This window comes from Solanum stenotomum, chromosome 6, assembly GCF_019186545.1.
Source record: "Solanum stenotomum isolate F172 chromosome 6, ASM1918654v1, whole genome shotgun sequence".
NCBI lineage: Eukaryota > Viridiplantae > Streptophyta > Magnoliopsida > Solanales > Solanaceae > Solanum > Solanum stenotomum.
The window spans coordinates 41454636-41526724 of record NC_064287.1 but is presented as its reverse complement, the minus strand read 5'-3'; the positions used below and the strand labels follow the sequence as shown (position 1 = coordinate 41526724).

General features: G+C 31.9%; 4 protein-coding genes and 2 non-coding genes across 7 annotated transcripts; 2 read left to right on the top strand and 4 right to left on the bottom strand.

The window, feature by feature from the left end:
* Positions 1-13333: 13333 nt before the first annotated feature.
* Positions 13334-17024, bottom strand: LOC125866724 (protein SIEVE ELEMENT OCCLUSION B-like). Of its 2 annotated transcripts, none has more exons than XM_049547062.1 (8): positions 16717-17024; positions 16385-16633; positions 16119-16229; positions 15401-15858; positions 15207-15316; positions 14981-15123; positions 14305-14799; positions 13334-14187 (listed from the first exon to the last, which is right to left on the bottom strand). In XM_049547062.1, exons 1-8 carry the CDS (start codon positions 16963-16965, stop codon positions 13567-13569), a joined length of 2436 nt encoding a protein of 811 aa, XP_049403019.1. In that variant the 5' UTR covers positions 16966-17024; the 3' UTR covers positions 13334-13566. The 2 variants fall into 2 exon arrangements, with proteins under 2 accessions (XP_049403019.1, XP_049403020.1); XM_049547063.1 differs by having other exon boundaries at positions 16732-17024.
* A 3500-nt stretch (positions 17025-20524) lies between these two features.
* Positions 20525-23837, bottom strand: LOC125866762 (protein SIEVE ELEMENT OCCLUSION C). The gene is made up of 7 exons (XM_049547112.1): positions 23502-23837; positions 23038-23136; positions 22492-22937; positions 22260-22372; positions 22043-22167; positions 21463-21954; positions 20525-21356 (listed from the first exon to the last, which is right to left on the bottom strand). Exons 1-7 carry the CDS (start codon positions 23670-23672, stop codon positions 20700-20702), a joined length of 2103 nt encoding a protein of 700 aa, XP_049403069.1. The 5' UTR covers positions 23673-23837; the 3' UTR covers positions 20525-20699.
* A 14008-nt stretch (positions 23838-37845) lies between these two features.
* Positions 37846-40741, top strand: LOC125866732 (protein SIEVE ELEMENT OCCLUSION B-like). The gene is made up of 6 exons (XM_049547074.1): positions 37846-37974; positions 38235-38692; positions 38777-38886; positions 38966-39108; positions 39344-39838; positions 39960-40741. The coding sequence occupies exons 1-6, from the start codon at positions 37969-37971 to the stop codon at positions 40578-40580; spliced, it is 1833 nt and encodes a 610-aa protein (XP_049403031.1). The 5' UTR covers positions 37846-37968; the 3' UTR covers positions 40581-40741.
* A 257-nt stretch (positions 40742-40998) lies between these two features.
* Positions 40999-41070, top strand: TRNAT-UGU (transfer RNA threonine (anticodon UGU)). Its single transcript has one exon. It is a non-coding gene; the product is annotated as a tRNA-Thr (tRNA).
* Positions 41071-47348: 6278 nt separating this feature from the next.
* LOC125869487 (U6 spliceosomal RNA) lies at positions 47349-47451 on the bottom strand. Its single transcript, XR_007446851.1, has one exon. It is a non-coding gene; the product is annotated as a U6 spliceosomal RNA (small nuclear RNA).
* An 18260-nt stretch (positions 47452-65711) lies between these two features.
* LOC125866764 (protein JINGUBANG) lies at positions 65712-67309 on the bottom strand. The gene is made up of 2 exons (XM_049547115.1): positions 66980-67309; positions 65712-66843 (listed from the first exon to the last, which is right to left on the bottom strand). The coding sequence occupies exons 1-2, from the start codon at positions 67240-67242 to the stop codon at positions 65796-65798; spliced, it is 1311 nt and encodes a 436-aa protein (XP_049403072.1). The 5' UTR covers positions 67243-67309; the 3' UTR covers positions 65712-65795.
* Between the last annotated feature and the right edge of the window lie 4780 nt (positions 67310-72089).

Sequence of the window (72089 nt, the reverse complement as noted above, 5' to 3'; positions counted from 1 at the left end):
TTCAGTAATATTAATTTAAAACCTGCCAATGTCATGTCATGTCATGAACCGAGTGAACAAAATGAGGCAGGTGATGATGAGTGTGAGGAATATGAAGAAGAAAATGAGGTTCCCGAACATATTGCTGAAGAGTTTCGACAATTCGAAAATCAACATAAGATAAATTTGGAAGAAACCAAAACTGTGAATCTCGGAGATGAGGAAGTGTTAAAGAAGTAAGAATCGGTGTCCATCAGACAGAAGCTCAAAGAAGAGACCTGGTTCGCTTGCTTAGGGAGTACATTGATGTATTTGCCTGGTCTTATAAAGACATGCCAGGGCTGAGCACAAATATGGTGTCCCATAAGTTGCCGATCAATCCAGATTTCAGTCCAGTAAAACAAAAGACTCGGAAGTTCAAGCCTGAGTTGAGTTTGAAGATCAAAGAGGAGATTACAAAACAGATCGTGTCCCAAGTAGTGAAAGTGACGTAGTATCCGACTTAGTTAGCTAATGTTGTTCCGGTTGCCAAGAAAAACGAAAAAATAAGAATTTGTGTCGATTACAGAGATCTCAACAAAGCTAGCCCAAAAGATAATTATCCATTACCAAATATTCACATTCTTATTGATAACTGTGCTAAGCATGAGATGCAGTCATTTGTGGATTGTTATGCGGGTTACCACCAGATCCTGATGGACGAAGAAGATGCAGAAAAAACAGTTTTCATCACGCCTTGGGGTGTATATCATTATCGGGTGATGCCTTTTGGTCTCAAAAATGCCGGTGCTACTTACATGAGGGCTATGACGACCATTTTTCACGATATGATTCACAAGGAGATTGAGGTGTATGTAGATGATGTCATAATCAAGTCCCGCGAGAGCTTGGATCACTTGACTCACTTGAGGAAATTCTTTGATCGTCTACACCGATATAATTTAAAGTTAAATCCCGCCAAATGTGCTTTTGGAGTGCCAGCTGGCAAGTTGTTGGGATTTATAGTCAGCAGGAGGGGCATTGAGCTCGACCCTTCCAAGATCAAGGCGATCCAAGAATTACCTCCTCCAAAGACCAAGAAAGAGGTGATAAGTTTTTTGGGAAGGTTGAACTACATCAGTCGGTTCATAGCTCAATCCACAGTGGTGTGTGAGCCTATCTTCAAGTTATTGAAAAAAGATGTCTCGACCAAGTGGACCGGAGAATGTCAAACGGCTTTTGATGCTATCAAGAACTATTTGTCCAATCCACCAGTGTTGGTCCCTCCGCGAGAAGGGAGTCCGTTATTATTATATTTGTCTGTCTCAGATAAGGCATTGGGATGCGTGCTTGGTCAACATGACGAAACTGGGAAGAAAGAGCGAGCTATTTATTACCTGAGCAAAAAGTTCATTCCATATGAGGCTCATTACACTCTTTTGGAGAGAACATACTGTGCTTTGACCTGGATTGCTCAGAAATTAAGACATTACTTGTCTTCTTATACCACGTACCTTATTTCCAGGATGGACCCGTTGAAGTACATTTTCCAGAAAGCAATGCCGACCGGGAAGTTGGCTAAATGGCAAATGCTTTTGAGTGAATTTGACATTGTGTACGTGACTCAGAAGGCGATAAAGGCACAAGCCTTAGCCGATCATCTTGCAGAGAATCCAATTGATGAGGAGTATGAGCCGCTCAAGACTTATTTCCCTGACGAGGAAGTTTCATTCGTGGGAGAAGATATTTCTGAAGCGTACCCCGGATGGAGAGTATTCTTTGATGGAGCGGCGAATCATCAAGGAAAAGGAATTGGAGCGGTCTTAGTGTCAGAAACCGGTCAGCACTATCCTATGGCGGCTAAACTCCGATTTGAATGCACGAACAACATAGCTGAGTATGAAGCTTGCATCCTCGGCCTGAAGATGGCAATTGATATGAATGTTCACGAGTTGCTGGTTATTGGAGATTCAGATTTGTTGATTCATCAGGTTCAAGGAGAATGAGCGGTGAAGAATCCAAAGATCACACCATATGTGCAGTATATACGAAAGTTGTGCAAGAGATTTCGCAAGATTGAGTTCAGACACACTCCCAGGACACAGAATGAGTTGGCCGATGCTCTTGCCACCATCGCATCAATGATTAAGTATCCGGATACAAGTTATATTGATCCAGTGGATGTAGAGGTAAAAGAACGGCCTGTTCATTGTTCACACGTCGAAGCGGAACCAGATGGCTTGCCGTGGTATTTTGACATCAAGAAGTATTTAGAAGACGGGACTTATCTTGAGAATGCAACGTTCAATTAGAAGAAGTCGATACGTCGTATGGCCCTCAATTTCTTTGCAAGTGGGGAAGTCCTTTACAGGAGGACTCCAGATTTAGGTCTTCTCAGATGTGTTGATGCTAGTGAAGTTGCGAAGCTTCTGGAACAAATACATGCCGGAGTTTGTGGTACTCATATGAATGGACTCACTTTGTTGAGGAAGATCCTTCGCGCCGGGTATTTTTGGATGAGCATGGAACATGACTGTTGCAAGTTCGTGCAGAAGTGTCATAAATGTCAAGTGCATGGAGATTTGATTCGTGTCCCACCTCATGAACTCAATGCCATGAGTGCACCTTGGCCGTTCGTAGCTTGGGGCATGGATGTCATTGGTCCGATAGAGCTAGCCGCCTCTAACGAACACAGATTCATTTTGGTTGCCATTGACTAATTCACCAAGTGGGTGGAAGCAGCTTCGTACAAATCAGTAACCAAGAAAGTTGTAGCTGATTTCGTTCGCAACAATTTGATATGCAGGTTCGGAGTACCCGAATCCATCATCACTGATAATGGAGCGAATCTCAACAGTCACCTGATGAGAGAGCTATGTGAACAATTCAAGATCACTCACCGAAATTCAACAGCCTATCGTCCCCAAATGAATGGAGCCGTAGAAGCTGCCAACAAGAACATAAAAAAGATTTTGAGGAAAATGATTGATAATCGCAGAGGTTGGCACGAGATGTTGCTATATTCTTTGTTGGGTTACCGAACGACTGTCAGAACATCAGTCGGAGCTACTCCATATTTGCTAGTATATGGAACAGAAGCGGTTATACCTGCGGAAGTCAAAATACCTTCATTGAGAATCATCCAAGAAGCTGAATTGAGTGATGATGAATGGATTCGCAAGCGGATTGATCAGTTAACATTGATTGATGAGAAGAGAATGGTTGCTGTTTGTCATGGACAACTGTATCGACAGAGAATGATCCGTGCTTTCCACAAGAAAGTAAGAGCCAGAATATTCGAAGTTGGTCAGTTGGTTCTTAAACGCATTTTCCCTCATCAGGATGAGTACAAAGGGAAATTTTCACCGAATTGGCAAGGACCATACATGGTTTGCAAAGTGTTATCTGGAGGTGCATTGATCCTGTCGGAGATGGATGGCACCGAATGGCCGAAACCAATAAACTCAGATGCAGTTAAGAGATACTATGTGTGAAATTTTAGTTTGTATTTTTCTCATTTCTTTGTGATCGTTCCATTTGCTTGTAATTCCTTTGTTTAGAATCTATCCCTATGTAATGAACTACGTCTGACCTGAATTCTCAAGAATGAGATACGTAGGCGGCCTATGTCGGCCTCGGTCACCCCTTTATCCCTTTTTAGTATTTTCTTTGTATTTGAACTACGTTCGACCTGAATTCTCAAGAATGAGATACGTAGGCGGCCTATGTCGGCCCCGGTCGCTTTCTTTGTAAAATTCTTATTTTTGTTAATCCTCAAGAGGGGGAACTACGTTTGACCTGATTCTTGCCTCAACGGGATACGTAGGCGCCATAAGGGCTCGGTCATATCTCCCGTAAGATTTCTATTCTTTCTTTACAATATAAACTGGGACAGAATTTTTGAGAGGGACTCAAAAATTCTCAAGAAGAAGATCTCTCCAACAAAGTTGAGACTGAAGTTACCTTGAGACTTGCAACTGGGACAGAATTTTTTGAGAGGATCTCAAAAATTTCATGATTTGCTCACCAAAGGTTAAAGATGAGCCAAGACAGTCAACTAGGATAAAAATCTTAAGGATGGCCTCAAAATTTCAACAGGGTCTATCGGCAGTTTAGAATAACTTTGAATACTTTCCAACAAGTAATCAGAAAGATCCCAAAACATCAACTCCAAATGGCATCCACTAAACTTGACGTGACATGACACTTGGCAGTGACATTTTCCAAATGCTACTTTTTGAAAATCTATTTTTTCTTAAAAATTTTCCTACGTGTTTCAATTATTTTTGCATAAAAATGTTTTGTCTTATCTATCAAGAAGCGGGAGATCGGAGAAATCAACCGGGGATAGTAAGACAAGGAGTAGACAACCGAAGAGATCAACACAGATCAGTTCATTTTGCAAAAAAAAAAACTAACAATTTTTCCGTGGATGCAGGTCTATAGGTTTGCCTCAAGATCGGCATATTCTTCCATTCAATGAATGAATATGGAGAAGTCAAAAGGGCGAAGAGCTCCCCAAATTGATAACTTTTCGGTGGATGCAGGAAATATTTCATGCTTCTTATACCAAGAATTGGGAATATGAATAGCATTAATTTATTCAAATTCTCAGCAAGGCAAGGTTCATAACGAACATGCAATTATATTCGGAGATGGGACAAATGAAAACCTTGAAGAGAGAAATATTATTATTTTCCAGCAACAAAAGATACCTGGAAGATACCTATCTGCATTATATTATCAGATATGATAATATTCTTACCCTAAAGGTTATTTATATTGTGTTGTCGAATGAGACGATATCACTACCTGGAGGGTCATTTATATTATATTGTCAAATGAAATGATACCACTAATTCGACGGTCATTTTTATTCGTATTGTCGAATGAGACGACACCACTACCCGGAGAGTCATTTATATCGTATTGTCAAAAGAGATGATGTCACTACTCCGAGGGTCATGTTTATTATATTGTCGATTCAGACGATACCGCCATCCCAAAAGATACCCAGAAGATCACATATGTTGTTCGGTGAAGCATTATCTTCATTTGGTATCAGGGAGGCATTATCAAAAGAAATCATGCATCGCGAGAAAAGCTTCATGCATAGCAAGAAGAAGACCATGCATAGCAAGAGAAAGAAGTCATGCATCGCGTGAAAAAGATTCATGCATCGCGAGAAAAGAAATCCATGCATTGCAAGAGAGAAGATTCATGCATTGCGGGATAAGGATTCATGCATAGCAAGAAAAAGAAGACATGCATCACGCAGAAGTCATGCATAGCAAGAGAAAAGAGTCATGCATTGCAAGAGAAAGAAATCATGCATTGCAAGAGAAAGAAGTCATGCATTGCAAGGAAAAATGTCATGCATTGCGGGAAAGAGATTCATGCACTACGGGATAAATGTCATACATTGTGAGAAAAATGTCATGTATTGCGGGAAAAATGTCATGCATTGCGGGAAAAGGATTCATGCATCGCAAGAGAGTATTCATGCATTGCAAGAGAAGATTCATGCATGGCGAGAAAAAAAATTCATGCATCGCAAGAAAAGATTCATACATTGCGGGAAAAATGTCATGCATTGCGGGAAAGAGATTCATGCATTGCGAGAAAAATGTCATGCATTGCGGGAAAATGTCATGCATCGTGGGAAAAAGACTCATGCATCATGGGAAAAGATTCATGCATCGCGAGAAAAAGATTCATGCACTACAAGAGAAAGATTCATGCATCGCGAGAAAAGAGGTTCATGCATTGCAAGAGAAATAAGTCATGCATCGCGGAGAAGTCATGCATAGCAAGAGGAAGAAGTCATGCATCGCGGAAAAGAAGTCATGCATCACGGAAAGGAAGTCATGCATCACGGAAAAGAGATTTATGCATCATAAGAGGAAGATTCATGCATCCGGGGAAAAGATTTATGCATCCCGGGAAAGGAGTTATGCATCGTAAGAGAAACATCGACAACGACATCAAGAGAACTGTAGACATACTACATCAGCCTATTTTATTACTTTGACATCAAAGAAAAAGTACATTGAAGATTATATTGCAAATATGAGACATAAACTTTATTTGCTTTACGTCAAACCCGATAGAGTTGACGTCAAGTGTTCAAGAAGAGCAATTAAGTGTCAACATGGTAAGAGACACTGTCTCCCATTTGAATCATTTTTTTTATGCTAATGAGTTTTATCTCAGTCTTTGTCGAGAGCATCCGAAAGGATGAATTCTCCAAAACAAACCACAGGTGCGGACAACATTAAAAAGGATGCAGCACAACGTGAAACTTTTCTTAGCAGCAAACTGGGACATAGTCTAAAGAGGAGTGCCAAACTCTTAGGACGCGAGCAGATTAGCGACTTCCACCACAATCAAACCACACCCCTATCAGAAGGCATGTGGGTTTTTCGTTAGGTTTCCTGGTTTCAGTTTCGCATCCGGAAATTTTTGGTCTCTACTGGAAGTAGCTTTCCAATATGAGCGACAATGCACCAAGAGCTTTGGAAATTATGTCCGTGTAAGTTCTTACTTATGAGTGTGAAGTGCACCACATTCATGGCTAAGAGGTTACAAGCCTCTTTTTCATACTCGATTTACCTTGTCACTCGTCCTGAACCAAAGGTTATCTTGCATAATAGATTTCCTTTCCAATCGATTGAGTTAAACTACATGCAGTCTGATTCCCTATGCTGAGGGATATGTTGGCGGGATCAATGTTGAAAACTCGGCTGTATTCCAACATTCGCTCTTAAATCTTATTCTCGAGCATTTCGGTACCTCCATAATTTGACATCGGGGTGACTTTGAATTCTTTCAAAATCGTGCGTCAAATCAAGCATATCGAACTACAAGTGGCCTGAATTCTCTTATAGTCCGAGATATGTAGGAAACCCATTTTCGGGGTTCGGCCATAATTCCTAAAGTCCGCACCAAAAGCCCTTTACTAAGGTTAAGGTGTGGTCGGTCAAAGTTGGATTGGTCAATTTCATTTTCCTTGAGTTTCTTGAATCAATCCAAGTAAAATGAGGGACAGTTGTTGACACCCAATTTTGACCTTCCCCGATAAGAATTAGTCATCGAGCTTCTTAAATTCCAAGCGATTCAAAATAATTAACTTTATAAAATTAAAGACATTTTTCAAGTTATCTTAAATAGTTTTGTCACTTTTTATAATTTTCAAATAATATATATGTCTTAAATAGTTATGTATATAATTAGTATATTTTATGAATATTCGAAATTATCTCAAAAAGATTTTAGTTTTAGTTAAATATTTTGTCAATTAGTTTGGTTCAAGCAATAGTTTATATTTTTAAATTAATTAGTTTATAAGTCAGTTAATTATTTTATTTCGTTAAGATTAAGACGCTCGTTAATTAATTAATAATAATTCATTCTATTTAATTTTAGCCAAACTCACTAACTAAATCAATTTGGCTATCCCTTAAACTTTGGTTGGCAATTGCAATTAGTTGGGCCGTTCGTTCAAATCTTCAGCAGCCCACAACCCCAATATTATAGCCCAACCTCTTTGTCCATTTTCCCACATTCTATTTTAATTTCCAACACAACACCAATTCCAGCGAACTCCCAGGCCCAACACTCTTATAACAAATACCCAATTCCATACAATACATCATACATTACAACAGCAACCCGACCCGGACCCCTGTTCCATCGTCCTCTTCACGCGACAAAGCAGCGAGGAGCAGAGAAAGTACTCTGTTCCTCCTTGTCCTCTTCCTTCACGTCTCTGTCCAGGCAGCAAGCAGAAGCACGCGTTTTTCCCTTTCCTCTTTCGGAATAGAGTGAAATTTCAGAGAAAGTAGGTTTTCCTTTAATGGTGAAAGGTTTTTGAAATTCAAATTGGTAGTCCTTGAAGTTGAAATTGCCCTCATCTTTTCCCCCCAAAAAATCCAAACCCTAATTTCCCCTTATATAAACACCTTTTCTGTTCATTTGTGTGGAGGGGAATTTTTTTTGAATTATTTTTTTGGCTAAAAAATTTTCTGGTGAGAGTTTACAGAGAGAGGTTCATTGAGCTAAAACAATGATACAATACATACGTCTGAATATACACTTTCTTCTCTTGTCCGTGGCCTATTGGGAATTTGCCGGAACCCACAGAGGGTCTCGAAGTTGAAGTAAGTGGTGGAAGAAGTCCGTCATGCTGTTTGCTGTCCGGTTTGCTGTCCATAGAAAGGTAATACATCATTCCCCCTTTGTTTACATTTCATTTCGATTTTGAATGTCCTGTGCTAAATCTATCTTTGTTGGGTTCTTCTTGGCTTCACTCTTGCTTAGTTTGAATGTAAATATTTGCGGCTTATTCCCCTTTGTTGTTGAGATTTATGGCTGATCATTTGTTATTTACGTCCGGCCACCATTAGGAATTCGAATCGGGTTATAGTTATTTAAGATTGACTTTTTGTGTCGTTTTTGAATCATATGCTTGTTTCGTCTCTATTACTCATTAGTATGTCTTCAAGCATCAATGTCTCCTCATCTGGGTTGTTACTGTTAGTGTTACTGCCCATATAGATCTAAGTTTTTTGAGATCAATCGACAAAGCCATCATGTAGTGCGATTGCTTTGTTCCAATAGTTTAGTTTTTGTCTTCGTTTTGGTATATCTACGCTATTTTTATCGCTTATAGTAATTTATTTGAGCCATTTTTTATGGCTTCATTTTTGTCTAAGTTTTTCTAAGTCGGAGGAGTATTAGCTATGTGTAGTTGAGTTCTCAAAATATGAGGGCCTTTGGATGACCTCTTTTTTTTTTTTTTTCTTTTTTTTGGTTTGCGCTAAAAGTCACTGTTTGAAACCAATTTCATTATTTTAGCTATCAAATATTTCATCAACTTAATTAATTACATTGTCTAATAGTATGTTCCTGTTTATTCGTTTATTTTAGTGTCATTGACTATTAAAAATGTGACTAGTTCTCCATATTAAATTTGCTTAGTTCAACTCTTGTTGTTTCGTCTTATCTATGCCTCTGTGCAATGTTTTCCTTTTCTTTATTTAGTCTTTCTTTTGTATGCCACTGTTTGTGCCATTTTTGGGAGTATTAATCCTTATTCTTTTGTTTTGTTGCATGTAAATCGGCCCGAGTTCACCATGAACTCCCATATTTTTCCTTGCATTTCGAGAGAGCCATAAAGGCTCAAACCTTTATTTTCGAGTCGGCCAGCCCCATTGAAACTGATGTACAGGTCTTGGAGGAGTCCAAAATGGACTGTATACATGTTGATATACAACAATATACCTTGACATACGTTTCAAAATATTGAATTATAGGTGGAAAAACGAATTGCAAGTACTTGGAGGCCGAAATATATTGTATACGGTCGGTATGTATACCCATATACACAAAAATGAGTCGAAATACGACTCATATACAACAATATACCTTTGCTGTATACACAGATTTTGGGAGCGAAAATGGGCTGAAGGAGGCCCAAAAACGCAGCAACAGGCCCAAATTTTATATCTCTTCCCCTTTTGCTCTTATTTATTTGCTTGTTATGTCGACTAATATTTATTCGTGAATTGGTTCCAACTTAATTAAATTCCCGAAGATAACCATTCCCTTTCATATATACATACATACCCAAATTGAAATATTTACATACTTAGCTACTTTTACGTTTCGTCTTATCACAAGTTCTTCCCCTTTAGGAAATTCCCCTCTAGTTCGTTTCCCCTTAGACAAATAAAAATGATAAAAAATAAAATAAAATAATAATAGTAACAAATAAGTATGTTAAAATAAATAAGTTTTTTTTTTTTTTTTTTTTTAACTTAGTTAAAATTTCCAAAATAAGTTAAAATAAATGAGTCTATTTACTTAGTTAAATTTTAAAAATAATCAGTTAAAATAAATGAATTCATTTACTTAAGTCAAAATTTTAAAAATTAGTCAAAATCAGTTTTTGTCAAATCGTCGGTCAACCGCGAGTTAGCGGGCATTCCGAGGGCCTAACACCTTCTCGGAATGTACATTTGAACTCGAACCCTTTTTCAATTGATTTCATCTGTTTAAATCTTTTGAAAACCTTAAGTTTTTTCTTGATTTTTACTAAAAAATTAAGTGGCGACTCTGTTCTTTTGGAAACCCGATTTCTCTTAAACCATAAGTTTAATCGGTTTTTCGAAAACTCAGTCATTTTCCTTTTACATATCTTTTTAAATAAAACAACTGCAAAGATCGCCTTAGTGAAACTTCTAGCATTGAAATGTCCATCCAAGGCATGAATTGAGGTCTTCACTACATCTTGCAAGGATTAAAGCCCAATACATTCGAAGAGTTGGCAACTCGTGCACATGACATGGAATTAAGCATGACTTTAAGAGAAGTTCAACGATCTCATGTCTATGAACCTCATGAATATGAAGATATAGAAGAACTACAAGGTGGGGGCAAGTCTGCATCTGAAGATGACTTCGAAGAGTCAATGTATATCTAGACGCTCCTTAATGCATGAGCTTAAACTGCAAGTTACAATGCTCCTCATCCCATGAGCCTAAACTACAAGCTGAAATGCTCCTAGATGCACAAGCCTAAACTGTATATCACAAGACTCTTCAAATTCAAGATAAATCTCTAAGTTGGAAAGCTCTTTATATTTGAGTTAAATCTTCAAGTTAAAATGCTCCTTAAAACACGAGCTTAAACTATATGTCATAAAACTCTTTAAATTTGAGTTAAATCTTCAAGTTGAAAGGTTCCTTGAAACACGAGCTTAAACTGTATATCCTAAAGTTCTTCAAATTTGAGTTAAATCTTCAAGTTGAAATGCTCCTTGAAACACGAGCTTAAATTGTATGTCACAAAGCTTTTCAAATTTGAACTAAATCTCCAAGCGAAAATGCTCCTTAAGGTATGCGCCTAAACTACATGTCACTCCTGTCCTGTAAGAATATAAATTGTGTATGGCACACCCTAAAAAAACTAAAAAGAATCATTCACCTTCCCAGAACTACGTTGTGACTTAATCCTCTTCACTGAGGTACGTAGGCGCTTAGAATATATCCAAAGTTCAATTGCATGAGTGTCAAAAAAACACATGTTCCCACTTGATTTGTCACATGAAAGTTAAAGCTATGAGTAATCTTTTATCAAACTTCAAACCTGCACCAAATGGTGATGACTCAATGGGGGTAAACCCCTATGAATAAAAATTGTTTCAAGATGAAGTCTTCAAAATCTCTAAGTATGCAAGTTGAAGTCTTTAAATTTTTCAAGCCTAGTCTTTGAATGATAAAATATCTTGACAAGACTTGAAGAATGGGGCATTTGTAGGTATTTAAAATTTAATAAATATAAATTTATAAATGATTCGGATTATATTAAATTCATGAATATATTAGTCCAAATAAATATTATGGATTAATATAATTGAGTTAATTATTTAATATAATAAATATGGATTTAATTAAAGCTCACTCCATAAAGCTCATATGTTATGTCACTTAAATCTGATTGGCCGAAAGGAAGCATATTCCAATCACAACTCCTCTATTTTAAAACTATAAATAGGGGTCCTCTTAATTCAGAAAAAGGACCAAGAATTCTAAACAAGAAGCTAGAGAAAGCTCGTGGATCAAAAGCCACAAATTTCTCTACAAGTTTAAGAATTCAAGAATTCAAGGATTCAAGTTTAGGAATTGAAGAATTCAAGCATTCAAGATTAAGATAAAGTTCAAGTCAAGAACGATCAAGATCTAGACCGCTGGATTCAAAATCAAGCTCGATGCCCTTAGATTTAACTAGAAGTCAAGATCAAGATAAAGTTCAAGTTCAAGAACGATCAAGATCAAGACCGCCAGATTCAAGATCAAGCTCGAAGCCCTTGAATTCAACAAGAAGTTAAGATCAAGCTCGAAGCCCTTGGATTCAACTAGAAGTCAAGATCAAGATAAAGTTCAAATTCAAGAACGATCAAGATCAAGATCAAGAACGCCATATTCAAGATCAAGCACGAAGCCCTTGAATTCAACAAGAAGTCAAGATCAAGCTCGAAGCCCTTGGATTCAACTAGAAGTCAAGATCAAGATAAAGTTCAAGTTCAAGAACAATAGACCATCGGATTCATGATCAAACTCGAAGCCCTTGGATTCAACTAGAAGTCAAGATCAAGATAAAGTTCAAGTTCAAGAACGATCAAGATCAAGACCACCAGATTCTAGATCAAGCTCGAAGCTCTTGAAATCAACCAGAAGTCAAGATCAAGATAAAGTTCAAGTTAAAGTCAAATTCAAGATCAAGCTCAAGAACCCTTGAATTTATACTTGAAAAGGCGAATTTAGAGGAATCATATTGATTGTAACACTCGCACTGTAAATCATTAAAATGATTGTTGCATAATTTTCCGTTCTTGATTATTGTTTTCTCGATGCGAATTTTATTTTCTACACATGAAAAATCATATAGTTTTTATGTGTCGACCATAACTAACTACAACAACCCAAGATAGTCCGCACAATAAAGTTGTAGTTGCATTTTAGTTATGAGTTGTTAATCTTATATTAATTTTTTCTTTAAAAATAATACGCACATGGTATATGAACGAATCATTAATCATTGTAGAACAATATATAGTTTTATTTATTGATTATAATTAAAGAAAATTCAATTATAAATTTGAAAACTCATACTTTAATTTACTAAATTGTGTAATGCTAAGAAATTGATTTTTTTTTTAAATAGAGAAAATATTTGTTTATAATTGTTTAAGAAATTGGAAAGTCACTCTTATTTTCCTTCGATTTTCATCAAATTTTAAAATAACAGATTAATTATTTTGTTTATATAAAAGCTGAATGAAGTGAAAGAAGTATAATATACTATATCAATATAAATATCATTTATAGCAATAACATTTTTTTTCATTGGACACTTATAATACATTTTTAAACATATTATAAAGGACAATTTATAAAAACACATATAATACAAGTTTTATTTATGAATAATACATCTATCACACACTTTATTACACTTATAAGTTATAGTGTCGATTTCTTACCAAACACTTATAATACATCTATGACATGCATAGTTCACTTTTAATATATAATAGATTTATCAATAATATTGCTATGAATTGCTATAAATAATAATAAATAAAAAAATATCACTAAAATCAATAATTTTTTATTAAAAAATATCATTTTTTAATGTTTGATTCGATTCCTGATGTGTTCGAATTTTTATGATTTTGTCTCAACACTCAACTCATCCCAAATCTCTTCTCAACGCCCCTCATTAATCCATAATATTTTCAAGGTAGTATTGTGTAGTTTTCATACCGCCTCAACTAAAAATAAATGAGTTACTCCATCAATGTGGAAGTGGTTTTTATTGATTTTCACTAAATATTGCATAAGGCTATATAGCCTATAGCATTACATCACACACTCAAATATCAAAACAAGTACATGAATATCAAAAAGTCAAAAGTAAGCACAATAATTAATAATACTTAAAAGACTCACAAGAGGACTAGAAGTGGTCCTTTTATTCAAATATATAGTCCTCTAGGAGCGGCACCATTCCATAACTCATACCAATTTCATCAACCATAAATCATCACTCAATGCAGCAGCGGTACATGATAAACTTCTCCATTGGACGGCTACATTCAGCACAAACCACTCTCTCAGGAACATGTCCAGTGGTACTCGGTAGAATTAGTCGAGTACAATGATGAGGACTATGAAGATCACGAAGTTGACGGTCCAATGCAGGAACAAATGTAGTTATGTCACTCACTTCTTCTCTCCAACGATCAAATCCCTTCATAACTTGCACTATCAGATCACCTTTACCTCTAGTCATTTCAGCCAATCCGCGGCTGAAAACAGCCCATCCAAGATCACTTCCATCGTAGCTCAGAATCGTCACGATTTCCTGAAGGATGGGGTCAGTTTCACCGGGGATGTCTTGTTGAGTCCTGGAGTGCCACATGCTTTCTAGCCTTTCCCAAAAGAACCAAATGAGAGTTTGATCTTGCACCACATGGCTCAAGTTTTCTATTTGGATTATTGAACTGTTCTTCCGGACTCTTTCTTTTGGGTTTTTCTTTCCCACATAGAGCATCTCTAGTGGAACGCGGGCTGCATTTGCAACAGCCCGCGTTGCTGAGGTGAATGATCTGATCCATTCAATATCTTCTCCTCCGTACAAGCATATGCATTTGCCTTCACTAATCTGGGAATATATCGAAGTGAATATGATTTATAAGACACATATTGTATATTCTTAATCATGGTCTACGATTTCGTATATAATATAAATTCTTGACATATATAAATGTGTTATACGTACCCAAGTGAAAATGTTTTGATCAATGGAATCAGCTAAGAGTTCAATATTCCAAGTTTGTTCCTTCCATAGAGCTTCTTCCCTAGCTTTGGTAAAAGGAAAAGCCAAACTTCCCCAAATCCACAACATATGGTAAGCATTGTTATTTGCTTCTTTTCCTTGTGGATCAAGAACAACAAGCTGAGGCTTTTTCTTGAATCCCCACACTTCTTTAATGCACCTTATCACTGCTGGATCGATCATCGAAGGATGTGCCACTGAGTACCATGGCATTGAAGCTTGTACTTCTTCAAATTTCATCTGTTTTGCTTCAGTCCATGGTGTTAGCCTCTTGTCAACCACAGGGATCCAGACAACCTCATAGTTGCTCTCTGGCCTGTTTGGTTGCGTCTTGGATTCAGCATACATGTGGTGGAGGATAAAGAGCTCTTCGGGTGCAATGTCTAGGTCAGAGATCAATAGTAGAACATGCTTCCTCCTTAGAACATCAAGACCTACCTGTTATAATACAAGTATATATACGAGTTCAACTTCTATTGACTGCCAGTGCAATAATTATTATATCTGGTCATGAGCTAAAAGAGAACTAACTATTTCATTTATATGGAGTATATAGTTATTGTTTTGAAAGTGAAAAAATCATTTATATTGTGAGAATATGTAATAAATTAGTTATTACCCTTCTCTTATGAGTTCCATCAAAAAGTGGGAGTTGATCATCCCTGGAGTGAATCAAGATTGAGAGTATCTTCATGTTATCAATGTGAGGTGTCCTGAGAAGTCGTAGAAGTGCTTCAAATGCATCATGTTGCCTCTTCTCCTCTGTATTAATTATAACGCTTTAGATAAATATCACAATTTTAATTTGTTTTACATAACTTATAATAGTAAACATTATAACTTACCAATCTTTTGGTGACAAAGGTTAAGAACCTTTCTGAGATGATCCAATATGTTTGCAAGCTTGTGAGTCAAACTAGATAACTCCCAAGCCTCAGATGTTGAAGAAATTTGCCTACACATACCATTCATCAATTTCATGCTTGATAATCTAACTTATTAATTATTGAGTGTTGAAAGATCAGTGAATAAAACATACTCATGACCAATGGCAATGAGATTCAGAATCATAGCTGCACACATGACAGCAGCCCTCATAGTCCAATAAGCAGCAGTGGAAATATGGGCAGTATTGATCAACATCTCCAATTCTTGTGTGATAACATGTTGACTGTGAGACGTTTGAATGTCTCTAAACTCGATAATACACTTTGTGACATCCAACATTTTATCGATCAAATCATGAATCGCATCAAATTTCTGCTTCAGAACATCCTGACGCGTCATTATTTCTGGAAGTTCCATGATGATTGCAACAGACTTAGCCAGTGGATCTGTAGTATACTGATGAACAAGCAGACCAAATTCACCATATTGCTGGGCAAAAGCCGCGAATGTTATCACGACTTTCGTGTCCCAGGCATAGGTTGTGAGTGAATGAAGCAGTGACATTGTTGTTGAATGAGCGTCTTCTTTGTTAGCACATTTGCTTATCAACTGTCATATTTACATTTATATATGAACCATCATCATAATAATCGATTAAATTGTATTGATAGTGTAAAGGAAGAATTGTTGTAGTCCGAATGTTCATTTATTGAAAATAAATAAATACTAGTATATATTAGTATTGGGAGAAAAAAGGTTGTATTGCGGGAATCTTAATAGCTCAGTTGGTTGGCTACCTAAACTTCCACCTTCATAGTTATGGTTCAATTCTCCGCTTCTTAAAAAAAATATAGTTGTAATGCACTTACCTCCATACTAATTCTATGAATAGGATATGCCAAATAGTTGAGTATTTCAGTAAGTCCACTGTGGGGAGCCTTCTCTTCCAATGCTTCCAGATGTGCTTGAATCTTAGCTTCCTAAAATTCCCAATTTTTATTTTTTAAAAGAATCATGAAAATAATGTTATTATGATATAATTACAAAGTACGTAATAGTTTAATATTTTTGATACTGTCAGTATATAGAAATTAATTAAACGGTAAAGAAAAGTGAGGTGGATGATGATATGTACATGAACACGTCCAGCAACGGGAGTAGCGCGATGCACAATGTCCTCAATAATATGAACAAGAGGCTTGACATCAAAGTCACGGCCATCTGGGATATGAGTTTCTTCAATGTGCCTCATCATAGCATTATCATCAGATGTCAAGAACATATGATGATCACCTCTCCTGTGTGGAGGCCTAGCTGCTAGATTTGATGTTCGTGGATTGATCGGAGTTGTATGATGAGCAGCAGGTACCACACTAGCTGGTATCTGTTGAGACATAATATAATTAAGTAATTGAAATAACGTGATAAGTATTTAAATGAAATTATCACACAATTCAAATGTCATACCATGTCATGACTCACTGGTTTAACCACAGAATGAGGATTGATTTGGGCATTCATAGGATTGATTTGGGTATTCAAAGGATTGATTTGGGCGTTCAAAGGGTTGATGTGATGGCCTGTAGTTGGATTACTCATTGGGTGCATCCTATTGGCAACAACATCAGCAGATCCACTTGACATATTATTCATTGGGTTTGTAGTCATTGGGTTATTCATGGATACCTTTTCATTCAATGGGTTAACATTTGCCATTTCAAGTGATGGAAAAAAAAAACTTGAGGGTTTTTAGAAAGGCAAGTGTAGTTAAATAATATTGTTGTGTGTTGAAATAAATTAGGCATGAGAAAGGGTTTATATAAGTTATTGAAATGGTATAATTAAAGGTGATGGTGAATCAAGTTCTTTGCTTCTAATTTGGTCTAAAGTTATGAAAGAGGTTTGGAATTGGTCCTGTGAATGGCTCCTATGAAGCAAACATCTTTGTCCTTTCACAGTAAAAAGTAAATTAGACAAAGCATTAATTCTTCTTATCGTTATAATTAAGATTTGGGGTTTCTCATTTTCACGTGATGCATGCTTGTATGCTTGAGTTTAAGTTTTGAACCCACGAAAAACTATTAGATTCATCCGAACCCACGAACCCCCACCTAGCTCTCCGGCACCACCCCTGTCCTAAATTAGTTTAAAGGTTTCTTTTACACTATCAGATATTTTTTGTGTTATACTAATAGATACTATATATGTCTTCTTTTCAAGATTATAAATTTCATATTTTAAGAAGATTTACATGTAAATATCTTTACTTCGAAAAAATTGCATGATGAAGGACATGCATGGAGGGTAAGTATCAACCAAATAAGATGAGTTTTGGAATTAACTAAAGACTTTAAACTATATACATTGGTAGGGCAAGTTACATTTTATTTGTTATAGCTGATAACTTGCCTTATTTTCAAATTTACAAATCCAATCTTTATATGAAAATTACAGCTTGTAGATATATTTCAGGTGAGCAAATTGCGTAAAAAATTCTTACATTATTAGTATGTACATATAAGTTATAAGACTCATTTTCTCATGTTAATGAAAGATTTGTTATTTTATACTTCAAAATCCCTAAAAGTACATCTCAAAAAAAAAAAAAGGTATGAAGATGCAATGCATTAAATTTCTAGCCTTTGCTTCATACTGAAAGACTATTCACTTTTGTTGATTAATTAAAAACAATCACTAATAAGATATACATTAGCTAGTATAACTGGGATAAAATAGTTTCAAAAAGTTCAATTATATTATAACTTATAACATATGCTCTTCAAAGTTCAAATTTCCTATCTCATAATATATTTTTGTCAAGTTGAAAAAAATAAGCATGTCAAATCGTAAAGTGCTAGAGGTATCAAGAAAATCTAGCTAAGAATCAAGATTTATATTTTTTCACTTTTTCTGGTTACTTCAAAGGGATGATTTTGTGGACCAATTTGAAGCTTGGGAATATTGCAAAGTATAATTAAACATTTGAAAAAGCAAGGTAATTGTGCTTGGTAAAAGAAAAGGTAACTGAATATAAAAAAGGACAAAATGTTTAGTAGAAGCTGAGGTAAAATCTTTACATTGAGAATGACTTCTCATACACCAATCATGGGGTGCTTTAATTTATTTGCTTGCTTCACTCTTTTTTTGTTACTTCTTTCTCTTTTGCTTTTTGAGGATTTTAATGTTGGTTTTCATCTTTAACTTTAGTATTAGTAATTAGTGTGAAAATGGTCTTTCAAAAAAATCCTTCTTCCTCCGCGAGGTAGGAATGAAATTTGCATACACTCTACCCTCCTCAGACTCCACTACAACAAAAGAAACATTTAGTGACAATATATTTTTCTTTTGTTGCCGCAGAAACATTTAGCGGGTTGATGCAATTACATCCTGAGTCGCTAAAGCCTTTAGCGGTATTTAATATAAAGTGTTCATTATAAATACTCATATTTATTATTGTCCCTAAATATAATATAGCAACCATTATATTATTTCAACTAAATAATTGCCACAAAATCATGTTGTTGTTGTTAATTTGTGCAGCAGATGAGAAAAGAATTTAAATGACCCACTGGATGTTCTGATATAAGTGAAATTTTCCTCTTAGAACCATATATACATATGAGACTTTTATTTGGTATAAAGAAAAATAAACTACCTAAATAATATTTTGCATGATGTACAATAGAAAGTTGTAAGTTAATTTAAGTTTGTCTCTTCTATTACAGAAAACTAAAGCTCATATTTGATTGCATGATATGCAAACGCCATTCATTTCAACATATTTAGATAAAAAAATTGATCACTCTTGTAATTAGTCTTAGTAGTTATGTTCATCTCATGACACTTACACTTGTAGTTCAGGCATTTTAGTTCCATCTTAACTAACCATAATAAAGTTGATGGTTAAGAGGTCACGAGTTCGAGCTGTGGAAATAGTCTCTTGCAGAAATGCAAGGTATAAATGCGTACAATAGACCCTTGTGGTCCGACCCTTCCTCAGACCCCACACATAACAGAAGCTTAGTGCACCATGCTATCCTTTAACCAATCATAAAGGAAGGTGGTTACTGGTATATGCTCTCATCACTTAACATTGAATTAAAGTAATTAAGGATAATAGTGCTTTTTTATATGCTTTTTTTTTTACGGAAAAGGGTCAAAATTGCCCCCGAACTATATGAAATAGACCATTTATACCCTTCGTTACATTTTGGGATCAAAAATGCCCCTGCTGTTATCCTAAGAGACCACAAATACCCTCAAGAGTTAACACCCCAAATTTTTGTTGACGTGAGATTAATCCTTCCACCTAAGCATTGCCAACTAGGATTCACTACAAAAGAACTAGGCCTTTAGCGGCAACAACAGTCGCCACAAAAGCCCAGAAAATCGTCACTAAAAGCTTTTAACATTAAATTCTAATTTTGTTTTTTTTCTTCATTGTTTTTAAAAAACCAAATATGATATCGATTAAGTAGGAGTTTGAAGACACTATATGTTTTATTTTTATGTCATATGTAAATGTATAAAATGTATAATGATGCATTATATATATAGTAGGAGATTTGAATTGAGAAGTAATTTTGATTATTTTTCGTAATAATATTGGATGTTTTTAATATGGATATTGCAAGTTATTTATTTTAGAAAATTAGGTCGCAATCGAAAATTAATTATCATATTTTTTTGTTGAAAAAATAGGTTTTACTAGCGAATGGTTGTTGGAGCCTTAGTCGCCACTAAAAATCACTCATAACCTTTAGTGACAATATTTTGGGATTTTGTGGCGACTTTGTCGCCACTAAAAGTCAAGTTCTTTTGTAGTGAATCTTAGTTGGCAATGCTTAGGTGGAGGGATTAGTCCCATGTGGCTTGCCACGTCACTAAAAAATTGGGGTGTCAACTCTTGAGGGTATTTGTGGTCTCCTGGGATAACTGCGGGGGTATTTTTGATCCCAAAATGTAATGGGGGGTATAAGTGGTCTATTTCGCATAGTTCAGGGGCAATTTTGACCCTTTTCCGTTTTTTTAATTATTTAATAAATAACTTATCTAAAGTTTCAAAGTTGAATATAGGTGATTCTCTCAACAAAAAAAGAAAAAAAAAATCAACCATAGGGCTATAAACAAGTAGTCTACTAAATGGAACTTAGTTTCATTCAACTTTCAAGTTCTAACTTGAAATTGAGCAGACATTACTTATAAGCTTACTAGTTCAAACTAAACCAACACTCTTTAACTCTTCAACATAAATGTTTCAACATCTCATTGAGACAATTTTGTCATACAAAAAAAACATGCATGGTACTGCATTACATTTGTTTTTGAAATTTAAGAGTAAATGTGTTAATGCAGAACTGCAGATCACTCATCAAGAATGCCTACTCACAATGAGTTTGTTAAAGTTCTATGTAATAAGACCTCACTAAGAAAATATATTATTTCAAAAGCTAATCAATCTTTGCCTCCTGTTCTGCTTCTGCTGACTCTGTTACATTACATTGGTAGACAACAAACTTCTCCACAGGACGCTTACAACGCGAGCAAACTACAGTTTCTTCAGTCAATCCTTCTTCAGCTGGAAGGATCTCGTTGTGATAGCAGGGTTTAACAGGCAGAGGAGATCCCATTGCACATCTAATAGCACTAAATAATCCTAACTTCGCGACATTTTCAGCCAATTCAGGAACAAGATTTAAGCATTCTTGGACTTCTCTCCCCTTGAGGATCGTTACATCAGTTGATAATCCCTTTCCAATGATCATCCAATCATTCGAAGTTTCACAAGCATATTCTAGCAATCTTAACACTTTCTGTAAGCTGCTGCTATAGTGAGCTGCTTGTTCTACTCTAGCAACTGAATTCTTTATGCTCTCCAGCCTTAGCCAGAACAAATTCATCTTCGTCGTAGATAGGGAAATACTCAAATTCTCTTCAATGCTGATGTCTAAAATGATCTCTGCAACTTTAGATGGATTTTTATAGCCAACATAAATAGCTTCAAGCTGAATTCCAGCACTTTTAATTTTCTTTAATGTGTCGTTAAGTTCTTTAATCCAACTAACGTTATCACTTCCGTAGATGCAAAATTGTTTACCCTCCTCTACCTAACATCAAAGAAATATATATCTTCTGTTGGTTAACAACTAAAAGCACAGGTAAAGAGTATTAGATTATTGGTTAAAAGGCAAAAGGCAACATATAAAAGCTTACCAAATTGGTCAATAAAGGGTCAATCCCATCAATTAAAAGCTCCAAGATCCTGTTTTCCTGTTCCCACAACTCTTTTTCTCTTGAGGTTGAAAAAGGAAATGCTTTGGCCCCCCATAGCCATACCATGTCAATAGCATTTAAGTTTGTGACAACACCATCAGTGCTTAATACTACCATTACGGGCTCGTGTTTGTAGCTCCATTCTTGTCTAATGAAGTTTACCACAGATGAATGTAGTGACCATGGGTGTCGGATTGATAACCAGGGCAATGAATTTGACAGAAACTGGAAGTTCATCTCATCAGTCAAACTCCAGGTTTGTGAATATGGAATTGGAACCCATATAATTGCATAGCTTCCTCCAATCTCTTTATGTAACGGATGATCATGCATTCGTTGTACTAGATAAAATATTTTTTCTGCGGTAAAGAGTTCTGGCTTTGAGATCAAGAGTATGACCACCTTGTTTTCCAGTTCTTGGATGCCACAATACTGCTAGCATTCATTTGTTAACTCACAAGACTACTGATTCTCCACTTACATATTAAGAAAATAACTTACACAGAAGAAGAAGAAGTACCTTTTCTAGTGAGCTATCTTTCAGTGGTAAGTCATTTTTCAACGAGAACAACACACGAAGCACCTCTTGATTGTCAAAATGGGACACTTTGAAAAGATCGCGTATCTTTTCAGGAAACCTTCTACCTGAGAACAACAAAAGAATTTCAACTTCTTTTCATGTGAATTTTGTCGAACAAGATATTCTCTATAATAAGGGAACATAGAAAGATAATCACCTATTTGCATTTGGCACGTACGTAATTTCTCTCTGAGGTCATTGCATAAGCCACTTAGCTTGTATACCAAGCTGAAGAGAGTCCATGCTGCAATGCTTGTTGAATTTGAATGCCTGGAGTTAGGATTTTTCGCGTCAACTTATTTACTGGTGAAGAGATCATGAAGAACTAACAAACTAAAAGATATTATATACTAAATGACATAAATGAAGGGAAAAGGGAAAAAACATGCACTTGGTTATCTTTCATGGTCCTGAAATCTGCAATCTGAGACGTGCATGATATCGAGCTTCTTAAAATCCAGTAGACTGTTATGTACATCTTCGACTTTGTAACAACAATTGCATCATCATCTAAAAGTTGTTGTTGCAAAGGCAGGCCTTCAAAGTCGAGGACAAGATTTGCTGCCTCTATCATAGTATCGATCAACAAGTTCAAAGCTTTTAATTGTATATTTAACATGTTCAATTCTTTAGGCATTTGCTTAAGTTTTGCAGTTAAAGCTGCCAAAGAGTTGCGATGGACTAGCTGTGTTATGAGCCAAAACTCGCCATATATTGAAACAACAGCTGCAAGTGTTAAAACTACTTTAGCATCCCATCTGAAAGGGCCTAAAGTTTCAAACAACATCATAGTTTCTTCATGTAAGTCTCCATTCTCGTGGCATTTGCAGAGAATCTACGATAACCAAATTATTTTATTTAACTCCACGAACACGAACAATGAGGAAGGGAACAAAATATAATATATGATTATAAAACACATAGAAAGCACTTACCTCATGTGAAATCTTTTTAATAGTGTATCCAAGCTTTTCTTCCAACCCAAACACTTCAACATTCCACGAATTCATATAATTGCTTTGAGGATCAGAGAACTGAAACAAAAAAACACCAGACTGTCATGCTGCTACATTAAATTATATGCCTAAAACTCTCACTGTCTTGTTTGTCGGATCCTCCAAAACTGCACTATTTAAGAGGATGCTATATGCCCTCCACTAACATTTTTGAAGAGTTTGAACAACATATTAAGCCCACATTTCTTGTTTCTTTTAATGATTGTATATATGGTGGAAAAAACCTCAACGAATACATAAACACAGGGAGGAAAACTCATAATCACAGCTACTTCTGCAATGTTTTTAGCACCGCAGAATAATCCAAGAAAATATGCATAAATAAAGAACATATACAAAAGAAGATAACTTGGACATTAAGAAAGAATATATATATATATAACCTTAGGTGAGATGAAATGCATGGTGTTCTCAACAACATGAAGCAGTTGGCGAGCATCGATCTTATAACGATGATTAGGATCATGGATTCGGAGAATCTTCATAATCAAAAGATCTTCTTGTATAGATGATAGGAGACATGGATCAAATTGTACACCTCTAAGCAAGCTCATGGCCAGAATGATTAAGAGGTCACATAGAATAGAATTCTTTGCTCATAATTCTTTCTATACTTGATCATGTGCATATATGTTCATGTGTTGGAAAAGAAAAAGTGTTCCTGTTTCTACAGTGATATTAAAAATAAGTGGACACCACCAAAAGAAGAGATGCTTATTCAAACTTGTATCAGGGGATTTTCTTTTGCAACATTAATAGATTAAAGGATCATTTTAATTTGTACTAGTGGTTCCCTCACAACACTTTTTTTCTTGGGAAAAGGGTCCGATATACTCCTCAACTTTATCATTTAGAGCTGATATATCTTGCATTATAAAAGTGGTTCATATATGTCCCTAGTGCTATTCAAATGGCTTACATATACCCTTTTCTTCTAACGGAAGTGAAAATATTAATTTTAATTTAATATTTTAATTATTATTATTTTTAAAAAACTATAATCCCATATTGGTATATTTAATCCTCCTCACACATAATTTTTTTTGACTTTTTTTTTGTTTCAACGACTAATTTAAAGTTATTATTTTGATGGTCAAATTTATTTATGTTTCACTAGTTTTCTTGTAAACTTTATTATCGATGACCCAATTTTTTTCAATACAAAAACTAAATAACAATATAGTCGAAAAAAATAGTTTTAAATTTTAACATAGCCACAAAAAAATTAGTTTTAAAATTTTCTCTTTACACTAAGGAACGAAAGAAAAAAATAAAACAAGAATAAGAAATTCAAAAAATGATAATCAAAGACGTTAGAAAATAATTTATGTATAAAAAAGATTAAAATATACTTTGAAATTTGCTAGAAGGATCATATGTATCCCTACATGATTTTTTTAAAATTTAAAAGTCAAAAACATAAATTTAAAACTATTTTTTCACTTCCGTTAAATTAAGGGTATATGTGAGGTCATTTTGTAACGGTAGGGGTATATGTGAGCCGTTTGTATAACGGTAAGGGTATATATGAGCCACTTTCATAACGAGGGGCATATCAGCTCCAAATGGCAAAGTTGAGGGGTATATCAGACAATTTTCCCTTTTTCCTTTTTGATTTCACATCCGGTATCCAGTACCTACATTGAATCCCGACTAAATTTGGATTAGCGCCGGAAAGTCCCACAGTCCAGTATCCACACTGGAGCCCGACTAAATCCGAATTCACACTGGGGAAGTACCACATTGGGGGGTAAAACCATCCCTAACAAAGGCGACTCTGTACCCAAAGGTACCCGAACCTGAAATCTCTTGGTTAATGATGAAGGAGTACTTACCACTCCGCACAACCCTTGTTGGTCCCTTTTAACACTTTGGTGTTGCGTGATCCCGAAGAGAGAGCCAAATCAACACTTGACAAATCTTCAAACAACAATAAAAGGCAACTTATAATTAGGCCATACATGAATAAACACAAAGGACAGTTCTCCAGATTTAGAGAACTGTATTGAACAGTTACTAAATGTGACAAAAATGAGAAATTCACTAACTACGCACAAAAAATAAATTCAATTTGACAACCACCATTGACCAGTAAAATTCAACCGGAGTTCATTTTACTCTTCCGCTTTCGCTACCAGAAGAACAAGTAAGTTTAATGGTGATTGTCACAATATGTTGAAGCAGGATTGTTATATTTTCTCTATGTTGTTTATCTCTATAAAATTACACATAATATGTGTGTTTAAATAGAAATTATTAGAGCTAACTAATTATCTAATGAGCCTTAAAACACCTCTTATGAGTGGATCCGAGATTTCGAGAATTTATTATTCATAGAGTTCAAATTATGACTCTCAATACTAGTATGTGGTTACTAGTACAGTCATATTACGATGAATCATAATTGTAATGATTAAAAAAAAAAAAAAGAAAAAAAAGCCGACCTTAATTAAATAAAGAAAAGCAGAATTGTCATTGCCGTGCCCACCACAAGCAAAAACAGAAAAAAGCTAATACATGCTTTAATGTACATGCAAATATAAAAAAGAGTAAAGAGAAAGAGAATATTGGGTAAAGAAATATGTAAGCAAAAAGAAATCAGACAAAAGAGCATATATAACTTTTTCATGCGAGATTTGTGTAGATAATAAAATTCGCGTCGAGAAAATAATAATCAAGAACGGAAAATTATAGCAACAATCATATTTATTATTTCAAAGTGCGAGTGTTGCAATCTCTATGATTCCTCTGAATTCGCCTTTTCAAATATAAATTCAAGGGCTTTAAAGCTTGATCTTGAATCTTCGATGAATTTGAACTTTGACCTTTATCTTGATCTTGACTTTTGCTTGAATTCAAGGGCTTCGAGCTTGTTCTTGAATCTGATGGTCTTGATCTTGATCGTTCTTGAACTTAAATGCTTTAATTCTTAAACTTGTAGCTTTATAGAGAATTTTATGGCATTTGTACCACGGATTTTCTCTAGCTTCTTGTTTAGAATTTTTCTGTTTTCTGAATTATGAGGACCCCTATTTATAGTTTTAGAACAGAGGAGTTGCGATTGGAACAAGATTCCCTTCGACCAATCATATTTAAGTGACATGTCATATGGGCTTTATGGAGCGGGCTTGTCATCTTTGACACATGTCATGATCCTATTGGCTTCTTGCTTGACTTGGCATGCCACGTCATTTGCCCATGTGGCACCAAAATGGGCCTCTAGGATAAGATGAATTTGGGCTTAACAAATTGGCTCATCTATTGTAGCCCAAATCAATTAAATTCATATTTATTGGACTTAAATAATTAGCCCAATTATATTAATCCATGACATTTATTTGGACTAATATATTTATGAATTTAATATAATTCAAATCATTTTATAAATTTATATTTAATAAATTTTAAATGATTACAATTTGATTTTGCAGCTCTTTATAAATTTATTTTTGAGTTTAATTTATACTCATCAACGGTGTAAACACTATCAAATAATTTTAACCTGGAATGATTCCATGTCTCTTACTTTTATTTTAAAACACACTTCACTCATCTCCCTTCTAAATCTTTGGACCTCCTTTTAACTATGAGAATATATTTTTTGACCAGAAATTGTATCAATAAATCATAATTTAGATAACGAATGTTCTACTTGTATGTTAGATTCTTACTTCAGTTTTCATTTTTATTTTTATTTTTATTTTTGTCTCTGTTTATTTGTTATATTTGGTCTTTCAAGAATCACTTATATCCATCACGTTCCAAATCTCTTGGAGTGAGTACTTATTCCATCAATGTGTAATTGAAAAACTTCTTTGTTGTACTTATGGAAGGGTAGATTTAATTTGTCCATTGTCTCAAAATAAATATATATGGAAATTCATCGATTATTTTAAACAAAAATGAAAATTGTTGTGCGTAGAGTCACCATAAAGAATGGTGCTCTTTCTTTTTCCAAGAACGAAAATTGTAGAATAATGGGGGGTTTTGAGATTTGTATTAAATCGTGACGGACCCATTACAGCGGTATCCAGCCTGCTACAATGGCTTGCACGGAAATAACGACTCACAATTCTTCCCCAAAGTTTACAATATACCATCGAACCTTGACATTCTAAATGACCTTTTTATGTCAAGTTTGATATCGGGAGTTCTACTCACCTGAGTTCACTTTTAGAAAGTCCTAAGGAGTCTTTTGGTTTGAATACAAGTTATGATGGGATTAATTATGATGAGATAAGTTGAGTTGAAATTAGTTATGATGGATAAGTTATGTTGAAATTATTTCTTATTGAGTGTTTGATTTGTTATATTAAAAATAATATGCATTGCATAAATTTTAAGAACAACTTATTTGTTTATAAAAATGCCCTTTATGAATGTGAAAAGTAATGTATTAAAAGGATTTAAAGGGATATCTTTGTCATTACCTATTTTATCCCGAGATAAGTTACCTCAAGACTACTATACCACTCAAGGGGATTGATAACTTATCTCAGTATTAATTATTAATCTCGAGATAAATTATTCCAGACTTGCCAACCAAACAACAAATTAAGTGACACTATAATTTAATCCTAGAACTATTTGGTGCTATCTTTCACACCAAACGACCCCTTAATATCTTAGCTAATGGAAAATCCAATCCACACTTAGACATTAACCTCAAACTGTCACAATTCGAGTCTACACCCCAATTGAGACACGGTACTCAAAATCACTAGTGTCCTCAAAGCTAACTCTTGGCATAACATATCATATTGTTATACCTCATTTTAATCGGGTCAAAATAGTGTATAATATTTTGCTAATTCCTAAATTAATTAACTAAGTCAAGGAGTCGTCACCTAATTATCACGGTGAATTAGGGCACCTAAAATTGATTAAAGGATTGTCTAAGGTTAACTCCATTTGAAGGTCTTACTCAATATGAGATTCTAGGTAAGAGTTCAGAGAAAATGATCAAAATGGTCCTTGATGTATGGGGCTTGAATATTCTTAGTCCTTTATATATATTACCTTACTAAAATAGTCGTTAATGTATATAAAAATATGACCATTTTGGTCTTTAACCCTAAAACTAATTATACAAATGATACTTTTTGTTAAACTTAACTGTGGGTCCCACAAAATTGCCACGTGGCAAACCTCTTCTCCCTCAATCTTCTTTCTTGCAACTTTCAATTGATTTATTTTTCTCTCTATTACCCTTCTTTTTAAAACCAAATTTTACCAAAAAAAAAAAATTGACACACAAAAATCTCTTCAAATCTCAAAGAATATTTTAAGATTCTATTTTTCACCTTTATCCATTATGTTTTCACCCTTTAATGTCAACAGGAAAATAAAAAACTAATACATAAAAAAGTTATTAGTCTTAAAAATGACAAAATAAGAAAAAGTTATATTCTTCTCATAGATCCCTTCAACAAGAGAGAATAGTTGTTTAAAACTTGAAAAGAGTTACTTATGGAGATCTCCTAAAAGAGAAATGGAGTGTTTTATCTAATTTACTTGGTTCATATTTATTTTAATGGATCGAATTTTTTTTGTGTGTCTAAAAATGGGAGTTACTGGGGATTATTATTTTAGAGGGAAACTAACAAATGAGTGTAGTGTGTGTGTATATATATATATATTATTATTATTTTTATTTTATTTATTTATTTTTATTTATTTTTTTTTTATTTTTTTTTTATAAGAATATGACAAGTGGGTGAATTGAAAATGGAGCATCCCCTCTAATGGTGGTGAAAGAGAGAACTGAGGGAGAAAGGAATAATTTTGTGCTATCCACTGTCAAGTTTAACAAAAAAAATTCACTTGTATGGTTAGTTTTAGATTAAGGACCAAAATAGTCATCTTTTTATATACACTAGTTTTGAGCACGTGCGTTGCACGTGTATTCGATGCTAATAGTTTAAACTTCTTAAAACATTAGAAATAACACCAAAACTGAAAGTGAAGGATACATGCTCAATTGATGAATAATTCAATCGATATTCACTATCATCACAAAGTACATCACACCAAAAGTTAATATCAAATGAAGTTGAAATGATCCCCTTAGTTTTAAGAAAGAAAAAAAGTTCTTTCAACATTGTATTCTATTACTTTGATAACTACTATTATAGTTAGCAGTTGTATACATTCAACAAATTGTATAACGTTTTCTTGTATAGTGCTTTTACTCTATCAAATATTCGACCTAAATGATAATTCAACGACAAATAGCGTGGATATGAGCAACACCACTAATGGTTTCAAATACTTCAAGCCCATCAAGTAGTTATTGTCAAATGAAANTTCAACAAATTGTATAACGTTTTCTTGTATAGTGCTTTTACTCTATCAAATATTCGACCTAAATGATAATTCAACGACAAATAGCGTGGATATGAGCAACACCACCAATGGTTTCAAATACTTCAAGCCCATCAAGTAGTTATTGTCAAATGAAAGTAGTGTTTGTTGAAGTTGTATCAACTTAAGAGAATTAATTTAATATATATAAATCATAAGTGCATGTATAAGTACCCTTTATTTGATTTACTTATATGAGTCATTTAAACTGGAAATTTGGTAGAAAATATTAGTTGAATACTATGTATATTATATTATAAAATATAATATGACAATAAGTCAACATCAATGTATTTTGTGTGAGCATGAAACACCATATAAAAAATAAATTCATATTTCAAATCAAGCCTTTTCAAACTTGTCCACAAAACTCACTTTAGCATTGTAACTTTACGGGTGTTTAAACACCCCCTTAAAGAACTTTCAGGTGAATTAAATAACACCTTATATATACAATACCAATTTCATGGTTGGGAGGTGATATACACGCGCGCCACATCAGCACCACCTCAGTGACACGTTGACAACACGTCATAGGGTGAAAAAAAATAGTTTTCATTTTTTTTTCTTTTTCCATGTCATTTTTTGTTTTTAGTTTTCTTTTTTTTTTGTTCTTCCATATATTTTTGTTCTCATTTTCACTGTGTACTCGTCTTCTTCTTCCCTCCATCTTCTCCATTACAAGCCTAGGATAGAAAACTAACACACACAACATTTCTAATAATTTGATGAATATCGTGTCAAACAGAGAAACAGAGCGATACATATATTATCATCATCGAAGCTGGAGTTGCTAGAGCTTCAACGGCGACTGCTTCAACGGCAATTGTCAGAGTCATTTTTGTTAGATTAGGCTCAAAATTGACAGATCTGAAAGTTTTTAGACCGTTTACCTTGGTTGCCGGAAAAACGAGAACACATAAAATGAAAAAAAAAAACTGAGGAAACGAGTATGGCCGGCGTTCTGTTTAGGTCGCCGGCGTGGTGAAATTTTTTGACGAGATCGGGTGATTTCATGGCACCTAGTCTCTTAAGGAGCAGTGATGAACGAGGAAAAAAGGGGTGGCGGTGATGTCCTTCATGATTGAGCAACATTGAATTTGTTGGCCCATAATTGCCATCAAGAATTTTAGAGAGAGTTGAAACAATTTGAGAGAAAGAGGATATGAAACAGGGGTAGTTGAACAATGACAAAAGTGGGATCCACTTGATTTTCTTTTTAATTTTTTTTTATACGCGCCTAAAACTTTGTAATTTGCCACGTCAGCCACTAAGGTGATATTAAATTCACTTACAAGTAGTTTAAGGGGGTATTTAAATGCACGTAAAGTTGTAGTACTAAAGTAAGTTTTGGTGACAAGTTTGAGGGGGATTTTATGTATTTTCCCTATTATAAAATATAATATGACAATAAGTCAACATCAATGTATTTTGTGTGAGCATGAAACACCATATAAAAAATAAATTCATATTTCAAATCAAGCCTTCTCAAATTCAAGTGCACCTAGATATCACCATCTCGACTTCTTCTTCCCCATGCAGTCCATCTACCATTTTTGGATCCATGTTTATCATCTTTTAGTTTGTTGTTGCATCTCAAAATCCATAGACTTCTCAAAGGAAGATTATGATAGATAATGTAAGTGAAGAAACTAACATAAATTAGTGTATTTTTATTGAAAAAATAAATTAATAATACACTAAGCAGTGAATTCTTACAAGGAAGAAGCATATAGTGTTCTATCTTCTCACTTCAAATAGGGATATTACTGACCAAATGTTAAAACCTATAGAACGTTACTGACTTGTTGAGTTAATTCCTGCAAAAGAAAATAGAAATTAGTGAAAATTGTGCCTTATGCAGTGTAATATAATATTGGAAATAAACCATCTCCCTGCCATCTTTTGCCAATGTCTTTTGTTCTATAGTTCAAAGTACACTTCTTGTGCCTTGAACTCACTCAACCTTAAATTGCCAAATTTAAGAGCACATATATAATTTGATATGGTTGAAATAATACAACAACTGTGGGGTGATTGAAGAGATTTAAGGTGTTATAAATATTTGTAGAATTTAGCATAGCCATTTAAAGTGCAAGTTGAAATTGATTGGTAATGAACCTATGAATGATTTGATTATTGCATATATGGAAAATGATTGTCCAAACTTGTAAATTTGAGCATCTAAATATAGTTAGTAGGTAGTCTGTATAATAAATTATAACTTAAAGCTAGTAGATGCAACTTATACTAATTCAAAGGTCATTGCCGCTAAATTTTAACATTTTCGTCGAGTAAGAAAAAAAAACAGTAATAAAAAGTTTTAAAATATGTTCATCCAAATCAATAAATAAAAGTAGTGACATAAATATTTTTCATAGGATCTCTAGATAAATGAAGTATGATCCTTACCTATATGCTGCAAATGTTGCTGGCNGTGTCATTTCTAAAGTGGACAACTAAATAGGAACAGAGGTAGTAATTTTATATCTAACATATTGTATAAAGAAACTATACAATACTCTGAGGTGAGGAAGTGAAGAAAGAAACTACAGTACTCTGTATTGCTCTTCTTTCCCAGTCCACAACAGTTTTAATTCTTGTGTAACAAGGATGTATTTCAACAATGAATTGTCTGATATGAAAGATATGGTCTCCTTAGCACGCTGCAAGATTCAAATAGTGTGGATATGAGCAACACCACTAATGGTTTCAAATACTTCAAGCCCATCAAGAAGTTATTGCCAAATGAAAGTAGTGTTTGTTGAAGTTGTATCAACTTAAGAGAATTAATTTAATATATATAAATCATAAGTGCATGTATAAGTACCCTTTATTTGATTTACTTATATGAGTCATTTAAATTGGAAATTTGGTAGAAAATATTAGTTGAATAATATGTATATTGTATTATAAAATATAATATGACAATAAGTCTACATCAATGTATTTTGTGTGAGCATGAAACACCATATAAAAAATAAATTCATATTTCAAATCAAGCATTTTCAAATTCAAGTGCACCTAGATATCACCATCTCGACTTCTTCTTCCCCATGCAGTCCATCTACCATTTTTGAATCCATGTTTTTTATCTTTTAGTTTGTTGTTGCATCTCAAAATCCATAGACTTCTCAAAGGAAGATTATGATAGATAATGTAAGTGAAGAAACTAACATAAATTAGTGTATTTTTATTGGAAAAAAAAATTAATAATACACTAAGCAGTGAAATCTTACAAGGAAGAAGCATATAGTGTTCTATCTTCTCACTTCAAATAGGGATATTACTGACCAAAGGTTAAAACCTATAGAACATTACTGACTTGTTGAGTTAATTCCTGCAAAAGAAAATAGAAATTAGTGAAAATTGTGCCTTATGCAGTGTAATATAATATTGGAAATAAACCATCTCCATGCCATCTTTTGCCAATGTCTTTTGTTCTATAGTTCAAAGTACACTTCTTGTGCCTTGAACTCACTCAACCTTAAATTGCCAAATTTAAGAGCATATATATAATTTGATATGGTTGAAATAATATAACAAATGTGGGGTGATTGAAGAGATTTAAGGTGTTATAAATAGTTGTAGAATTTAGTATAGTCATTTAAAGTGCAAGTTGAAATTGATTGGCAATGAACCTATGAGTGATTTGATTATTGCATATATGGAAAATGATTGTCCAAACTTGTAAATTTGAGCATCTAAATATAGTTAGTAGGTAGTCTGTATAATAAATTATAACTTAAAGCTAGTAGATACAACTTATAGTAATTCAAAAGGTCATAGCCACTGAATTTTAACATTTTCGTCGAGTAAGAAAAAAAACAGTAATAAATTTTTTTGAAATATGTTCATCCAAATCAATAAATAAAAATAGTGACATAAATATTTTTCATACGATCTCTAGATAAATGAAGTATGATCCTTACCTATATGCTGCAAATGTTGCTGGCTGACGAAGTAAACCAAATCAAAAGAGCAATGATTGCTTCATGGAAAAAAAATATGGTGCACAACTTACAAAAAATATGAAAAAATCTAAAGTCAAGTGAGAATCATCTATGAATATAACATTAATAGTAATGTCAAGAACTTAGGCCTTTTTATATAAATTCTATCAAGAGAATATTCTTCCACCATTAATCCAGGGAATTTGAAAAGACAAAAAATGAATGATATTATCATATGAATGAATTAATGAATAAATTAATATCAACCCTTCCTCTTCTTTTAGTTTTAAACCGGTAGTAATTACAATGAATGATAATATCATTAGTATTAATTAGTATACGGTCAGTTTATTGTTTAATAATTTAATATTTAATTAATTATACATTTTATGAAGAGATTTTTGGATTATTATTATTATTATTATTAATTTATTAGTATATACATATAGATTATAGATGATAAATATGTATTAAATTAGATATATTTTAATTAGGAATTAATCTAAGGAAGTACAAAAGTCATTAACATATTAATTAAAATGATACAATTTAATATTTAAATTAAATAATTAAATGTTTTACAATATTTTAATTTATAATAGGGGTAAAATTGTAATTCAACTTTTAACTTTTTTTGTTCCCACTTATAGTAATATATGATATGATATATGATATGATGATTAAGGACTATTTCAATAAGATAATATATATAAAGGACCAAAAATCTTCAACCCTTATATATTAAGGACCATTTTGATCATTTTCTCTAAGAGTTCAACTAATCTAAAGAGAAAGGGTAAGGCATCCTTTAAGATCCATTAAAAATGGTTAACTAGCCAAACATAAATTAATTAATTAGGCTAATGTAAAGATAAAATATAGATTTTTGAAAATACGAAAGTAATAATAGATATGAAAGTTGTCTTATATTTGAAAATTGAAAAATGGTCTCATGAGATGAAAAATAATCATTTTGCCTGGTAGAAACCAACTTATATTCACAAATGGTTTTGATATTGTATCCTTCGAATAAAATTGTGAGGCTAAACAACTGTAGCTAATAGTTAAAGTGTACTGATCTATTTAGGAAAAAGTGTGAGTCTACGATCAAAGTTAACATAAGCATCTTTGATTAGTTTTACACTCATGAGTAGTTAAAAAATGATCGTAGGTAATTAAAATCTTTTCTTTTCCTTTTAGTATTAAACATGAGTCTGGAGAATAAGCTGGTATTTTTTATTCAAGTTATTAAATTAGATGTGATTGGCTAACAAAGTATTCAAATAGAGATCCAAATATGCTACAACTAATTGTTTTAAATAATTAGATTAGTAATCACAAAAAGGAGAAAGGAGAGAACAATGTAGATTTGAATAGACGTAATGCTCGTTTCAAGTCTTGCGGTGACGTCGAGTCTCAAACTAAGACTTTTCGACTCCGATGTGTGTACATGTAAACAAAGATAAGAAAGAAAATAATAATTAGATAGTAGGATAATCAATTTCAAACAACTAAAAACATATAAAACGTGTGACATAGAAATGATTCAAACAAGTCATCAAACTTACATATTGTAGTGTAATATTCATAAAGTTAGTATTCCTAAAGTTAATAAATTTAAATGAGGCAGCTGGTCGCTTAGTGCAGTAATCCTGAAATTAAGATTACTCCAGCAAGAACTTCATAAATTGAGAACAGAACCCTAAATTCAACTTGCTACTAACTGAATTGAGATGTAGAGTATGAGTACGAACTAGTCCAACACTATGAATAGCCTTACATACTTGAAAGGATAAAGTTCTTGAAGAAGTTTGAAAAAAAACTTGATTTTGGAAGACTTAAAACTCTAGTTTTTGTCTTTCTTGCGATTTCTTGGAGATGAAAAGTGGACAAAAATATTGGATTGAAAACCTTAGGATTATTGAAGAGAATCTTGAACTTTGAGCCTTTAGATTTTGAGAAATTAGAGAAATCCTTTCTTGGAGTTCTCTATCTTTGGAAGAATGAGAATTGAAGATTTTGAGAGTTTCTATACATATAATGATGTTATTAGGTTCTAAGATCCAGGATTTTACAATAGTGGGTGCTTTTTTTTTTTAACGTAAAGTTATTACTAGTTACATAGCATAAACTTAATGCGATATTATTATAAAATTCATTTGCAATATAGTTCATAAACGAAAATGTTATTCATAGGTATATTTTGCTTTTAAAAAATAAAAATAAATAAAATTAGAACTGCTAAGAACTAAGAAGAAGTAAAAATAAGAAAAAATAAACCTTTCCTCTAAGGGGGCTGGGATTTGATCCCTCGGCCACAAAAAACTTAAGGCCTTTAGCACCCACTCTTAACCAACACACCACAATAGACTAATATGTTATAGATGCTCAGTAGCTCTTTATATCTATTTTCTTAATATTTATGTATATCTATATGTATATCTATATACATTTTATGTCCGGATCAATGGGTGCTCGAGCACCCATAACCTAATATGTAGGTCTGCCCCTGGTTTTAAGATGGACTTATGAAAGTTTATTGAGGGTAAAAGGTCAAGAATACCCTTCTGGGGACGTTAGAAAACCATAAGATCAAAGAAAACGACCTTTTAATAAATTTTGTCGACCAAATCGGCGATATGAAGGTCTTCTCATCGAAATAGTCGGCGAGTCGCCCTATGGGACTTAAGATTGCCCAAATAGATAGAGACTTAAGGTTTTCGGAACATTTCAGCGAGCTAACTCAGTGATTCGCCAATCCACTCGGCAAATTGCCGATTGGGCAAGTGACCTCGTCAAATTTACCAATCCGGGTATGTTTCATTAAAACGATCATAATTTTTTACTTGGAACTCAAAATAAGGCAAACTTGGTGGAGTTGGAAAGAAGACTCATAAACCTTTAATTCAATAGATCATAAGCCACCTAATTCATTATATGCTGAGAGATATGAGCGTTTGAAGTTGACCTTTTTATGAACTCATGCAAGAACTTAGCCAACATGAATGCTTTGAATTTGGCTTGGAGTTTGAGTTCCCTTATGACCCTAGATCACTTTAGATACCCTTGATATATTTGGTTAAGGACCTTAAAACACATGAGGAAGTAGGAAATTACCCGGTTCAAGCTCATATACTTACGACGAACGATTCAGATTTTCATAGTAGAGTTGTGAGGTGTTATAGAATGATTCGGATATTAGCTTAGAAATTTTCGAGGTGTTACAGAAATAGTACCAAGAATAAAAATGCAACACAAATTTCTACATTGGTCACTTTTGTTACGATAGAATTGTTTGATTTCCTTCTAAATACTTATGCAATAAATTACAAAAATAATATTAATTGTTTGGGTTGGTCACAAACAAATCTGAAATTGAAAAAATAGAAGGTACTATTAGTTTGTATTGAAAAGAGAGAAGACATCGCAATAGAGTGACATTGAATCTACTTTGTGTTGCCTACAACTGGAAATAATACTATAATTTAAGAAATAGGATGGTAAAATGTTAGAGTACGGAAATATAATTTATGAGTGAAATAATAATTAATATAACGTTACTGGATTATTGATTTAACTTGTTAACAAAATCAAAAAACTGAAAATCGAACTGATAATCCAATAAAAATATTTATAATACCACTTAAAAATCGTTAACTCAATAACAATAAATCAATAATATTTTTTTCGATTCAATTTATCTATCGGTGTTTGTGCACTTCTAGCATGCATCACGTAAAGATGAGAAACAAAATCTTAATTATAACGACAAGAAGAATTAATGATTATGTCTAAGTTACTTTTTACTGTGAAAGGACGAAATGTTTGCTTGATAGGAGTCATTCAAAGGACCAATTCCAAACCTCTTTCATAACTTTAGACCAAATTAGAAGCAAAGAACTTGATTCACCACCACCTTTATACCATTCTAATTACCTATATAAACCCCTTCTCAATATTTTTACAACACACAACAATATTTAACTACACTTGCCTTTCTAAAAACTCTTAATTTTTCTTTCCTCCCGGCCTTGAAATGACAAGTGTTAACCCATTGAATGAAAAGGTATCCATGAACAACCCAATGACTACAAACCCAATGAATAATATGTCAAGTGGATCTGCTGATGTTGTTGCCAATAGGATGCACCCAATGAGTAATCCAACTACAGGCCATCACATCAACCCTTTGAATGCCCAAATCAATCCTTTGAATGCCCATATCAACCCTTTGAATGTCCAAACCAATCCTCATTCTGTGGTCAAACCAGTGAGTCATGACATGGTATGCCATTTGAATTGTGCAATCATTTCATTTAAATACTTACCACGTTATTTNAAAAATATTAAACTATTACGTACTTTGTAATTATATCATAATAACATTATTTTCATGATTCTTTTAAAAAATAAAAATTGGGAATTTTAGGAAGCTAAGATTCAAGCACATCTGGAAGCATTGGAAGAGAAGGCTCCCCACAGTGGACTTACTGAAATACTCAACTATTTGGCATATCCTATTCATAGAATTAGTATGGAGGTAAGTGCATTACAACTATATTTTTTTTAAGAAGCGGAGAATTGAACCATAACTATGAAGGTGGAAGTTTAGGTAGCCAACCAACTGAGCTATTAAGATTCCCGCAATACAACCTTTTTTCTCCCAATACTAATATATACTAGTATTTATTTATTTTCAATAAATGAACATTCGGACTACAACAATTCTTCCTTTACACTATCAATACAATTTAATCGATTATTATGATGATGGTTCATATATAAATGTAAATATGACAGTTGATAAGCAAATGTGCTAACAAAGAAGACGCTCATTCAACAACAATGTCACTGCTTCATTCACTCACAACCTATGCCTGGGACACGAAAGTCGTGATAACATTCGCGGCTTTTGCCCAGCAATATGGTGAATTTGGTCTGCTTGTTCATCAGTATACTACAGATCCACTGGCTAAGTCTGTTGCAATCATCATGGAACTTCCAGAAATAATGACGCGTCAGGATGTTCTGAAGCAGAAATTTGATGCGATTCATGATTTGATCGATAAAATGTTGGATGTCACAAAGTGTATTATCGAGTTTAGAGACATTCAAACGTCTCACAGTCAACATGTTATCACACAAGAATTGGAGATGTTGATCAATACTGCCCATATTTCCACTGCTGCTTATTGGACTATGAGGGCTGCTGTCATGTGTGCAGCTATGATTCTGAATCTCATTGCCATTGGTCATGAGTATGTTTTATTCACTGATCTTTCAACACTCAATAATTAATAAGTTAGATTATCAAGCATGAAATTGATGAATGGTATGTGTAGGCAAATTTCTTCAACATCTGAGGCTTGGGAGTTATCTAGTTTGACTCACAAGCTTGCAAACATATTGGATCATCTCAGAAAGGTTCTTAACCTTTGTCACCAAAAGATTGGTAAGTTATAATGTTTACTATTATAAGTTATGTAAAACAAATTAAAATTGTGATAGTTATTTAAAGCGTTATAATACAGAGGAGAAGAGGCAACATGATGCATTTGAAGCACTTCTACGACTTCTCAGGACACCTCACATTGATAACATGAAGATACTCTCAATCTTGATTCACTCCAGGGATGATCAACTCCCACTTTTTGATGGAACTCATAAGAGAAGGGTAATAATTTCTACTTAATACTAAATAACTTTATTACATACACTCACAATATAAATATTTTTTTCACTTTCAAGACAATAATCATATAATGAACATTTACTTGTAATTTAGTTATGTTTTAGGTGATCAAACATAAAAAAAATGATCATTTAAATTCTCATTTTTTGGAAGACAACCAAATAAATCATATTTTCACACTAGAAGTTGAACTTGTATACATTTGTGTAAACGACAGGTAAGTCTTGATGTGCTAAGAAGGAAGCATGTTTTACTTTTGATCTCTGACCTAGACATTGCACCCGAAGAGCTCTTTGTTCTCCACCACATGTACGATGAATCCAAGACACAACCAAACAGGCCAGAAAGCAACTATGATGTTGTCTGGATCCCTGTGGTCGACAAGAGACTAACACCATGGACTGAAGCAAAACAAATGAAATTTGAAGAAGTACAAGCTTCAATGCCATGGTACTCAGTGGCACATCCTTCGATGATCGATCCAGCAGTGATAAGGTGCATTAAAGAAGTGTGGGGATTCAAGAAAAAGCCTCAGCTTGTTGTTCTTGATCCACAAGGGAAAGAAGCAAATGACAATGCTTACCATATGTTATGGATTTGGGGAAGTTTGGCTTTTCCTTTTACCAAAACTAGGGAAACAGCTTTGTGGAAGGAGCAAACTTGGAATATTGAACTTTTAGCTGATTCCATTGATCAAAACGTTTTCACTTGGGTACGTACGTAACACATCTACTTATAATAATTTATAATACGAAAAATTGTAGACCATGATTAAAAATATCTATACAATATGTGTCTTATAAATAATTATATTCACTTCGATATATTCCCAGATTAGTGAAGGCAAATGCATATGCTTGTACGGAGGAGAAGATATTGAATGGATCAGATCATTCACCTCAGCAACGCGGGCTGTTGCCAATGCAGCCCGTGTTCCACTAGAGATGCTCTATGTGGGGAAAAAGAACCCAAAAGAAAGAGTCCGGAAGAACAGCTCAATAATCCAAATGGAAAACTTGAGCCATGTGGTGCAAGACCAAACTCTCATTTGGTTCTTTTGGGAAAGGCTAGAAAGCATGTGGCACTCCAGGACTCAACAAGACATCCCCGGTGAAACTGATCCCATCCTTCAGGAAATTGTGACGATTCTGAGCTATGATGGAAGTGATCTTGGATGGGCTGTTTTCAGCCGCGGATTGGCTGAAATGACTAGAGGTAAAGGTGATCTGATAGTGCAAGTTATGAAGGGATTTGATCGTTGGAGAGAAGAAGTGAGTGACATAACTACATTTGTTCCTGCATTGGACCGTCAACTTCGTGATCTTCATAGTCCTCATCATTGTACTCGACTAATTCTACCGAGTACCACTGGACATGTTCCTGAGAAAGTGGTTTGTGCTGAATGTAGCCGTCCAATGGAGAAGTTTATCATGTACCGCTGCTGCACTGATTGAGGATTTATGGAGGATGAAATTCGTCTGAGTATGGAGTTGGACTTTATATTTGAATAAATTGACCACTACTAGTCCTCTCTTGTGAGTTTTTAAAAGTATTGTTTGTGCTTACTTTAATTTACTTTTTTGTTTAGAATAAAAATGCCATGTACTGGCTTTTTGAGATTTGAGTGTGTGATGTAATGTTATATTACAAGGCTATATAGCCTTATGCAATATTAGTGAAAATCAATAAACAGCTTTTCCAATTCATATTAATCTTTTTGCTTTAAATTTACCCAAATTGTGGTGCATATTAGATTGTGAATGGATTCAAAACAAATGGTCAATTGTGGTCACGTATTTTATTGCATATATATATTTACAAGGTTATAATTAGTATGTTTAATAAAGATAATTATATTCATAAACAACACCTGCCCCTATAGCTCAGTGGTAGAGCGCCAGTCTTGTAAACTGGAGGTCTGTAGTTCGATCCTGCATGGGGGCAACGCTTTTTTTTTTTTTTTTTTTTTAATCATTTGACATATTTTTTTCAGACTTTGTCCCCCAAAATATTCCTTTTACAGAGTATTATTTTTCTCTACTACACATATACCTTATTTATAAATACATCATTTATAGATATTCAGTGCACATTACAAAAATATACATAATGTGTGTGTGTATATATATATATATTATTTATTTATTGCTTGTTGGGTTTGTTTGAAGACTTATGTCACTTTTGGGCTTTTTAACGAATATTTGCTTGACAATTTGAGTTTTGTTTTTGTCTTTAAATTTTGCATTCAGTGGCCAGATCCTATTTAAATCAATGCCTATTCTCTAATATAGTATTTTTTTTTAGAAGAATTATAAGAAGAGATGAAAGATGGAGGAAAATAATGGTCATTGTGAATAATTAGTGTGTATATTTTATATATTAAGTATACATTTTATTTATACAAATTATATATAAAATATAAGTGTAGAATATTACATTGGTTACCCTGATATGTATATATTGTGTATACATATTTTATAAAAGTGTATCGAAATTATATACAACAAATATACAATATTTATGTACATTATAAAAATGTATATAATGTGTAAATACACTATCTTTTCTTTGTTAGTTTTGTTCTGAATCCCAAGAGCTTTTTGACGAACATTGCTCGATCGATAATTTGAGGTTTCGTCTTTGTCTCATGATTTTGTTTTCTGTGTTCAATTTCTACTTAAATCTTAAATATCTCTCGTTATTTTTTATGTCCTCTTTTTAGTGTTGGCGGTAACTAATAGCCTCATAATTTGAAAAAAAAATTCAAAGTTTGCAGATTTAACAAAAAACAAAATCCTGCTTGTAGCACCACCGACGAGAAGCACAACTTGTTTTTATTTGATATCTCTCTCCGTCCTATTTTTTACGAGTTAGTTTGACTTGGCACGAAGTTTATAAAGAAGGAAGACTTTTAAAACTTATGGTCTAAAATAAGTTATTTGCTATATTGGTTCTTTTTAGCTACAATATCTATATTGACTTTATGTGGCTATTCAATTATCAATATTCTCAAATAACTACTTACGTACTTGTCCCATTAAACATCATATTGAACAAAGCAAATGACGTTTAGTTGCACCGAACTAATTTTTCAATTTAAAAAAAATTAAGTAAAAGTCATACAAAAGTGGCGTCTAAATATATATACTAATATTTCACTAAGAAAAGTAGATATTTGTTCCATATTAATTATCTTCAAATATCAAATTAGTAGAAATGGCTGATATCACACATGATATCGAGTTAGAATAATATAATGATTGAATTGTACATTTGATTACGAATGGAGTCACAAATAGATCTCCCATATGCAAGTTAAATAATCAAAGGTAAAAAAAATAAAAATAGCTGATGCAATGAGTTCTGAATAAATTTTAATTGAGTATTATACATCTAAAAATAGCAATAAATTAACTCAATCTTTAATCATCATCAAAATTTACCAGCATGAGAAAAAATGATATTTAAATTCAAAAATTATTTTTAACTTGATGCAAGTTGTGTGATAGGCCAGCAAATGATTGATACAATAAAAAAAAGTTTTAAATAGTCAAAATAATAACACTAAAAGTTAGAGTAACTTTAGACGTTTATTTGGATTACCTTATCTTGTTATCATGTCTAGTGTGGTAACTGTAGACGTGATCATTTCAGCTTGGATTATACATATATAATGAAAATACTCACTTAGGATATATGAATATTTAATATTGGTCCCGCAAATATTTATTTTATACTTTTAGATTATAAAATTAAATAACAAATTAAAAGAAGAACATAAAAGAAATTATCTATAGTTTTAGATAAATTAAAGATTTTTTTATATATCAAGTCATTTAAAATATAATTACAAGTAAATTATCTACGGCTTGAGATAAATTAAAGATTTTAATTTTGTGGATTCGAGTTTGAGATCTTTATCACAACTCATTTGATTTATGCCATTCAAAATCAATTATTTATATTTATTTAGTGGCTTTTTAACACACATGAGGATAACTTCACCTGCCAAAAAATAACTTGTAGATGCTTTCATTATGATAAGTCGACTTGTCACAATTAATTGCTCACACACAATTAAGGATAAGAAGGCTTATAAAGGTAGTCTAATCGCTATCGATCGAGACTAGAGCAAAAGCCGATAGGTTCAACAACTTGAAAATAAGAGAAATAACCTTCTTTTATTACTACCTACAAATTTAATAAAAGAAAATGACATTCTCAGATCTCTTATGTGTAAAAATAAATTTTCTAATAAAAAAAAGATAAAATTATAAATAAGTAAATTTATATAAAAAAAAAATTACAAAATCAAATCTCTTATTAAATAACATAAATAATAATTTATATAGAATATAAATTAATATAGTAGAAATGTCAAAATGTCAAGGCGTAGCTGAGCAAGTTGTCAACTTGTAAGCGTGCAAAAATGGGAAAGCTGGAAACTCATTGGCAAAAAATTGATAGAATTGTTTAACAATAATTAGTCTGATCGATGCTCATTGAATAGAATGAAATGATAGTAATAGTTAGATACAGACCTTTTTTTTATTTTTTTTTATCCGATCCGATATTCCGTATTCATATTAGAGCCTGATTAAATCTGGAATTCAAACCTGAGACCTGAGTTCTAGTCTTTCTGATAGCCAGTGATCTCTGATTAATGATGAAGGAAGACTTACCACTCCACCACAACTCTGATGGATAGATACAGACCCTTTTTATTTTATATGTTGGTCTTTTCTCAATCATTAATTAAATTATATTAATTATTAATTAATGATTATAATAGACACAAGTAGATTTAGAATAAGTAGTGAATATGTCACATAGACATATAAATAGATCACATTTGAATCTAAAACATGAGTGAGTATGCGTTTATCTACTACATTCAATGCACACCAAATTACATTAGTTTTAATTTCATTTGCATATATATAAGTAAAGTTTAATAATTCATTTTGTTATGGAAAATATTTGTTTATCCAAAATAAAATCTTTGGAGAATCTAATCATAGCTCATCAGCACTGCATTAGTTAATAAACTTTTTGATACTCTACCTAAGTTTAAGAAAGCAACTTTGATATGACAATTATGTTAATGTATGCTTAATTTAATAATTAGCTAGACGACACACCTCATTTATTTTTAATTACTTAATTTAACTACTAATTCACGATGTCTCTTATAAACATATTCTCTGATTCTTACGTAAAATTGAAGTAGAAACAAATTCATGTGTTGGTCGTTTTTTTTAAAAACAAAAAAAATGTCCCTTAATTTGTCTTGTCAACAATCTTATGCGATTAGAATTAATAAACTTTTTATGAAGACAAAGAGGAATCAATCTATAATAAATTATTGCAAATTAAGTACTTAAAAAAAAACTCTTTATGTTTGTTAGTTAATTCGACCCTTCCAACTTTATAGAGAAGGCATTTTACTCTGTCGGTTTATTTTTAATTATTCACTTTAAATTTTACATTCTCCTTAATTAATTATGATTGATATGAATATTTTACGATAATATTCATATTACATATTAATTAATGGTTAGTATTAAATTTTGAAAAATAATTTAATAATAAGTAATAAATATTAATAATAAAAATAAAAATCTATTTTAATTTGAATTAGTGAATAAGTTAAAGTAAAGGGAAGGAACTAATTGTTTTTGTGTTATGAAACAAATTTAACAAAAAACACCACACGTGCACCCAGGGAAAAAATTATAGGCAAGAATATGATCACATAATTTGTGATCTTTTTGCAAAAACTAAATATTTTATATTTTAAGAAAAATAAAATTGGTGCACTATTATATTTGGCACCATGCTATAATACGACTAAATAGTTCACTTGGTTAAAATAATGGGTTATTCATCTTAAAAATTACTTGCTTAGTTCCTGATTATAGTGAGTTTACCAGTTTACCCCTATTAATCATGAAGTGGATGAATTAAAACTTAATATTTTCAAGAAGCTCTATCTTTTTCAAAGTAATTAATTGAGGGTATAATAGGTAAAAAAAATTATTTTTCTTAATTTGTCAAAATTGACAAGTAATTAGGGACAACTAAAAAAGGAAATATGAACAAATAATTAGGGATGAAGGGAGTATGAATCAATTTTCACTTAATACAACTTTTGTTTTAGTAATGCACCTGCATTATGAAAATCCTAAATTCTCCATGCACGTCATAACAATTGCATGTAAGACAAAAGGGACGTGATTAATAATTGAATTGGACATCTAAACCAATAAATTTAGACATTTAATTAATGTTATCATTTTGACTTTATTATTAAAAGCTCCACAGGGTGACAAAAATATTAAATGAATTAATGGAGAACCGCAAAAATTGGTAAAACAACTGAGACATTCATGTTCTTGGTCGAACAATATAATATGCATAAGCTAAGAAGACAAGTAGGGCAAACTATATTTATTTCATGGAAAAGTTAACAAAAACTTGAAATTGAAGGAAAATATGTACTAATAAGGTATTTGAAAACTACGTCGGTTGTAGCAAAAACTTTGCTAATTATATGGTCATTTAGCTCTCTTTATGAAGAAGAAAATAAGAAAAAGAAAAGAGTTGAGAAGTACTATGGATTAATTAATTAGGCTCCTCATGTCGTATTCAATTGACAATTTTATCATTTAAATTGTTTAACTTTGAATTAGACTTTTTGAAATTCTTCTAAACAAACTATTGTAATATTTTTTTAAGGAAAAACCATCGAATTACACAAACGTTCGAAAATGGTAAAAGAGTATATATTCATACCAGACTTCAAATCAGATACAATTATACATATATAGAGAGATGAGTGAGAGAGTCAACGTATCTTAAATACATGCAAATTATACTAAATACATGTATTTTTCGAGATACATTCTAAATATAGATAGATAGGGAGAGAGGTGAGCAATACATGATCTCTAGACCAAAATCTAACAGGAATGGTAATTTCGAATTCTCACGAAAAGACATGTGAGAGAATTTCTCTTAAATATCAGGAATCATTAGGATTTAAATAGCCGCTTAAATAAAATAAAATTGTATAACTAAACAAGTACTAATTACTCTAACAGGAAAACATTTGGCAAAATTGACTCTAAGGGCTTGTTTGGAAATTAAAGTCGCCTTGAAAATTACACTCTCCAATTCTCAAGGAGGGTTTATGAATTACTAGTAATTACATGGTGTAATTACAAGCTGATTCTTTTAAAATTTCTTCTTTTAATTTCTATTTTTTTTCGTTTTAATTTATGTTTTATTTCTATTATTTTAAAATCTTTTTTTTTATTATTTTTTAAAAATATCTAATAATTTGTTTTTAAATTATTTTATATTACTTATATTTCATTTCCTTCTCATTCTCAACCTTTAAATCATGTGATTCCATGCAATTTTTCGTATTATCTATTTTTTATGTAATGTTTATTTTTTTCATTTGCATAGTTTTGTTAGTATTCTAATTTTTAAATTAAAGTAGAATTCATTCTTGAGTAAGGTCATAGACTTACGTTTTCCTTTTCTTTTAAATCATATTTATGTATGTTATGTTGAAATTTGACATAAGAGTATTATGTTAAATTTTTTGTTTTGAATTTAAAAATTATGTTATATTTTCAATTTTCATTTGTTTTAGCAGTATTGACTTGAGATTTCACAAGGCAATTCATTAATTTTTTAGTTAGACTTGATAGATTATCTTTCGGTCAAATATATATTTTAATAATTTATGACATTTTATTTTTAATATCAATTTTTTTGTCAAACATGCATTTCAATTTTCATGATGTTCATAGAAATCTTGTACTTTTAGTTTTTATTATTAATTCAATTGAAACATATTAATTTGAAAAATATAAATCAATTATTTTTAATCAATTAATTTGAAATATATAAATCCATTGTTTTTCTTTTGTTCTTTGATATATAAACTTATTTTTGATCCTCAAACTCGACCTTGATTGAGTTTTGGGCTTCTACTCAGACTTAGAGGCTCTCATATATCCAATTTAGCTCCTAAAGTGCTCATTATTGTCTTTTTTTAGCTAAATAGTTGTTCTTTGAGGATCATTACTTGTTCTAAAACTCATCATTAGATCATATGTACTTTTGAGGGCACTCATATGATATATTAAAGAATTAATGTTTTATTTAAATATCACTATCATTTTTCATAATTTTAATTAGTTAATAAATTATATTTAAATCGTTTTTTGATTTGTGTGTGTCATTCTTACGTAAGGGTCATGTTAATCTCCTTTGTATCATTCTAATTTTATCGGATGTCCCCAAAGGGACGACTCTAAAGCACTTCTGTTTGAGCTATACTTCTCTAGCTAATTTATTGAAATTTCAACAATTTGACTTTTATTGTTGCCCTTCCCTAGATTTATCTCTTTTACATTTTATAAACTCTAAAACATACAAATCTTGTAGTGTTCTCAGGCTGGCAAAATATATGGTCAAAAGGGAATGTTGCTGCTAGTTAAATGAGAGAGTAGTAGAAAAGAGAAGATGAGATATCATCTAAACAATGATGATTGGTTGCCACGATTTACAATATTTTCATAAACTAAAATAATACCAATATTGAGCTTATAGATAGATAGATAGATAAACTAATGTTGTTGGGATTGTGTGATATTTGATCATTTCGAACAATTTCAACTTGTCAAGTTGCTCTATTTTCGTGTATATTAAAAAGAGTAGTATAACTAATGATGTATCCTCTCGTTGGTCCTTACACTTTAAGGAGGAGAGTTGAAGGCTTTTGAGGCTCTTGGCTTCTTTTAAATAAATGGTTTTGGCGATATTATATTGCATTTGTGGTCTGCAAAATCATTGGTGACACTTGAGTGTATAGATCAATATTATTCCAAGTTGAATAATGGAACAAAGATCGATGACTAAATCCGGATTTACTTAAACCCGAGACCTCTGGTTAAGAACGAAGGAATATTTACCATTCTACCACAACCCTTGTTGGTAATTACAATTACACTTAATTATTGAAGAGATATATATGGCGCGGCTTAGTATCATGTTAATGTTTATTTTGAGTATAAAATGTTCAACTCATATCATCTATACTTAATATTGTACTAAATTAGTATATGCATACAAAAATATATTGGGATAATGCATGAAGAAATAGTTCATTATTTCACGTAATGCCCATTGGATTTCCTTCTTTTCAGCACTTGTCATCTCTTATGTGTCACCACTACAATAAAATGAAGGATTTAACGGTAATTATTTAGCGAAAATAATATAATTATTGATATATTATATTTAGCGACGATAATAAATTAAATAAGTATGATATTTATAATCAACATTTTGTATAAATGTCATTAAAGATGCTAATTAATGACTCTAAAAGCAATGACATTAATCAATTCAATTACCGCTAAATGTTAAAGAAATCTATTACTACTGTTCAATTACATGTTCATTTGGCCTCATCGTAGCTGCGCATTCATGTTCGTTTGATTGAGAGCACTATTAAATTCATCGATATTGATTAGAACCAAGACTCAATTTTTTGCAAAAGAACAACCACATTCAAGAGCATATAATAGGTGGCAAAAATGTGCGATAAATTTAAAATTTTTCGGAAAGAAGGGCCAAAATCCTTTTTTCAATTATAACAAAAAGGGAGCCATAAGCTCAAATGAAGAAAAAATACGATTTACTTGGGATTGTGTGATATTTGATCATTTCGAACAATTTCAACTTGTCAAGTTGCTCTGTTTTCGTGTATATTAAAAAGAGTAGTATAACTAATGATGTATCGTCTCTTTGGTCCTTACACTTTAAGGAGGAGAGTTGAAGGCTTTTGAGGCTCTTGGCTTCTTTTTAATAAATGGTTTTGGCGATATTATATTGCATTTGTGGTCTGCAAAATCATTGGTGACACTTGAGTGTATAGATCAATATTATTCCAAGTTGAATAATGGAACAAAGATCGATGACTAAATCCGGATTAACTTGAATCCGAGACCTCTAGTTAAGAATGAAGGAATATTTACCATTCCATCACAACCCTTGTTGGTAATTATAATTACACTTTATTATTGAAGAGATATATATGGCGCGGCTTAGTATCATGTTAATGTTTATTTTGAGTACAAAATGTTCAACTCATATCATCTATACTTAATATTGTACTAAATTAGTATATGCATACAAAAATATGTTGGGATAATGCATGAAGAAATAGTTCATAATTATTTCACGTAATGCCCATTGGATTTCCTTCTTTTCAGCACTTGTCATCTCTTATGTGTCACCACTACAATAAAATGAAGGATTTAACGGTAATTATTTAGCGACAATAATATAATTATTGATATATTATATTTAGCGATGATAATAAATTAAATAAGTATGATATTTATAATCAACATCTTGTATAAATGTCATTAAAGATGCTAATTAATGACTCTAAAAGCAATGACATTAATCAATTCAATTACCGCTAAATGTTAAAGAAATCTATTACTACTGTTCAATTACATGTTCAATTTATTGTAATTACATGTTCAATTTTCCATGTCATTTTTTCTGAAAATTTTGAAAGAGAACAATTAAGATACTTAATTTATTTTCGTGCATTTGAATGTACATACGTTGCAAACATTTTGTTAGAAACCGTACAAAAAAACTACAAGGAATTTGTAGCCACATTTTGTGCTCAACTCTATTGTATAGAGGGGACATATTGTGGTGGAAGCCTACAAATCTTTTTCTAAGAGATAAGGGCACAAGATCTTTTTATGAGGTGAAAGGGCCCTATTAGGATTAACACAAAATATCTATTTGTGATTCTAACAATTTAATAACTATATATCTTTAATTAGAAAGTCTAAGGTGGTTGATCAAGACAAAGATTATTGTAAAAAATGGAATTTTATATTAGACCCGAACTTGGTGGAGTTAATACCTCAGACAATCATTCAATTAATAGTATTTTTCACAAATTGTGATTCAACTTTCTTTTATAACCTCAAAGGCATTCAACTGTGAATAGTTTACCTACAACTATTTCATTTAGAAAGTCAATAATCAATTTAATTATAGTGCATGTAAGACAAAAGGAACGTGATTAAGATTATTATTTGATCAATTGGACATCTAAACCAATGATTTCAAGCATTTAATTAATCTAATCACTTTGACGGAATTAAAATTATATGATGAGATTAAGATCAATGTATGAGGATCGGAGACTCTAACACCTCCACACGTCCAAGACTAAGCATTCAAAACATAAATAATATGACATGAGAGGTCTATTGGGTAAACTAATAATTAAGGTGAGTGATCTGATTATAATATCAAGATGAATTTAATTAGCATGTCATACTTCTCTAATTTGTTAATTTTTCAACAATATTCAACCTTTTTTTAGCACTTACCTTGATATCTGTTTACATTATATTATAAGCATGTAAATTAGTTTTAGCACTATAAGAGAAGGTTCGCAGGTGCTAATTAAGATGATATATATGATGTCTTGTCAGAGAATTGTGATTGGTAGACATTGATTGCATGCAATATTTTCATGAACTAAAATAATAGTACGTACCAATGTAATTTGAGCATATAGAGAGATAGATTTTGATTTAGAGATAAATAGATAAACCAAATTGGGGTTGTATGATACTTTCATTTCCAACAAGTTCAACTTGCCAAGTTGCTATATTAAAAAAGTAATAAATAATTATCTTTCCACTATTTAATTATTGCTATACAGAGATGAGTTGTAGACTTTTGGGGCTCATGAGCTTGGCTTCTTTCAACAAATTGAAGCTTCTCTTTATTATATGTGGTATTTGTAGACTGCAAAGTGCAAACATCATTATTTGAAGAGATATAAGCCTGTGGAATACAAGACACGATAATTACAATTTACTTAATCGAAGAGAATTTGGTATCACGTATATTTGTTTTGGATATGAATTATCATGAGTTCTGTTAAAGAAAAAGGAAATTGATGGTTGGAACATGTCAAAGGAACATGTTCAATGAATCTGATACACTAGGACTAGACTACTGAATCCTAAATTATGTATGACTAAGTTGTTGTATCGTGTATGAGGCTAAAGTCAACTAGAATAAAGTATTTGAGTTATAGTAGTAATATTACTCATGTAAACAATATATTTGTATTGTAGTAGGAGTCTTAGTATAGCTAGTCTAGGACTCTTCTCCTATATAAGAAGCATGTAACTCAACAATTTAATTATCAATACAATCTTTGATTTCTCTATACTTTACGTGAAATTTCTACAAGTTCAAATCCTGTCATTTTTACATATAGAGTACTAATTAAAGGAGAAACAACTGGAGCTCAATTTAAGTAGCTAGACATAACTTTTGAGTATTGCTCGTGCTATTAATTTGGTTTATGCATACAAAATGACACTAGCTAATCAACCTCAAAACATTTGCCAATTTGTGGTCATATGAAGTACTCAACTATATAATCTAGGATAGGTTATTGATAGGATCTAGACTAGTTTTTCTCTTAAAGTTTATCCAAGAGATTTTGTCCTATTTATAAATTACCTTGCATGGGAGTGAAAGACATTTATTAATCTTTCTCACTTTTAAGAGGCTATTTCAAAATGCTAAATAGATAATCTCTCTTTGGCCAGATCAAACCTTGTTTATCAATAAGTCATTTTTATTTTCAGCCTTGAATATTATTCTTTAATTTGATTATTAAATAAGATATTCTTTTATTATTAATCGTATAGTACTATTAAATTAGTGTGTGTCACACAAACATGTATTGGGGTCATGCATGAAGAAAGCGTTCATTACTTCACGTAGTGCCAATTGGATTCCTTCATTTTAGTCATCAGAGTCATCACTACGATAAATAAAGGATTTACCGTAGATTATTTAAAGATAATAATACATATAATTTTTATTTATATTATATTTAGCGATAATATAAATATAGTATTTATAGTCAACATTTTATATAAGGACATTATATTAAATGCTTTGGCGACATCCTTTGAATAAAATGACACTAACTCAATTGCCTCTAAATATATTTGCTATTGACACGAAATTAAATGTCTCTTTTGTTGTAATGGTACATTCAATTTTTTAAGTATTTTTTTCAGAATGTTTTGAAAGAAAATAATTTAGATAATTTATTTTCGTGCATTTGGATGAACATATATACGTTGCATACACTTAATTTGTTAAAATCCGTACAAAAAAACTACAAGGAATTTGTAGCCACATTGTGTGCTCAACTCTCTTGTATGGAGGGGACATGGTGTTGGAAAAGCCCTACAAATCTTTTTCTAAGAGATAAAGGGCACAAGTTCTTATTTTTATTAGGTGGAAGGGCCCTATTAGGATTAACACAAAATATCTATTTGCAATTCTAACGATTTAATAACTATCATTATATCAAAAAATGTTTTAGTAATTTATTTCATCAAGACAATATTGTAAATAACAGAACTTTGTTAATCCAAAGACAAATGAATTAGACCCGAATTACTTGTGCAGACTAGTTAAGTGAATCTAAAATAAAGTGCATTTAAGAGAAAAGGCACGAGATTACACTACTATAAAATTAATTTTATTTAGCGGCAATAAAATATGCATATTTATGAAAAAGTTTTAAAGTCTATACGATCATTAGATTCAGAGTCACTATAGACTTTATGTACATTTACAAAAGTGTTAATTATCTCTAAAAATGCATATTAATTAACGATAATTAAACTATTATCATTAATTAATTATCACTTGAAAATTGCACTCAAGGTTATCAATTGATCAATTGGACATCTAAACCAATGATTTCAAGCATTTAATTAATCTTATTACTTTGACTGTATTGTCAAAAGTTCCAGAGTGGCCAAAAAAGTCAAACTAACCAACCATGCTTAGGCAATTGCAGACATATACATGTTATATTGTCTAATTATGCATGACAAGTAGGGCAAACTATATTTATTTTAAGAAGTTAATATAAGGAATTAAAATTGAAGGGTAATATGAATGAGGTATTGAAAACTACGTATGTCGGTTGTAATTTAGTTTAGTTTCTTTATGAAGAGGAAATTAAGTGTTGGAAATAGTTATCATTTAAATTGTTTTACTTTTACTTAAGACTTTTTAAATTTTATCTGCTTAAAAAATTATTATTAGCACTTACCTTGATTTTTGTTACATTTATATAAACTACAAAACATGCAAATTAATTTTAGCACCATAAGGGAAGGCTGCTAGCTTCTAATTAAGATGATATATATGATGTCTAGTCAGAGAATTGTGATTGGTGGACACGGATTGCATGCAATATTTTCATGAACTAAAATATTACCAATATAATTGAGCATATAGAGAGATAGATTGATTTTGAGATAAATAGATAAACCAACCACCAACGGATGTGGCGCAGCGAATGATGTTGCTTCTTCTCTTAACTACAGGTCTTAGATTCCAATTTTGAGTATGAAAAAAATCCTTAATAGGGAGCGTTTCATAACTTCGAATGGGGCCCTTAACTAGATCTTAGATTTCAATTCTGAGTATGAAAAAAAATCCTTAATAGAAAGCGTTTCATGACTTCGAATGGGACCTACACTGAGCGGGAAAAAAGAAGATAAACCAATGCTATTGGGGTTGTAGATATTTTCATTTCCAACAAGTTCAACTTGCCAAGTTGTAATAATTAGTTATATTTCCTCAATTTAGTGCTTACACTTTACAGAGAAGAATTGCAGGCTTTTGGAGCTCAGCTTGGCTTCTTTCAACAAATTGAAGCTTCTACGTCAAACATCATTGTTCCACGTATTTGAAGAGATATAAACCTGTGGAGTACAATACACGATAATATTTACAATTCCATTTAATTGAAGAGAGTTTGGTATCACATATATTTGTTTTGGATACAAATATCACGAGTTCAAATCCTATCATTTTTACGTATAGAGTACTAATTAAAGGAGAAACAACTAGGGTTCATGCCTAATAACATGCTATCAATTTGGTTTATGCATATATTAGGATCATGTATGCAACGTTTAATACTCAATTATGAACATAAAGAACCACATTGGTATATGCTCCCCTTAGTTTCACTTTGTGTGATACAATTATGAGTACGAGAGTCAAATTAATTAATTCTTACGCCTTTTAATGAAAAATAATGATAACTGGATTTCCATCTTTTGTAGCACTTGCTCTTATGTGAAATATGACAAGAGGCGGGTTACACAAATGATAAACATCCATCATCTCCAATAATTAGATTATAGCTAGCTAGGTTCGAGTCATTAAGAAAGTGAAAAGATGGGAGTTTCGGGTGATCAAGAAAAATGCAATATATTTATTTTCTTCTCTTTTTTTTGTTTGTTTTTTTCTAGAGCTTTTGAAAGAAAATGAGGTACTTTATTTTGTGCATTTAAATGTACATACGTAGCAAACTCTTTTATTTGAATCCGTACAAAAAACTAGTAATCATTTTATAGTCACTTTAGTCTTTAAGTGCCAAAGTGCTTGTCCTTATTAACTATAGATGACAAACATATTTGAACGGAGCTACAGTTTTGGATAAAATAAGATTGAGACAAACAAAATTGGCACACATTTGCAGAAAGATTCGTCGATCGATATTGTACGTTAATATTGATATACACTCCATTAGTGTTTGGTTTGTAATTTAGAAACTTGCATAACTAATGCATGTATAAGTTAGGTGAGAATCTATATATTAGGTGGAATAAGTAATACAAGAAGATTCTACGTAAAATAATATATAAGTTTCATCGTAAATAATTTATGTGTTACTTATATCTACATAACTCTAACCAGCTACGAAACTATATAAAGAATAAGTATGAGAAGCTTTTGAGAAAATAAGAGCAAATGATTGTTCTGCCGTATTTGTTTTGTATTTATAGATTTTGTACATATTGACGATAAGTATAAGAGTACTAAACTAATACCTATTTTAAAGGAAGAGTAATTCTTTGTTACAAAGAATAAGCTACGACAATTGAATTTAAAATGAACTACTTCATCCGTTTCACAAAGAATGGTTTAGTTTGACTTGGCACGGAGTTTAAAAAAATAAAAAGATTTTTGAATCTTGTGGTCCTAAATTACTTTCACTAGGGAAGTAATTTTCATATTTTCAAGGTACTTGTTTTCTTAGTGTTGATGGTTCCCAAAAATTTTCATAATTGAAATGGGAAAACTTAGAGAACACTTTAGGAAAAATATTTTGGTCCGTACAAAACATACCCTACACATGAGAGAATGGTAGCCACAAATTGGATATTCCCACAAAGAAAAAGAAATGATCACTAGTTGGATAAAAAGATAGGAGTAGATAGATAGATCGATTGACAACATAATGCTACTACTGGTCATGTGTGTTACTATTTCATTTTCAACTTGTCTAGTCTAGTTGCATTATATATATTTTTATATTATGTCAAAAAGCAGTATTAATGTTTATCCTATCTTTGGTCTTTACGAATCGAAAAATATATTGCAGGTGTAACGACTATTTAGGTCGTTTTGAGTACTAGAGCTTTTTATTGCATAAAAGACTCTTTCGATAGATTTTAGATGAATATTTTGGACTATTCATAATTATAATTATAAAATTAATGGAATAGTTTTAATAATTTATTTAATTAGTGATTAAAGAAAATAACATTAGAATTATTTTTATGATTAGTCAGGTATATTAATTAGGGTTTTAAACAATATGTAGAGAAGAAGGAGAGAACAGAAAGTGGCGTAGAACAAAGAGAAAGGGCCGACAGCGGCTTCAGGTGAGCAAAATTATTGAACTTTCAATATTGAGATTGTTAGTGATATAAATTTATATAATAATAATAATATTATGGTTAGATTTATGATGAGAAGGATGCATGACAACTGGTGAGATAGAAAATATTAGATGATTGTCCTTTTTAATATTTTAAGTTTAATGTCTCTTTGAGAAAGTGAACAATGTTTGATCGGTGGGAGGTTTCATTATTTAATTATTATGTTATTGATTTATGTCAGATTTGTTTTATTATTACAATAATGTTGGTTGTGAAAGGAAATTAGAGGAATTGAGTTGGAAAAGTTCGAAACAGTGTAGTTGAACCTTGAGGGAATAATATAATGGTTTGGATATGAATTGAAGGTGGGCTAATTAGCCGTAAGGTGCTATTAACTGGAAAGAAATTGACAATTGAATCCATGTGGGTTGCCACTGATTTTGTACCAGAGGTTTCAATTTTATCGGATTATAATTTTATTATCGTATTATAAGTCAAGTCTTGATATATTGAGATAAATAATTAAATATTACGTGTATTGTATTAATTGAATATCCTTAGAGTTATTGATAATGGGAGGAATTAAGACTTTACCTTAGACTTGAACTTTAAGAAATTGATTATAAATTGGGTGAGTTTTTGAGTCTAGGATAGACATATAGTAAATGTCTATAGACTCGTTAACTTACAAATTATGCATATGTGATAGATTGAGAACGTTCGGAGGCCTTGAGGAAAGGAAAAGCGTTGGAGAAGTAGCTTGCCCGACTTTGGTTCTTCGGTGGAGGTAGGTTATGGTTTATTCTATTTGATAGATAGATTCTTAATAGTGATTGATATGCATTGAATGATATTGTGAAGTTCTCTATGTACTTTGTGTGATTGTGTAGTTTGGTTGTGTGGTTTGTGATTGGTCTGAAATCCTGAGATCGTGGAATTTATAATCTTGAACCCTTTCTATCGAAGTGATGTCTTGAATAAAGAAGGCTTGATGAAATATTGTTAATGAATTAAAAAGTAGTGATAATAAATGATAAATTAATGATATTATTGGATCGGAGTGTCACGTTTCGGCACGGTATAATTGGATAGGAGTGTCACGTTCCGACACGGTATTATTGGATCAGAGTGTCACGTTCCAACACGGTATAATTAGATCGGAGAGTCACGTTCCGACACGGTATTATTGGATCGGAGTGTCACATTACGACACAGTATAATTGGATCGAAGTGTCACGTTCCGACACGGTAACATTAAAGGAAAAAGATTAACTTAATGTACTTAATCTCAAAGAACTCAATTCCCAAATTAGTTTGGTTTGGAGGCATGAGTCCTCATGTGTGATCTTGATATTATTGATTGATTACGTACTTACTTTAGTGTTGTTGACACTGGTTCATGTGTTTGTTGATTGCCACCTGCTAAGTGTCATAGTTGATTTTATACTATTATTCATTACATATTAGTTTCTATTTTGGGTTGGCCAATGATATCTACTCAATACATGTTGCCATGTATTGAGCCCTACTTGTGTTTTTCTTTGTTTTCTTTTTGTGGAGTGCAACGAGTGTATCAGTGACTTCGACTCGCCCTCAGCTCTAGCCAGTCTCCAGCACATCAGGTTCCAGGGTGAGCTATTCATTCCAGCTCGTGTTGGATTCTCTTGGTCATGGCATGATGTCCTTAGTTTTCGGACATAAACTATGTTATTCATTTATTTTGGTGTCTTTAATACTCTTAGACTTAGTATTTGAAGATTAGATGTCCTTGATGTGATGACTTTCAGATTTTGGGGATAATAAGTGTTAGACTTTAGAGGTTTATTTGATTGGTTACTTTAATAAGTTTTGAGCTTCCGCACTATTGTTGTTATTCGTAATTGAATTATTGATATATGTTGGGGTTTGGATTCCTTGGTTCGCCCACTTAGGAGGTTAAATGTGGGTGCTACTCACGACTCATTTTGGATCGTGACAGTAGGCTTATATATAATGGTGACCTACAATGTATTGTAGATCGGAAACGTTATACTAATATTTACATTACGAGGAACACAAATGAAATACCAATATGAAGAAGAAGAAGTTTAATTTAGATCATAAAATTAAACTAACATGTGAAATTGACGAATAATTTAACAAATACAAAAAAGATCGAAGTATTTACATGATAAGCGCGCGTCAACTAGTTATAGAGAAAAAGAACTATTTGTTAGGATGGCAAATTAGTGTTTGTTGTTATTAGGCTGAATGAGAAACTCTCTTGAATGGAGCTGTCTATTTCGAATGAATAGATTGCGACGTAAAGAAGAGACTGAAATATATTAAAATATTCTCTTAATTAAAGTTGGTGGAATTTCAGTTGTTCATTTTCAACCATCTTGACATAAATTTCTTCTAACTTTAAGTTGAGTTTTTTTTGCTTTTTTGAAAAATAACTTTTTAATAAAGTATTCATATTAAATTGATTTGATTATATTTTTATTTCCAACACAATTATTAGTCAAATAAAATATTTAGCAAGCAATGAACATTTTGTTAAGGAAATTTATAATCCAAACATATAGCAAAATCAGGTCTAGATAGATTATACTTGAGTTATGTTAAATATTGTAAAGTTTTAATGATTAACAAATATAACGAACATATAAAAGAATCAGTTTTCAAATATGTCTCAAATAAGGATCGATAGCATTTATGATAAGCAAACAACTATTGAAGACACAAATCTTAATTACTAATTAACATGCATTCTATGCACAAAGTGGAATTCGTAGTATACAGAAATGACTATTGATCAGCTGGTGCAAAATAGATTCCAGAGAAATTATAATTACGACAATTTGATTAGTCAAGGAATATAAGATTCAAACATAAAATTGTACATGTCCGTCTCATTTTATATGACACGATTTGATTTGACATAGAGTTTAAAAATTATTTTTTTTTGTGAAACTTGTGATCTAAAATAACCTAATCCAGAGGAGTTGGATGATTCGTATGGACAAATTGCAACCGGCAGATGTTGGCCAAATGAAGCTTGTATTGAAATAACATACCGATCGACTTTATAAAAATGTATGATTTATTATTTTTGTTAAGAATATAAGGAGCATTAAAAAAATGTATGATTTATTATTTTTGTTAAGAATATAGTAATTAAGTAAATGAAAGTAAATTTCTCAAATATTTTAATTTTTTTTTAGTTGAAAATGCACACTTAAATATGATAGGGAGCCAAGATTTTCGTCAAGGGTGTTCATACTTTAGGACTAGTAAAAAAATAAACTTTATTGGTCAGATTATAAAGATTGGGATGTCACTTTTATTCTCTTAAAAACGAAACTAATTTTTTTAAAAATAAAATGCCTTAGTTCTAGGCTCAAATCTAGACCCTTGAGGAACTTTGTATGACCTTAACCATTAGGCAATCTTTCTTTAGTTTGTCAAGCTTGTTCAACAATTACTATATATCCAAAAATATCGATATTTAACATATATACTGGCAAAAATTTTCTGATCATCTGACCACCCATGCTAAGGTACTGTAGCTCCGCCCGTGATACTAGAATAGATAAAGCAATTCGAGTCTTGCCCCTATTATTGTCAAAATAATTTTGAGGAATTAACGTAAACAACGCAACTTTGCTGCTGATTTATTATACATAAGGATACTTTTAATAATTAAGATGTGTGACCATAAATTTGAATATGTTATATTTCAAACACTGTCATCTTAAAATTCGTGTTGTATCTAAAATACAATATTTTCGTTATCACACAATTTTATTGTATATGTTCGTACATCAGTATCAATAATTTTTCATTTTATTAAATGAAATCATTTTAAATCAAGTCGCTCTTTATTAGATATAGCTATAATTTGACCGATAAAAAAGAATTAAGCTTATACCAAAAAGCATATAGAAAATATAATTATATACAACTATACAAAACTAATTTAACGCAATTCAAAGTCGACGTCCAAAGTAATATGAACTTGAGTGAAAAATTCTTTGAATTTATGAAATAACACATTCTTGTCCACAACTTTACAAACAAAATATCTACAGGTTGCACCTTCACTTTAGAAGAAAATAATCATCACATTATAGGCAAAGATGGAGCCAAGATTAAGATTTTGAGGATTCTAAATCAATTTGTTCGGGGGTTCACAGGTTAATATACATAAAAAAAAATGTTAATTTTCTAATACAAATATAAAGTCTACGAAAAAGCTAGTGGATTCGTCCGAACCCATGAACCCCCACCTAGCTCTGCCTCTGATTATAGGTGTAATGTAAAAACTTTAGTAGTTGAAATTGGTGATTAAACAAATAGAAATAATTTATATTGGAGCTGTAAAGAGGTTTTATATATTCTTTTCTTTTACTTTCTTTCTTTCCTTAAGCATGGAATTTCAACCAATTTATATACACATTTCACGTGGTTTAATACTTTAATTCATATTTTGTTAGTGGAACGTGACATTTTGTGTGTGAATTAAGCAAATTAACCTTATTCCTCAAGGTGTAAATAAATATATATTCCGATTTTCGTATACTTTTAAGGTGATCCTGAATTTACTGAATTTTTTAAAAAGTAAATACATAAACTGAAGAAGAATTGTATTTAGCATGCAACAAATGAACTCAATGTTTAATTTTTTGTAAAAGACAAAATAGCCAATGTTAGTAAGCATTATTATTGAAAATTATAGTATGTTTGGTCAATCTTTTTAAATAATTTATTTAAAGCATTTTTTTCAAAAATATACTTTTGGTGGGAGATAGTTGGTAATTGGCCAATTAATAAATTTTAAAACAACTCTAAACAACAATTATTGTTTGGACAAGTTTTTTAAAAGTGTTTCTAAATTTGGTTGTTTTCGGTCAAAAGTTTAGTTAAACACCTCTTTTTTGAAAATAATAATAATAAGTACTTTTTGAAGGAAAAAAAACATATTTAACTGTTAGAAATTTAATTAAATTAATCGAATTGATGACATATTTGGAAAAAATTCCTTCGTTATTTAGTATGCAACAACCACCATGTTACTCTCTCTAATCTGTATATTAAGTGAACGGTTGAGACTTTTCTTTTTTCATATATATCATTCATTTATAAGGTTTTTAATTAATTTACATTTTTTAGTAGACTAATTTGAAAATAATCAAAAGGATAATAGTAACAAATAGTCTTTAATTTATGTTCTATTATTCCTCAATGTTTTTCTTTAAAAATATGTCTTGCATAAGTAATTTACGTAATATAAACTAGAGAGAATAATTTATTTATTTTAAAATATGACATATCCTAACAGTTCACTTAATATAGACCAGGGGAGTAATTTTTTAGGAAAAAAAAACATAGCTTAAAGATAGTTACGAAGTTAGTTTGAAAAGGCAAAAGTGAAGCAAATTAGATGGGATTATAAAAGGTTCATTTGTCTTTATATTAATTGATAGTGTAGTTTAAAAGTTAAGATAAAGGATTAATTAAAATGTTATAACAATGTAACTGTAACATCATTTGTCACTTTTCACATGCTGATTATCTTTTATATATCCATTTTTTTCTTTCCGCTTCATCATTCATATTCACTTTTAACTTTTCATATTTCAACTTTTGTATCATTTAAAATTCAGAATATTTGGTGGATTGGGATATTTCCATGAACAAAATTACAACAATTGAATATAATTAAAGATGCATCGAGTAACTAACCAATATCAATATAATGTTACTGGGGTTGTGTGCTATTTTCATTTCCAACATATTCAACTTGCCAAGTTGCAATATTTTTTTCCTTTTCAAAAAAAGATAAAATATTTTAAAAGTAATTAGTATAATAATTAATGATTTATCGTCTCTCTTTAGTCTTTACACTTCTTTTGGTCACAAAAGATTGAACATCATTGGCCTCTTTCTTTGATGGGCGTATTTAATTGATGTTTAATACTCTCTCAGTTTATATTTATATGTCATCTCATTTAAGATTTCATGTCACTTAAGAAACTAGGTAAATTTATCATGTACCATTATTTAATGTTCGGTTGAAATCAAGTTTTCAATAAATGAATATAAATTAATTTAGGTTATTTTGATTAACTAATTGACCAATGAACATGAATTAATTACTATTTAGTTTTCTTATATTGGTCAAATTCATACTTTCAAGACTAATAACTCTTAAAGGTAAAATAGGAAAAATAATGTTATTTATGTATTTATTTTGTGAAATGACAAGTATTAAGGAATATATATCTATTTTTAACAAGGACGACATGTAAATAAGAACGGAGAGAGTATGAACAAGAATCTATTTTATTTAATTAAGAAGCGTATTAATTTAGTAAATGTTTAATATGAACAAGAATTCATTTTTTGTGGAAGTTTAATTAGTATGAACAAAAATTCATTTTATCATGAGCTATGGGTTATAATTTTTTAACCAAAAGAAAGAATTTTTTTAAAAATAAATAAATAAAAAATGAATATAAATGTCATATATATTTTTTGGCTTATTTTCTAGCTTTTACACTACAAAAAGAGTGAGATCACGATTCATACTACTTGGCATTGTAGGGAGCGAAACAAGACCTTAATTATAACGTAAATATTAAACTAACAAAACGTAAATACTTTAACGGAGCTTTGAGGTGGTAGCTCTAATATTTATCTTCTTTTTTTTATTTCCCATCCTGGTGTCTGGTACCCACATTGAAGCCCGACTAATATTTATCGTTTATTTGAACATACATACGTAATCCGTACAAGGCATTTGTAGCCACTTTATGTGCTCAACTTTCAATTCAACATTGGCGGAGCTAGGTGGGGGTTCGTAGGTTTGGACGAACCCAATAGTATTTCCGTAGACCTTGTATTTTTACTAGAAAATTAATTAATTTATTATATATATATATATTAATCTGTGAATCCTTAACAATATTAATGGATGATTTTACAGAAAATTTAAAACTCACAAACTCTTAATTTTGATTCGCCTTTGTATGGAGAATGCCAGTTTTAGATTGAGACAAAATGTATAGTCAGAAATATTGCAGAGCCATATATTGCCTACCTTAAAGTTGGTTGGTACAGAGCAGCCATTTCTATTTTCCATTTTCAACCATGCATTTATTCCCCCTATTTTTAGTATATCTAAGGTTGCCTTTTTAAGTAGTTATGAAGGGTTATTCTATTATTATTATTATTATTAGGATGAGGTAAAAAAAAAAAAAAGGTTATCCCAATAAATTGAAATATCTCATTGTATATATGAAATAAATAGCTTAAAGGGAAAAAAAAAAAGTAAAAATTAAGCAAATGACATAGTATAAGAAAGAAATTACTTCATTTTCCTACTTTTTCATTAATTACCAAAAATCCCTTTTTTTAGTGTTTTTCGGATACATAATATAGCAGTGTGGATACTTAATATAGCAGCGCAGATACTTTAATTAATAACGGGCGGATACTTAAATTATTAAGTTGTTAGCAGCACGGATACTTAATTAACGGACGGATGCATAATATAGCAGCACGGATACTTTAATTAATAACGGGCGGATACTTAAATTATTAAGTTGTTAGCAGCACGGATACTTAATTAATGGGCGGATGCATAATATAGCAGAGCGGATACTTTAATTAATAACGGGCGGATACTTAAACTAATAAAGTATCCGGTTAAGTTGAATTGGGGGGAAATAAGGGATTTTTATATTTTAGTAAAAGAGTAGGGAAATATTGAGAATAGATAAAGAAGTGTTGTGTATTTAAGTAATTTTTCCAAAAAAAAAAAGGTATCCCAATAAATTGATATATCTCATTTTATATATGAAATAACTTATATTCCTTTATCATGATATAAATAATAGGATAAATAATTTCCAAATTAGCTAATACGTCTGATTAAATGTAAAATGAATGTAATATATCCTAATATTATTAATTTTTATTTCTCGTACCAAAGAACTCTTGAGGATTGTATTTTTGGGTGGGGATATATATGTTACTGACGCATACACTCTATTTCTCGAAGGAATTATTAGATGTGCTCATCCAATAGTGCGATACTAGTGGTGGAATCAAATTTTAAAATTTACAAATTGATAATGCATTGAATTTAGTATTATTTAAATTTTATGATTTTGGGATGCAACGGAACATGTGTGAGATTAGTTGAAATTTTGCTATTTATATATATATACATAAATAATATATTTTTTTATCTATTCACCAAACGATATATAAATAAAAATCCATCAAGAAAACAAGATCTTTAATCGAAGACCCAATGGCGGTGTAATGAAAGATTCGGAAGGCAAATGGGTAGTAGCAATAAAATTCCTTAATTTGATAATGGAATTTGAAATCGGTAGACATTTGTGTGTGAATTAAGTAAAACCTTATTCCTAATTAACAACGCATTGTCGGCAAAAAAATTCTGATTTTTGACTTCTTAAAGGCGACAATAGAATTATTTGTCTATATATACATAGTACATCTGACAAATTCAGGAATCTAAAAAAAGATTTACTATTTTATTAATCCTAATTACAATGTTTAAAGTAAAAGACAAAGGCTAAAGATGATTACTAAAAGAGAGTTTGAAAAGGCCAGCCAATTAATTTGGGGTTTATGAAATGTTAATTTGTCTTTATCTTCTTGATTTCTAGTTTCAAAAGGTACAATGACAATTAATTAGGATTATTAAAACGAAGGTAATCACTCATCTTCACGTGATTACTCACATGATTAAGCGTTGACTTTATAGGGATTACTGCAACATAGTTTGTCACCTTTTTACATGGACGTTATCAATTAATTATCCAAATTCTTGTTTCTTTTCTTTCCATTTTTTAACATTCCAAATTCACCTACCACCCTAGCTCTAACGTTGAAAGAAGTTTAGTTTTACTCACTTATATCAAGTTACCTATAAAATAAAACTATTTATATATAAATGTCCATAAAAGGTTACTATGTTAAAATATATTGAAAATCATACATTATTGTATAAGTATGTGTTAAATCCAAGATAATAAAAGACTAATTCTTAGGACTCGTTTGATAGCTATAAGAATAGTAATGAATAAAGTATAGTAATAATATTGAGATTATTTTTAATCGATCGTTTGATTTGTCGTATTAAATGAATAGGATGTACCAACTAACATACAAATAAATAATAATACTAAAAAAGGTATATCATAATATGAATAATATCTTGAATTGTTAATATTATAATTCACTATATATAAGAATAGTAGTGAATATAATGTGTAACTAATATAGATTGAAAATGCTAGCAAACAAACAATTAAATAATATCAAAGCTAATACATTATTATATATGCATTATTTTCTCTAATATCCCTATAAAACACTACCTACATAACTCACTACATAGATTTAAGAAATACATGATAATATGCATGGTGTCTCATCTCACGATATAAATTTTTTTAGAAAACAAGAATAATCAACATTCGACCTCCTAAATAAACATTGAAATCAAAATTGATAGTACGTAGATGATTAATTAAAGTAGTCAAACATTGGATAAATGTAGGAAAATACTACACTATTGACTATATACAAACATTTCAAGATTTAAAAGACTTGAACATTCGCCCTAGTAAATTTCTTGACTATTTCTAAGTAGTCAAGTTGGAAAAAATGCATAAAATAACAGCACCAAATTCCAAATAAAATTTCAAACAATTATAAAAATAAAAATAAAAAACTTGTTAGTACATAAAATCTATTTTCTAAAATTCTAAATTGAGAAAAAAAAAAAAAATACAAATATCACGATATGAGAGGACCTCCACTTGAACTAGAAACCACAATTTGCCACACTTTAATTTCTCCGTCAAAGCTTCCACTAAACAACTTAACACCACCATTAGCTCCACCGCTTTCCGCAGCCACTGCCGGCGCCGCCACCAATGACCTCACCGGTGTCCGATGTCCATCAAGTACCGTTAAACAACAGAACTGTCCCTGATTCCCACGTGTCCAAATCCTCACCGTTCGATCCGCCGATCCACTAAACAACAAATCAGAAACGTTGATCAAACACAGTATCGCCTTCGTATGACCTCTCAATGCACCAGTAACCACCATGTAATTCGCACTGTCTTCTCTTTCCCACACCAAAATCGATCGGTCACAGGCGCCGGAAAACAACACAGACTCATCGGAGCTTAACGCCAATGCATTCACAGCCGATTTATGCTTCTCCAACGTCGCAATTAACCCGATTTTACCTTTCTTCTCTGCATACGGTTTCCCCCAAACTCGAATCCGTTTATCAGCCGAACCTGTAAAAATTGTTCCGTCCTTCCCTACTACAACAGCGTTAATCGCATCATCATGAGCTTTAATCGATTCAATACACCGTAATTTCGAACCTCCCCAAATTTTCAAACACCGATCCCACGAAACAGAGCACATCAAATTCTCATTCACAGCTAACCCAGAAACAGCATCATGGTGTTCGATCCACATTTTTTTCTTGTGTCTTCTCACATTTGTATAACTACTCGGAAACACAAATCGGCGTAATCGGTCCTCAAGGGTCGGGAGAGTTGCGATTAGGTTATGCTGCTTCATGGGTGTTAATTTCCATACCCGGATTTTACAATCCTGATGGGCAGTGAAGATTTTACCGTCGAGGAAAGTAACAGATTTTGCAAAACCAGAAGATGGGTCTTTGTTATTGAAAGTATCGATAAGTGTGAAATTTGTGAGTTCGAAAACGTTGATTTCATTTGAGGAAGCTGCATATAACAGATTGTTATGCATAGCAAGGAAAGTGACATGAGCATTTCTGGGATTCAGAGAATTTAAGCANATTGAAAGTATCGATAAGTGTGAAATTTGTGAGTTCGAAAACGTTGATTTCATTTGAGGAAGCTGCATATAACAGATTGTTATGCATAGCAAGGAAAGTGACATGAGCATCTCTGGGATTCAGAGAATTTAAGTAACGAGCGGAGATAGCGAGGTTTAAAGTTCCAGGAGAGAGATTTTGGAGAGAAGGAACAGAAGGTAAAGTTAAAAGGGAGAGATTGCTTTGTAAACTGCTGAGAGAATTTGTTTCTTGAGAAAATAATGATGGTGAAGTAGTACTACTGGGTAAATCGGAGAAGTTACTTGCATCATCGGTAAACACCCCTTTTGGTGGCGGAACAGGGTGGTCTGCGGTGGTGTTGACGGAGGAAGAAGATGAAATCCATGATCGGAATTTCATGTTGCTGGCGGGATATTCAAAAGAATATGTGTTTTTACGTGTTGTGTGGTTTTTTTTTTTGTGTTTTAGAAAAGAGGGAAGGAATATATAAAGAGTCTTGGCTTGGACTAAAGGGGAGCTGTGGCTGAGTTGTCTTTTTTTTCTTTTTTCCTTTTTCTTTTTTGGCAAGTTGCCCATTCTACCCCACATTCTTGTTCAAAAAATAATAATCATGATTTAAAATTTTAACAAGTTGCAAATTGTAAATTTTATTAATAAGTTGAATTTATTGTTAATCTATTCTAATTTTTAGTTCATGAATTGAACATGGTAATCATAGACATTTTAAAAAAACTTTTTTCAAGAAGTTGCTCATATGTTTATAACATTATGTCAACTCCACATAATTATTATTTTTTCGTCTATAATTACGCCACAATGTAGTTTAGTTTCATTTTTGCTCGAATAATTGGCAAAGCCAACCTAACCTAAAGATATTCTTAATGGGTTGTGAATTCAGTGTCCTAAATGACGGCACATAATACGAGACATTAATATTTTTAATGTGTTGTGAATTCAGTATTTCTAAAAGACAGGTGCNTGTACATCCTCAAACTACGAGTAACGACAATAAAGCAGTCTATTCCACGCGCATCATCACTCCCAAGCTTGTTCTTTAGCTCTTCACATGATCCGAGCTTCTAGCCATTGTCTTCATATTCATCGTGACGAACAATCGGTCTAATACTAGTTTGTTAATTTAAGGCTAATTTCAACACCAATCATCTACAAGGCTGTCGTTAATTATGAAAATAACCAACCTTTGTAATATATTCAAAATTTGTAATTATCATCATTTTAGCAAATATATATCTTGTGTGTTTTGCCTCCGTATTTTCTTTAAAGTGATTACATTTTAAATACTTTGTAAACGTTGATTAATTTTGAACAACCCTAAGAATAAGTAGATGATGTCATTTCTAGGTTTGTTTCAAAAGCCATCCAAAAGACGGGTTTGATAATGCCGTAGACATTGAAATTTTGTGGCACTCTATAAGATGTGTTTAATTCGAGTTAAAACTCTACAAAAAGTATTCGATTTCAGCTTGGAAGCTACTCTAAACGTAAATCCTAGTTTATGTCTGTATAAAAAGTATTATAGTTCCTTAAAGAGGCATCTCGAATAACATGGAAATGGATCGGAGAGAAAATACAATTAGAAGAGTTAACAAGGGTAGAATGCTGCATTTTCACGATATAATAAACGGCAAAGGGTCAAATATACCCTTGTACTATAGGAAATAGTTTAAATATACCTCTAGTTATACTTTCGGGCTAAATATACCCTTATGACTAACAGAGGACACATGGACAACTAAAATACCCGCCCCACCCCAATAATTTAACCCGGCCCAATTATAACTTTGACCCACCCACGTCCTCTTATCAATGAACTCTAGGAAAGGATGGCTACAGCAACCTTTTGTCGAATTCCAGCTTGTAGGCTGATACAAATTGGTTTTTCGAAGAATGAAAATCCAGATATCTAAATGAAAAAGTGATCCCAACTTATTATGCATTGTCCTTCTCCACATATTTTGGAATTTCATTCATTTTCCAGCTAAGGATGCAAACCCACGCACAAATTCACATATAGGAGTAACACAGTAGTATCTTGAGATCCAAAGGATAAAATAGGATATGAAAAGGGAAAGTAACCAGTGCAGTAACATATTTGAGGGAATTTGGTTTTAACCTAAGAGATTTCTGGTTGATCTATCATTTTATTTCTTCTTGCTCAAGATCGTAGTCGATAGTAGCTGTGAGGAGATAAAATATAAATTGGGTCGTCAATGTTATAATTAGGCCGGGTTAAATTATTGGGGCGGGGCGGATTATATTCGAATTTGATTTATTTCAAATTGAATATTTCATTTAATCTTAGTTGTCCATGTGTCCTCTGTTAGTCATAAGGGTATATTTAACCCGAAAGTATAATGGAAGGGATATATTTAGCCCAAAAATATAACTAGGAATATATTTAAACTATTTTCTATAATACAGGGGTATATTTGACCATTTATAAATACAGTGGGCGTACAAGGGGAAAACCTCATGGTTTTTGTTTGATATTATACGCGTACTGACAAGCTGTATTAGTTGACAATGACATAAATATAAAATATATAAAATAATATATTGAACGCTAAATAGAAGATATACAATTTAATAAATATAAAAAGAGAAAGTTTAAGTTAGTGCAAGTGGACAATTGGTCGAAGCTGCGTAGAATTGAACGTCAACAGCTTACACGAAGATTCAAACCATTCTTCCTTTGTTATACTTTCAACTGTGGAATATTTGGTCCATAGGGAACCAAAAAGGAAAAGAAGAAAAAGAACATCTATTTGTTTGATCACTATTCCAATTTCCAATCATCTTTATAATAACAGATTTTAAATACATGTAACTATAATTATGTAAATTGATACAAGTAAAGTATCTCTATATATAGAGAAAATTGTATAAAATAGCAAAGTTGTAACCATAATTTCATTTAATTTTAATCCATTGCAAACAGTTTGCCACTCGGCTCTCTCCCCATAAATCTCGCTCGCCACTCTCCCTCGCTTCTCTCACTTTATGCAAACACAAATGTATAAATTGTGTTTGTGTTTGTATAATGCGAAAGAAACTGTATATACACATACAAATACATATCTCTTCGTCCTATACACTTAAAATTATACAATATAAATCTTCCCTTGCCCAGTTCTCTTTTGCCTTTCTCTCCTTCTCGCTTTATACAATCAGAGATTATACAAAATATAATGTATAATTTGTGTTTGTATAAAGCGAGAGAGATTTGTATACAAATCTATCTGTATACAAAAATACAGTTAGATATACATATACAAATTTATATTTGAATACATATAATACACCTATACATATACGATTGAAAATCACAACAAAAAAACATGTACTTATACAACTTACAAATGTATTTAAAAATACAGTTACATATCCATATACAAATTTTTATGTATAAATATACCTAAATATACAAATGCAGATTTTTATGTATAAGTATACCAAAATATATAGATTAATAGCCATAGCAAACATAAAATTTGTTATGGAGCGCAATTACGCAAACTATAGCTATAGCATACAAATATGATTTTTATGTTTGCTAAACCTAAAATTTACTCATATATATAATATACTTATTTGATTGCATTTGTGTAGAATTTTTGGTTATTGTTAAATTTGACTCATTGGGTTGTTTTCTATAAACCGAGCTAAAATAAGTTCAAACAATTTGTCCGGACCCAAAAAAAGACAAGCCAATACAAATAAAGCAACAAAAAGGAAAGGAAAAACTATCAAACTAAATATACATCCATATCATATTTACTAATTCTCTCGATAGTTTGAGATAATTACACATTGTCTTACTAATTAATAATTTCATACCAGATTTCAAGTCATATACATCTAGGTATATGTGTTTTACTACAATACGCACTAAAATAGGGAGCGAGGAGAGCAAGAGAGGAGAGTGGAGTGTGAGATGAGAGGAAGGTGAGCGAGAGAGTCAGATACATGCGAATCCACTTGGATATAGTGTATATAGGACAAGTTACACCTAATTTTGACCCCATGTATTTGCACGCATATGGAGATACATGTATCCCATGTTCAAAATATAGTAAGATTCGTAATATTACAAACTAGTGTGAATCTAAGTAATTAGCTCCTAAACTAGTGGAATTTTTGTAAGTTACCCAAAAGAAAAAGCAAGCACTCTAGGAATTCAATTATTCATGTCGAGGTAGTTTTGACATCCTAAAACTTCGGCAGATTGTTTAACTGTAACGACCTATTCTGTCGTTACTGAAAATATATGTCGTAAAGGTATATGAATCTTATTCGTCATAGGGTTAGGATCAATTCCTTGGTATGTGAGTGCATTAGTTATGAATAAGGTCGTACAATGTCCCCATCACAAGGTTAGTTGAAAGTACTCTTACTGATTTAGTTTTGAGATTTATTTTAAACTAAGGTTAACTTAAAATGATCATATATCTCAATCTAAAATGAATTAGGTGGCATATAACCTATCAAATTAATGTTCTATGAATCTTCTTTCCAACACCACCAAGTTTGCGTCATTTCAAGTTCGAAGTAAGAAGTTATGATTGGTTTACCAGAGACTGACCGTACTGAAAAGCTAAGGTAGCCATAGCGAGGATCAGGGCGCTCTAGCAAGCCGCTATAGCAGGCTCATGGTTGTACGAAATTAAAAGCTATTTTCAGCCCTAAAACATTATTTTTCTCCCAAACTCATCCAAGGTCATGCTAGGGCAAGGTTGGGGTGATTTCTTCTTCAGTTTTTCATTGATTTTCTCCTTCAAGGTAAGTCCTTCCATCAATCTAACACTCGTTTAATTTTTAGTCCTTAGAAAAATTTATTTATGACCCTAGGGAATGGTTTGAATTCATTCTAAGGTGGGAAAATCCGTATTTATGAGGATTTTAGGGTGGAAGAACTTGGACTAATATTAAGAATGTTTATTCTTGATTTATTTACCATAATTCACTAGTATAACCATGAAATTTATAGTTCTAGTTGAATTATTGGTGGGAAAGCCATGGAATGAGTGAAAAATTATGAGGTTGGCCTAGGATTTGAGATTTGTATACAATCTTGAAATATTAGGCCACTTGTAAATGATTTTATATTGTATTATTATTTTAGACCAAGAACAAGCTAAAGTTTCACAAAAAGAGTCAAACTTTGCAATCAGACTTTTGTAGTAGTTGCTTGGCGCCCAATGTAATGACCCGGACCTGGAAAATCA

Excerpts from the sequence above, each read along its gene's own strand:
- LOC125866724 (XM_049547062.1), bottom strand. The coding sequence starts at position 16,965 with ATGGCAAATGTTAACCCATTGAATGAAAAGGTATCCATGAATAACCCA. Across the intron at positions 15,317-15,400 it reads CTCATTGCCATTGGTCATGA|GCAAATTTCTTCAACATCTG; the intron begins GTATGTTTTATT and ends TGGTATGTGTAG. Across the intron at positions 14,188-14,304 it reads ATCAAAACATTTTCACTTGG|ATTAGTGAAGGCAAATGCAT; the intron begins GTACGTATAACA and ends ATATATTCCCAG.
- LOC125866762 (XM_049547112.1), bottom strand. The coding sequence starts at position 23,672 with ATGAGCTTGCTTAGAGGTGTACAATTTGATCCATGTCTCCTATCATCT. Across the intron at positions 22,168-22,259 it reads TACGTGCCAAATGCAAATAG|GTAGAAGGTTTCCTGAAAAG; the intron begins GTGATTATCTTT and ends TGTTGTTCTCAG. Across the intron at positions 21,357-21,462 it reads ACCCTTTATTGACCAATTTG|GTAGAGGAGGGTAAACAATT; the intron begins GTAAGCTTTTAT and ends CTTTGATGTTAG.
- LOC125866732 (XM_049547074.1), top strand. Across the intron at positions 38,693-38,776 it reads CTCATTGCCATTGGTCATGA|GCAAATTTCTTCAACATCTG; the intron begins GTATGTTTTATT and ends TGGTATGTGTAG. Across the intron at positions 38,887-38,965 it reads CCTTTGTCACCAAAAGATTG|AGGAGAAGAGGCAACATGAT; the intron begins GTAAGTTATAAT and ends GTTATAATACAG.